This window comes from Eurosta solidaginis, chromosome 2 (assembly GCF_040869045.1).
Source record: "Eurosta solidaginis isolate ZX-2024a chromosome 2, ASM4086904v1, whole genome shotgun sequence".
Lineage (NCBI taxonomy): Eukaryota > Metazoa > Arthropoda > Insecta > Diptera > Tephritidae > Eurosta > Eurosta solidaginis.
The window spans coordinates 61880939-61953027 of record NC_090320.1 but is presented as its reverse complement, the minus strand read 5'-3'; the positions used below and the strand labels follow the sequence as shown (position 1 = coordinate 61953027).

Sequence of the window (72089 nt, the reverse complement as noted above, 5' to 3'; positions counted from 1 at the left end):
TGAAAAAAATGCCATAACTCTATACCAAATACGAAAAAAGGATGAAACATGGCAATTGGATTGGTTTATTGACGCGAAATATAACTTTAGAAAAAACTTTGTAAAATGGTTGTGACACCTACCATATTAAGTAGAACAAAATGAAAAAGGTCTGCAGTGGGAAATAAAAAACCCTTGAAATCTTGGCAGGTATTACATATATAAATAAATTAGCGGTATCCAACAGATGATGTTCTGGGTCACCCTGGTCCACATTTTGGTCGATATCTGGAAAACGCCTTCACATATACAACTACTACCAATCCCTTTTAAAACTCTCATTAATACCTTTAATTTGATACCAATAACGTACAAACACATTCTAGAGTCACCCCTGGTCCACCTTAATGGCGATATCTCGAAAAGGCGTCCACCTATAGAAATAAGCCCCACACCCTTTTAAAATACTCATTAACACCTTTCGTTTGATACCCATATTGTACAAACGCATTCTAGAGTCGCCCCTGGTCCACCTTTATGGCGATATCTCTGAAAAGGCGACCACCTATACAACTACCACCACTGCCTTTTAAAACCCTCATTAATACCTTTAATTTGATACCCATATCGTACAATAAATTCCAGGGTCACCCCTGGTCCACCTTTATGGCGATATCTCGAAACGGCGTCCACCTAAAGAACTATGGCCCACTCCCTCATAAAATACTCTTTAGTGCCTTTCATTTGATAGACATGTCATACAAACACATTCCAGGGTTTCCCTCGGTTCATTTTCCTACATGGTTATTTTCCCTTATGTTGTCACCATAGCTCTCAACTGAGTATGTAATGTTCGGTTACACCCGAACTTAACCTTCCTTACTTGTTAGCTTACTGTATCTTTTTTATAACTTTGTTTAAGTTTGATTTGAAATATGTGTGAAAACTTACATTGAAAAATATACATATACTTTTAGCGCTTTTTGTAACGGGTTTTGGATTTTCTTGAAGAAATTTAGCACTTTTTAGCCGTTTTTTCTAGATTCTAGCCCCAAAGAAATTTTTTTCTGGCAACACTGGCAATTGTGGTGCCACCGATCTACCATCGAGCCACCTCAATTGTTCAAAAACAAAATTTCAATAAAATATATAAAATTTGGTTCTTAAACTGCCTTTTAACACTCATGACATATTACTTTCCGTTGATTTCCTATACGAGTTATATATGAGTATTTTATGATTCTACTTTTTCACTTCTCAGGGCCCATATTTCTCATATATATATATATATATATATATATATATCATACATATATGTTTTTCGGATTCTTATCGGACTATTATATTAGAAGGGGGTTAAGATACTTGGCTTGGGCATTATACGTGGTTCAAGGCTCTGGATCAAGGACTGGTATCAGTCTTAGACCGGCCATAGTGACGAATTGTCACACGTGATTAGTTATCACGTCCTACACGAGATGCCCCTGCTTCTACTGATAATGGCGGATCTAGAGAGGACAACTCGATAAACCCCCTGTGCCAGCTCAGGGGAGGGAGGACCCTGTTAAGGGTCAAGATCGGTACACAACGGTGACGAACTGGATTGTTAGGGATTTTGATTTTGACTCTGTTTTGGACTAGATGACTTTGGGCTGGTAGGTGCGGTATTCTGCCACCTTAGTAGGTCGGGGTGAAACCTTACCGAAAGGGATGGTAGGCTAATGCTGCACCTGCCCACGTCCCGTTAAAACCGTGGCGGGCCTCAAGGTACGTTCCGGCTCCGTCGCCGTTAAGTTGGTGGTGAAAGTGCGGTTGAAAAATTTCAAGCTTTGCGTCCTGAACGCATTACCCATAACGTACTGCGTCAACCCTCGTGTGGCCTCCCTGCGTAGCATAGATAACCACGAGACCGTTGAAGGGCGACTACGCAATCGTCTCCGGATATCGGCCTTGAGGAGGAACTTTTTAGAATGGACAAGATTAGCACGAATCCGCCAAGTGTGGGGTGCGGAAGAAGAGCGGTTTTGATGGAACTCCGTCAAATCAATCTTCAGCACTCTAAGGCGGCTTCCGCGAATTTGGTGCTCTGCCTTGAAAAAGGCGAAGTGGATATAGTCCTTGTCCAGGAGCAGTAGATGAGTAGTAACGGCAGAAAGATTTCTGGATTAAGGACTGAAAAATTCAACACCATGGTGCATGGGGAGGCAGGTAGGCTTAGATCCTATGTGCTTGTTAAAAAAGAGATTAAAGCTTTTATTCTCTCTAATTTCAGCAATGCTGACGTAGCCACGGTCTGCCTCGAGCGAGACAGTAACGAAATGTGGGTGGTCTCAGCGTACATGCCCCATGTGGACGTAGCGGGACCACCACCTGCGATACTGGGCAAAATCACCGCTGAAGCAAGGCGGAGAGGTGTTGGCGTGATCATCGGTGCCGATGCTAATGCCCATCATAGCATCTGGGGAAGCTCGGCCACCAAGACTATAGGTGAGTCTTTATTTACTTTTATTGTAGATGAGGGGCTTTGTATATGTAATAGGGGGAAGGACCCGACTTTTATTACTGCGGTAAGGGAGGAGGTTCTGGACCTCACCCTGGTTAGTAGAGAGCTGGAAGGACGGATATCTGGCTGGAGGGTTCTCAACGAGCACTCCGTCTCTGATCACCGATATATTCAGTTCTCGCTGAACGAAGAACGTCCCTGTAAAATATGTTTTAAGAACCCTAAAAGTACTAACTGGGACTTTTATTGTAGGAAGCTGGAAGAGCTATTGCCTGCGGCGCCTACCGTTAGTTCGGACCTGTCCGAATCTGATATAGACGTTCTGGTGGAAAACTTTACCTCGGCAAGCAACCGTTGTTACTTTCTGATAGGGTTAAATATTTGGGGATTGTTTTAGACAAGAAACTGTCCTGGAGACCCAATGTGAAAGATCGGGCCAGGAAGGCCGCCGTTGCCTTATACTGCTGCAGGGGGGCTTTCGGAAAGAGATGGGGACTCTCGCCAGAAGTATTATATTGGATTTATGAGATGGTGGTCAAACCGATTCTGCTATATGGGGTGCTGGTCTGGTGGAAAGCACTGGACACGGCGAGCACCTCCAAAATGTTAGTGTCAGTGCAACGGACGGCTCTGATTGGTATCAGTGGCGCTCTGAGAACAACACCTTCCTTGGCACTGAACGTCATGCTGAACATATGTACATCCAGTAGATATTGCGGGAAAGGCAGCCGCGGCCCGGTCGTTGGCCACGCTTCGTGATATGGGTTATGGGCTTTCTGACTCTCTAGCTCTGGGCTTTCGGACACTCGGACTTTCGGACTAATTTCGACTTTATCCCGGACAGGACGGATTATTGTATGCCGATGGCCGCTCCCTATGTAACCTTCACCCCAGTCGTTCCCCCGAGGGAGGAGTGGGGAAGAGGAATTATCTGGGGCATGGGACCGGTTAACCTGTTCACGGATGGGTCGAAGTTGGAAGGAAAGGTTGGCGGGGGGTCTTTTGTCAAGAGCTAAATGTAAGCCGCAAGTTTAAGTTGGCTGATCAATGCAGAGTATTCCAAGCGGAAGTTGCTGCGATTAAGGATGCGGTGGATGGAATGCTATCCAGTGCAACAACGGTTAGGGAATTTGAAATCTACTCTGATAGCCAAGCGGCTACCAAGGCCTTGAGTTCAACTACAGTGCGATCGAGGGTGGCCTGGGAGTGCCTGACCTCGCTTGCGATTGCATCGAATTATTTTACAATAAAGATTATCTGGGTCCCGGGCCATATTGATATCCCGGGTAACTGTCAAGCGGATCTCTTAGCCCGCATCGGTACAACTGAACCGGATGAAGATGGCTGTAGGGATTTCGGGATTCCGCTGGCCACCTGTGGATTGTTCCTCCATAGCTGGGCCTCGAGTCAGCTCAGCAAACGTTGCGTGGACACCACGTCATGCAGGGTAGCAAGATCTTTCTGGCCGAAAGTGGATGTCAGGGGGTCTGCTGAAATAATTGCGTTCACTAAGGCTCACCTATCAATGGTCATTGGGGTTTTGAAGGGCACTGTCCGATGGTTATCCATGCGGTACGTCTCAATATACTGGAAACTCCATCCTGCTGCAGCTGTATGGAGGACGATGAGGTGGAATCACCAAATCACTTTATGCTTGATTGCCCAGCTTTTGCCAGAACTAGGCGAAAGCACTTCGGACGAGACTCACTTGGATCTCCCGAGGATTTATCCAAAGTTGAGATCGGTATCATTCGAAGCTTTATCGTTGCTACTCAACGATTCTCTAAGTAGCTAGATCTAAGTCACCGTTATTTTTGGTGTATGTGGTACCACAACGGACCTTCGTGTTGTCCAAGTGACCTAACCTAACTATATTAGAAGCGGCCCGCCATTGATTGCAGGTGTACTGCTTGATTCCTTTAAGAAAGAAATTAAAAAGTTAACTATATAAATTTTAGTGGGTTATATATGTATGTAAAATGTACATACGTTGTACACACATAGACATAGAAAAATTTTCGAGCTTTAGTTTAGTACGTTTGGGTTAAAATTGCTTAAACGTTAAATCGGTTTCGTGGTGCCCAATGTAAGGGTACATATGTACATACATACATATGTGCATATGTATGAGCTTTCGAAATTTTCTTTTATTCGACTTAATCACACAGATCTTTTAATTAATTTTCTTCTGTTTTATTTTCCAGGCGCAAACGCACACAGCCGCTCACAGAAAAAAAAACATACCTGACGCTGAATGATTCAGTAGCTGTTGAAATTGCTGCTTTCGTGTTGAATACGATTCATTGTGCATTGTATTGTGCATCATCACTTGATTGAAGAATTATCTATGGCAACGCAGATGTACTCGTATGTTTGTACGTATGTGGGAAAGAATTGGCGAAAGACATATCAAAGCTTATTGCAAGGAGTGAAGAAAACAAAGTGTAAACATAAAATAAATTGCAAGGCACATCAAGAGCAAAAAAACAAGTAAGGAAGGCTAAGTTGGGGTGTAACCGAACATTACATACTCATTTGAGAGCTGTGGAGACAAAGTAAGGGAAATCACCATGTTGTAAAAAGAACCTAGGGTAACCCTGGAATGTGTTTGTATGACATGTGTATCAAATGGGTTGACTCTAGAATGCTTTTGTACAATATGGGTATCAAACGAAAGGTGTTAATAAGTGTTTTAAAAGGGAGTGGGCCTTAGTTCTATGGGCGGACGCCTTTAGGGATATCGCCATAAACGTGGACCAGGGGTGACTTTAGAATGCGTTTGTACAATATGGGTATCAAACGAAAGGTGTTAATAAGTGTTTTAAAAGGGAGTGGGCCTTAGTTCTATGGGCGGACGCCTTTTCGAGATATCGCCATAAAGATGAACCAGGGGTGACTCTAGAATTTTTTTGTACGATATGGGTATCAAATGAAAGGTGTAAATGAGTATATTAAAAGAGCGTGGGCCTTAGTTCTATAGGTGGACGCCTTTTCGAGATATCGCCATAAAGGTGGACCAGGGATTACTCTAGAATTTGTTTGTACGATATGGTTATCAAATGAAAGGTGTTAATGAGTATTTTAAATTGGCGTGTGCCTTAGTTCTATAGGTGGACGCCTTTTCAAGATATCGCCATAAAGGTGGACCAGGGGTAACTCTAGAATGCGTTTGTACAATATGGGTATCAAATGAAAGGTGCTAATGAGTATTTTAAAAGGGCGTGGGCCTTAGTTCTATAGGTGGACGCCTTTTCAAGATATCGCCATAAAGGTGGACCAGGGGTGAATCTAGAATTTGTTTTTACGATATGGGTATCAAATGAAAGGTGCTAATGAGTATTTTAAAAGGCCGTGGGCCTTAGTTCTATAGGTGGACGCCTTTTCAAGATATCGCCATAAAGGTGGACCAGGGGTGACTCTAGAATTTGTTTGTACGATATGGGTATGCTTTTGTACAATATGGGTATCAAACGAAAGGTGTTAATAAGTGTTTTAAAAGGGAGTGGGTCTTAGTTCTATGCGCGGACGCCTTTTCGGGATATCGCCATAAACGTGGACCAGGGGTGACTCTAGAATGCGTTTGTACAATATGGATATCAAATGAAAGGTGTTAATGAGTATTTTAAAAGGGCGTGGGCCTTAGTTCTATAGGTGGACGCCTTTTCAAGATATCGCCATAAAGGTGGACCAGGGGTGACTCTAGAATTTGTTTTTACGATATGGGTATCAAATGAAAGGTGTTAATGAGTATTTTAAATTGGCGTGTGCCTTAGTTCTATAGGTGGACGCCTTTTCAAGATATCGCCATAAAGGTGGACCAGGGGTGACTCTAGAATGCGTTTGTACAATATGGGTATCAAATGAAAGGGGCTAATGAGTATTTTAAAAGGGCGTGGGCCTTAGTTCTATAGGTGGACGCCTTTTCAAGATATCGCCATAAAGGTGGACCAGGAGTGAATCTAGAATTTGTTTTTACGATATGGGTATCAAATGAAAGGTGCTAATGAGTATTTTAAATGGCCGTGGGCCTTAGTTCTATAGGTGGACGCCTTTTCAAGATATCGCCATAAAGGTGGACCAGGGGTGACTCTAGAATTTGTTTTTACGATATGGGTATCAAATGAAAGGTGCTAATGAGTATTTTAAAAGGCCGTGGGCCTTAGTTCTATAGGTGGACGCCTTTTCAAGATATCGCCATAAAGGTGGACCAGGGGTGACTCTAGAATTTGTTTTTACGTTATGGGTATCAAATGAAAGGTGCTAATGAGTATTTTAACGGGCCGTGGGCCTTAGTTCTATAGGTGGACGCCTTTTCAAGATATTGCCATAAAGGTGGACCAGGGGTTAATCTAGAATTTGTTTTTACGATATGGGTATCAAATGAAAGGTGCTAATGAGTATTTTAAAAGGCCGTGGGCCTTAGTTCTATAGGTGGACGCCTTTTCAAGATATCGCCATAAAGGTGGACCAGGGGTGAATCTAGAATTTGTTTTTACGATATGGGTATCAAATGAAAGGTGCTAATGAGTATTTTAAAAGGCCGTGGGCCTTAGTTCTATAGTTGGACGCCTTTTCAAGATATCGCCATAAAGGTGGACCAGAGGTGACTCTAGAATTTGTTTTTACGATATGGGTATCAAATGAAAGGTGCTAATGAGTATTTTAAAAGGCCGTGGGCCTTGGTTCTATAGGTGGACGCCTTTTCAAGATAACGCCATAAAGGTGGACCAGGGGTGAATCTAGAATTTGTTTTTACGATATGGGTATCAAATGAAAGGTGCTAATGAGTATTTTAAAAGGCCGTGGGCCTTAGTTCTATAGGTGGACGCCTTTTCAAGATATCGCCATAAAGGTGGACCAGGGGTGACTCTAGAATTTGTTTTTACGATATGGGTATCAAATGAAAGGTGCTAATGAGTATTTTAAAAGGGCGTGAGCCTTAGTTCTATAGGTGGACGCCTTTTCAAGATATCGCCATAAAGGTGGACCAGGGGTGAATCTAGAATTTGTTTTTACGATATGGGTATCAAATGAAAGGTGCTAATGAGTATTTTAAAAGGCCGTGGGCCTTAGTTCTATAGGTGGACGCCTTTTCAAGATATCGCCATAAAGGTGGACCAGGGGTGAATCTAGAATTTGTTTTTACGATATGGGTATCAAAGGAAAGGTGCTAATGAGTATTTTAAAAGGCCGTGGGCCTTAGTTCTATAGGTGGACGCCTTTTCAAGATATCGCCATAAAGGTGGACCAGGGGTGACTCTAGAATTTGTTTTTACGATATGGGTATCAAATGAAAGGTGCTAATGAGTATTTTAAAAGGCCGTGGGCCTTAGTTCTATAGGTGGACGCCTTTTCAAGATATCGCCATAAAGGTGGACCAGGGGTGACTCTAGAATTTGCTTTTACGATATGGGTATCAAATGAAAGGTGCTAATGAGTATTTTAAAAGGCCGTGGGCCTTAGTTCTATAGGTGGACGCCTTTTCAAGATATCGCCATAAAGGTGGACCAGGGGTGACTCTAGAATTTGTTTGTACGATATGGGTATGCTTTTGTACAATATGGGTATCAAACGAAAGGTGTTAATAAATGTTTTAAAAGGGAGTGGGCCTTAGTTCTATGGGCGGACGCCTTTTCGGGATATCGCCATAAACGTGGACCAGGGGTGAATCTAGAATTTGTTTATACGATATGGGTATCAAATGAAAGGTGTTAATGAGTATTTTAAAAGGGCGTGGGCCTTAGTTCTATAAGTGGACGCCTTTTCAAGATATCGCCATAAAGGTGGACCAGTAGTGAATCTAGAATTTGTTTTTACGATATGGGTATCAAATGAAAGGTGTTAATTAGTATTTTAAATTGGCGTGTGCCTTAGTTCTATAGGTGGACGCCTTTTCAAGATATCGCCATAAAGGTGGACCAGGGGTGACTCTAGAATGCGTTTGTACAATATGGGTATCAAATGAAAGGTGGTAATGAGTATTTTAAAAGGGCGTGGGCCTTAGTTCTATAGGTGGACGCCTTTTCAAGATATCGCCATAAAGGTGGACCAGGGGTGAATCTAGAATTTGTTTTTACGATATGGGTATCAAATGAAAGGTGCTAATGAGTATTTTAAAAGGCCGTGGGCCTTAGTTCTATAGGTGGACGCCTTTTCAAGATATCGCCATAAAGGTGGACCAGGGGTGACTCTAGAATTTGTTTGTACGATATGGGTATGCTTTTGTACAATATGGGTATCAAACGAAAGGTGTTAATAAATGTTTTAAAAGGGAGTGGGCCTTAGTTCTATGGGCGGACGCCTTTTCGGGATATCGCCATAAACGTGGACCAGGGGTGAATCTAGAATTTGTTTTTACGATATGGGTATCAAATGAAAGGTGTTAATGAGTATTTTAAAAGGGCGTGGGCCTTAGTTCTATAAGTGGACGCCTTTTCAAGATATCGCCATAAAGGTGGACCAGTAGTGAATCTAGAATTTGTTTTTACGATATGGGTATCAAATGAAAGGTGTTAATTAGTATTTTAAAAGGGCGTGGGCCTTAGTTCTATAGGTGGACGCCTTTTCAAGATATCGCCATAAAGGTGGACCAGGGGTGACTTTAGAATTTGTTTGTACGATATGGGTATGCTTTTGTACAATATGGGTATCAAACGAAAGGTGTTAATAAGTGTTTTAAAAGGGAGTGGGCCTTAGTTCTATGGGCGGACGCCTTTTCGGGATATCGCCATAAACGTGGACCAGGGGTGACTCTAGAATGCGTTCGTACAATATGGATATCAAGTAAAAGGTGTTAATGAGTATTTAAAAAGGGCGTGGGCCTTAGTTCTATAGGTGGACGCCTTTTCAAGATATCGCCATAAAGGTGGACCAGGGGTGACTCTAGAATTTGTTTTTACGATATGGGTATCAAATGAAAGGTGTTAATGAGTATTTTAAAAGGGCGTGGGCCTTAGTTCTATAGGTGGACGCCTTTTCAAGATATCGCCATAAAGGTGGACCAGGGGTGACTCTAGAATTTGTTTGTATCATATGGGTATCAAATGAAAGATGTTAATGAGTATTTTAAAAGGGAGTGGGCCTTAGTTCTATAGGTGGATGCCTTTTCGAGATATCGCCATAAAGGTGGGCCAGGGGTGACTCTAGAATTTTTTTGTACGATATGGGTATCAAATGAAAGGTGTTAATGAGTATTTTAAAAAGGAGTGGGCCATAGTTCTATATGTGGACGCCTTTTCGAGATATTGCCATAAACGTGGACCAAGGGTGACTCTGGAATGTGTTTGTACGATATGGGTATCAAATTAAAGGTATTAATGAGGGTTTTAAAAGGGAGTGACCCTTAGTTTTATATGTGAAGGCGTTTTCGAGATATCGACCAAAATGTGGACCAGGGTGATCCAGAACACCATCTGTCGGGTACCGCTAATTTATTTATATATGTAATACCACGAACAGTATTCCTTCCAAGATTCCAAGGGCTTTTGATTCCGCCCTGCAAAACTTTTTCATTTTCTTCTACTTAATATGGTAGGTGTCACACCCATTTTACCAAGTTTTTTTCTAAAGTTATATTTTGCGTCAATAGACCAATACAATTACCATGTTTCATCCCTTTTTTCCTATTTGGTATATAATTATAGCATTTTTTTCATTTTTCGTAATTTTCGATATCGAAAACGTGGGCGTGGTCATAGTCGGATTTCGGCTATTTTTTACACCAATACAAAGTGAGTAAGTACGTGAACTGAGTTTAGTAAAGATATATCGATTTTTGCTCAAGTTATCGTGTTAACGGCCGAGCGGAAGGACAGACGGTCGACTGTGTATAAAAATTGGGCGTGGCTTCAACCGATTTCGCCCTTTTTCACAGAAAACAGTTATCGTCCTAGAATCTAAGCCTCTACCAAATTTCACAAGGATTGGTAAATTTTTGTTCGACTTATGGCATTAAAAGCATCCTAGGGCGAAGCCACGCCCATTTTAAAATTTTCTTTTATTTTTGTATTTTGTTGCAACATATAATTACTGGGGTTTAATGTTGACATAATTTACTTATATTCTGTAAAGGTATTAACTTTTCTTTTAATATTTGAATTTAAAAAATTTTTTTTTCAAAAGTGGACGTGGTCGTTCTCCGATTTTGCTAATTTTTATTAAACAGACATATAGTAATAAGAGTAACGTTCCTGCCCAATTTCATCATGATATCTTCAACGACTGCCAAATTACAGCTTGCAAAACTTCTAAATTACCTTCTTTTAAAAGTGGGCGGTGCCACGCCCATTGTCCAAAATTTTACTAGTTTTCTATTCTGCGTCATAAGTTCAACTCATGTACCAAGTTTGATCGCTTAACCCGTATTTGGTATTGAATTATCGCACTTTTTCGATTTTTCGAAATTTTCGATATCGGAAAAGTGGGCGTGGTTATTGTCCGATATCGTTCATTTTAAATACCGATCTGAGATGAGTGTCCAGGAACCTACATACCAAATTCCATCAAGATACCTCAAAATTTACTCAAGTTATCGTGTTAACGGACAGACGGACGGACGGACGGACGGACATGGCTCAATAGAATTTTTTTTCGATACTGATGATTTTGATATATGAAAGTCAATATCTATCTCAATTCCTTTTACCTATACAACCAACCGTTATCCAATCAAAGTTAATATACTCTGTGAGCTCTGCTCAACTGAGTATAAAAATTCAGAGCATTCCTGATATTTACTTAAGCAAGCAATGTGACTTACGTGCTATGTAAGCTGCAATCGTAATAAAGCTTAAGCCTTCATTAAAATTTTTTTATAGTTACACGTGTGCGTACAAATTTATTAATTTATGTATGTTCGTACTTATGCTTATGTTGAGGTAGAAACGAAGGTAAAAGTTTAATAAGGCAAAATTATGATCGCAAGTAAATGCTCATTACGAAATTATAGCCGCTTGAGACAAAAGTTTAGCATATAAATTTTTTTTAATATTTTTTTCTGAGATTTGCATTTGTTTCGTTGAACACCTACATATTTATTTACTTAAATAAGCAAGTAAGGTATTATTACTATCCATCCTGCTGTCACTACCATTATGTCATTCGTGGTACTCAGCCGGTCATATAATGTGCCTACTTAAAAATGCTTAAACGCTGATTACTTGCGTTAGCGGAGATAATATTAAAAACTTGTTTTGCATTTTTACCGTTTCAAGTGCGTATAACAAAGTTGTTTGTGTAAATATTTGTAAAATAAAAAATAATCATGTTACGCATAGTAGGGATGCTCAAAAGTATCGAAGCTGGTTTCGTAAGATCGAAAGTTCTAACTGATTTAAACATCGTTTCGTTCCGAGGATTTTCATTATAACAAAGATCTAGCCTGCTAACAAAAATTAGCCTAGTTCACTATCCCAAGGGTTTGTCCCACGGTGGTAAAATGTCATGTCTTGTTTTTGTGGCGATAGGGACACTTCCCGAAGGTTTTGGGGAGTGGTATCGATTTTTATGGCCCTTTGCCGAGTATAGATCCATGAAGAACTTGAAGTCGCCAAAGCCTTGCTTGATAAATATACGTATGATACATGCATATTTGTAACAGGATTCGCCTCTTCTAAGTGGGGTTGACAATTGGGTTGTGGAAGCTTTGAATTGCGCCTATCAACACCTTGAGTCCCCAAAAATGTTTGCTCGTGATCTACTCTTTAAAGTCCAGCTGCTCCTAATACCCTCTTTGTGGGTGTTGAAGAGCGTATCAGAAAAGCACTTTTAATACTGGAAAAATATTTCATTCAAAAATTTCACATTTGTTTCAGTTCACTTCGTAGCTGGCACTTCTACCTGCGGAAAGGGGTAGTAGAATATGCCTGAGGTAGGTATACCGGTCGTAAAAGGCTATTATAAAACCACGGCTATCGAGTCCAGATGGGTGTATTACTCGAGAGGGAGCAATATGCATGCTGTGTATCACTTGCACGACCCTATCACAGTCGTTATTAAAAACTGTATCACGGGGACAGGAAAAGCCAGTTGTGATCTTTTTATACTGTATCAATGATACTTATATACAGGTGTTAGCTCCTGTTCTTCGTATCATTCCCCTAGTAGGAAATTCGCTGGGGCTGCGGTTTAACCTCCAATGCGAGGGGAGGTAATTTTTGGCGAAGTTGACAACAAAGCATACTCAATGGAGGCATGCAGTCTCTTCTCTACTGAAGTTGACAATGAAGAGTTCTCTTCGAAATAGTGCGGTCTCTTCAGCTTTCGCCGTTGTAAATAAAGTATTATCTTCAGAGTAATGCGGTCTCGCCGTTAGAAAGTTGACAATTCTTCGGAGTAAGGCGGTCCCGCCGTTAGAAAATTGTCAATCAAATTCGTTTTTGGATGCTCTGTCGCTAAGTTTTGGCCGGCTTCTTTACCTATTTTAAGCTATGAATTTTTTATTAATATTTTTTATTATTATTTTATTTATTTACGTTAAAAATGGGATCGGAATTCACGGTGGAGTTGCCGTGCAAGCGGATGTCATTATCCATAAAATGGAAGAGGGTTAAGATGGACCTTGGGTCTAACTAAGGTAACACCTTGTTAACTAAAGTAATTTGTTGATTTAGAAAATTTACAGCGTACGTTGGACAACCTAAAGGCACCAGCGTAAATACTACTTACTAAGGATTTTAAATCCTTTATTTTATTGGAAAGTAACGTACATAGATATAACACCAACAAGGTAACCTGCCAAATGTTGCCCAGTACCAGCCGTGGTACACAAGTTTTTTGTTGGCCTACCATACAGAAGATTCCAAGTTAATATAACAGGACTCGAATTTAGCACAAAAAAGCTTGTCAGCAAAAATTCACTGCTTTAACATAGTGATTTGCAGAATAAATCTTTACGAGCAGCCAGTTAATGTAAACTCACCTCCATTACACCCCTAATACGTAGTATGCACGAGCTCGCCATCCAATTCTATTGCATACATAATTTCATGTACTTCTCTACTGCCTTCACCTAAACATTGTTTGCCCCTGGCATGCCAAATTAAACCAATTCATTAGCGTTGTAAAAACATCAAAAACACCTGAACTTACTATGGTAGTCAATGAACTAAAATCGCAGCACCGCCGGCAAAGAAAATATTAAAAGATTTTTACAACACAAGCAGAGCAGCAGAGCAGCATAGCAAAGTTAGTGATGATGACAAATTAAAACAAGCAAAGACGGACTGTCTTCGGCTGTGGGGAAGACATCAATTATTTCATAATTGGTGGTGAGCAACAATCTTATCCCATTTGCTATATCAGAATAATCATATCTTAACAAAGGTTACATTATAGTAAATATCCAATGCCGGATCGACCCACAAAAAAGCATTCGAGCGAATTTTTTCCGGCCGGACCATACATCTATACTATGTTCCCAGTAATAAAGAAGAGAAGATAGTTGAAAAGTCGTTGGGTAAGCAAAAGAAAGTGCAGCACTCGACGAATTTACGGTAGACATTCCAATCACAAGTCAGATAATATCTCTAAATAAATTATGCTTATAAATAAGAACTAGTCGGCATCTTAACGGGCCTATTTACACTGGCTTGAGTGTGCCTCTGCGGTAGCCACTTGAACCAAGGCATCTGCAGTAACAGTAGAAAAAAGAACTGCGGGCTGCAGGAAGAAAAAGATGATAACATTTTCTTTTCGTGCCCTGCGCTAGCGAGATTAGGCTTCAGTTACTAAAGTCGACAGAGGTGTCAAATCTCACGGCAACTATGCAGAGTTCTAAAAAATTATTTCTATTTTATTATATAAAGCCTAGTATGGAGTTGGATTAAAAAAAAATCTGGTAACACTTTTCACACACTTAGTCCATGTGAGGTTTTTATCGACCGGCCACTTCAAGCTAACCTACTTGGAAAAAATATGCGCTGTTTCGGCACATTTACGATAGACGTTGATTAATTTCAGTGAAATTAAAAAGGGCGTGTCAATCAAGTACTTTTGAAGTTCATGTTGTTATCGCCGGCTTACCGATGATTGGTAGTACCAATTGAGAAATTCAACAATTTTCGCAAAATTTGTTTGAGAAAAAACGATACAATTTGATATTAAATCGATAACTTTTGAAATAAAAATCGATAACACGCTGATAACAAAATGATAACACGCCAATAAAAAATTTTTAACTTTTGGATAAAAATTCGATAACGCGGTGATAAAAAATTGGCAATATATCGATAATAAATCGGTAAATTTTCGATAAAAAATCGGTACATTTTTTATAACATTTCGACGGTTTTTCGATAGATGACTTGTAATTTTCGATAGTAAATTAAAAACAGTTTGTCACCATAACTTTTTGGTAACCTATCGATAATTTTTCAATTACGATTTAATAATTGATAGCCCACCTTTGTTATTTATAACAAAACTATAATCTCTCGATAACAATTCACTAGACTGTTTACACCTCGTTGATAAGATACATATAACAAACCTTTCGTTTCCTTTACATGGCTTGCTTGCATTGTTCTCACATTATGCTATATTTGCGCCCACACTACACACAACGTTTACACTACACTCTAGGTTTACATTCTTACACTAAGCTTAAGCTTACATTCTGGATTTCCGCATGCCGTGAGCAAAATTTTCAACCCATTAAAATGGATACATAAGCAAATAACTAAATGCAAGACGCGATAACTTCCGAAGAGGTTTTCGGCCGAGTTTCGCTTCCGATTTGCTCCTTTTAAATTTTCCTACAAATTGACGAAACGGAACCTACATGTTTTATGCTGACTCCCAAGAATTGAGAAGCTTTTCATGGCAGAAATACTTGGTGCTAATTGAAAAAAAAACTTGTTTATAAATTTTCGATGTACTTTGTCTGGGCTTGAGCCCGGGATCCTCGATGTGCTTGGTAGGTGGAGCACTCTTCCAATACACCATGGCTGTCACCATATATATAAAATTAAGTAGAAAAGATAAGAATTAAAGTTTAAGGCAGTAAAATCTCTAAGACCGTGTTCAAGCCTTACGATATTAGATGAAGAGAATTGCTGCCTTATATGAAGATATAAGACTTTATGCGCATGACGGGCGTATCCAATGGGAAATAGCTTCTGGCGTCATGTGGTACCTTTGGCTTACACTACTAGTAAATTCTCATTATATTTGACTCAACTACAACATAAAATACATACATACATATCTAATGCATACACCAGATCTCACTCTTTTCGTTTATATAATATTATTCAGATTTTGACTAGTATGAGATGAACATAATGAAATTAACATAAAAAGATACATATACGGTTCCATTATTAAGCCCATAATTTGAAATGGTGATAGAAAAATTTTTCAACGGCCATTGTGGGAGGAAAATATCAAAGAACAATTTCTAACGAAGAGCCGCTAAAACCTTGAGATGTACACATGTACGCACTTTTTGTTGCAGATATTTATTTAAATATACTATGTATGCTTTTGTATTTGTTGTGTTGTATTTACATATGGCTGATTTCGATTTAATAGTGGCAGTCCCCAAACGAGGATAAAGGGCGAGACTCGGTAAGCAGTTACAGTAAAAATCCTCAAGTGTTTTGCGCAAAAGATAGAATAATTTGAATAATCTGTAGGCAATTGTAAAACTCATCAAGTTGACAAATAAAAAAAAAAAGAATGACTGTATACACGATTTTCCCCAAACACCCCCAAAATCGTGAGCTAGGGTAAAAAGCGGCTCTTCTTACTTTTGAACTCTTTGGAGCCCATAACTTTGTTGGCTAGTTATAAGACGATTTTCAGTTTCTCTTCGGATCGAATAAGGCGAGATTTGTATGGGAAAAGGCGAAAGTACCTAGTGAAGTTCAATTTGTAAACATACAGTGTATATTAAGAAAAATAAAGTTTTAAGTTACCTAGAGTTCACCTAGGGGTTTACGTTAAACCACAACAGAGGTAACTTTACGAGAAACCAATAATTTTGAGTTTTCGTTGATAACATATCGCTAGCTTTGCCATAAATAGTCGAAATCTTCCTGTAATAAATCGGCAAATTTTCTATAACTTATCGCTAGATTTGCCATAAATAGTTGAAATCTTATTGATGATAAATCTTTAACTATTCGATAGTATATAGATAACTTTTCTATAAAAAATCAATAACACGCCGATAACATTTTTGTAACTTTTCGAAAAAAAATCAGCAACTCTTTGATTACATATAAATTTTCGAAAAACATCGATATTTTTTTGACAACATTTTGGACCGAGTTTTGGAAAATTCTTGATTATTTTGCAGCTTCTGTTAACGCTCGGATCCCTGTACTGTCGAATAAATTAATCCAAATATTCAGTATAACAGAACGTTCTTTATTTAGACTACTTTGGGAGTAGTAATTCACAATTACAATTATCGCTTACTTCACTAAAGCGTGTTAAAATCAAACTGGTTCATTATTCCTCAGCATGCGCTGCTTTTATAGTCTCTGTTGTCTCGTGTGCATATTACTCCAAGGATCTAGATTTTTCACGAACAACCTTCTTATTTATTTCTCCTGTATGTGTCTTAGATTCATGTTTTGTCTTCTCATTATATGCGTGTGTATGTGTGAGTAATAAATTCTGCTCTTACAAGCCAACCTAATATAAACGCACGCAAGTAATTTTCTGTCAAAAATGTCTCATGCACATACAACTTGTATGAGAGCAACCCAAATTGAATTTGCTGCGTGAAAACCTAACTCGATTTCCAATTTTTGTTCTGCGTGACATTTAGATTTGACGTTTGCACACATGCTTTATATTGTCGCAACGCATGCTTATTTGGGTTAGGGCAAAAAACGCCGGTTGTTTGCGTGCGCTAAAAAAACGCAGTGCGGTATTATTAGGTTGGCTTGTTAGCTGTTGCCTATATCTATGTATGTAAAGTATTCTCTTTGCATTTATTTAGTAGCACCATGGTGATAAATCGAAATGCTAATATTCGCCACAATATCGATACATTTTCGGTAACAAGTTGATAATTTTTGAAAAAAATATTGATAAGTGCTTGATAATAAATCGATAACAAGCCGATAACTTTTCGATAATAAACACTTCAGCAAAAAATCAATAACTTTTCAATAACACTTCGATAACACATCAATAACTTGTCTTTACCTACACGGAAATACACCTATAACGCACCGATAACTAGTTGATAAGAAATAAGGCGCTTTTGGGGAACAATATTTTTTTTTTGAGTGATAGAAAACTTGTTCTCTGAACGTCGAGTTGAGCCCATTAATAACGCGTTCATAACGCGTCGAAAACAAACCGATAATTCATCGATAACGTACGGTCAACACTTCGATAACAAATTGATTTTATGCCTTACGGTTTGATTCTGGGTTTGGTTTTGGGTTCTAATGCTTCCCTTCCTCTTCCCGCGAGAAAAGCCTCAAACTCGAATGCATAATGGGTCGTATATGGTGCAATTATTGTCGAATTTGTTTGCTCATAACTCAAAAAGTAATAAAGATATCTATCTGCGGTTTCGATCAACTCCAAAACAAAAATTTTTATTTGTAATAAATCGTAAAAAACAGAATTGATTTTTTCGAGCTAGTGGTCTTTTTTCGTTGAGCGTCACGTATATGTACAAAAATAAATCCTCGAACAAAATACGGTTAAATATGGTTTTTTTGTTGTTGTACCGTTAAAGATTTTCTTCTTATTGTCCTTTTGTGGGGAATAGGTCTGGTTCCGGTAACAAGCACGTTTAAGCCCTACTATCTCTGGAACGATTTAATATGACCACATTGAACCCTGATTCCATAAGAAACTTTGGGTCACCAGAGCCTGGTAACGGTATTCAAGGGGTTGTTAAGCACGATTTTTGGTCAAGAGGTCGTATAACAGAGCGTACTATGAACAGATGTGCCTAGGTCATATATACTGATAAGCGACAAATATTATAAAATTTTGGATGTTTTTAACGTTGTGTAATAAATAAACCTTCCCGAAAAAGCTCAATGTAGAATTTTTCGAATAAGGAGAATTCCTTACGAATTACAATGACGTAGCTATGTATGTGTGTATATATACATCTTCAATTCGAATCATTGTTATACCCGCTACTTTTAACTTATTGAAATATTGCCTAAAAAAAATTGTTTTTGCATATTTTGTGTTTAAAATTTTGTATGCATTGAAATTTTTATTTCTCGTCCAACATAATTCTTAACTACGCTTACAGGCACCGATTAATTGGAAAGCCGTGCTATACCAACATCCAACCAAATGCTATTTCCGGCGTCAAGAACAAATCGGATGTAATGGGTGAACATAGTCTTTCAATTGCCTACTTTCACCGCCAATTGTCTGTTCTTCTCATTTCGTTGTTGTTTTGGTTCATTTAGTTGTAAATTTCATTTAGTTGTAAATTAAGCTGTAGTGTAAAAATTGAAAAGCAAGTGAAAACAACAAACAGATACTATGAATTTGAGAAGGTATATGTGCAGGTACCATGCAGTAAAACATTGAACGAGTCAGACGAAATACTAGTTTACAATAGAGCTTACGAGTTCTTTTCGAACACAAGCGAGAACCTCAAGACTCGAGAAATTGAGAACTCGGCTCCTCGCGAGATTCTCGAATTACTTGTAAAGCTTGTGAGCTTCTCAACATTCAATTTAGTCGCTGCAGTTGCAGTATTTTATTAGAGTTTACGATTTCTTCTCGAAATTTCCGCTTGTGTTCGAGAAGAAACCATAAGCTATGTAGCCTTATGCGAGCCTTACGAAAATTTCGGGATTCGAGAGAGGCCGCGAGAAACTTCGCCTCGAACATAGTCGAGAAATCGTAAGCAAAGGGCACTCTAAAGCCAGTGATATTAGGTCTGTTGTGATACCGTGAAAAAACACCGTTACCTCTTCTCTTCCAATCATTTTGACACTTATGTTGTAAACGTTACAAGATCTAATTTATGCCACATTTCCTTCGATGTCTGACGCCCGATTTTTATAGTAATTTTTCGTCGGCTTTACGGTGGGTGTGCTTTTTTAGGCTGACGACAGAGTCGAAGCGAGAAGTGTTGTTATAATATAAAAATAGAAAGTTATGGAAATTATTTCTTGTGGAAAAATGTTAATGATGTCAGAGCGCCAGAAACGTTTCAAATTGCTTCTGGCTTAGTATAGCTTATAGCGGATACTCTTTCGTCAGCCTTAGCATAACCTTACATGTCACAAAGGGAATACCTGGTCATACCCTGCCTAGCGAACTGGTTTGCAATGCAGTTTACCTCAATGTTCGATTCTGTTCAGTGAAAGGGTAGTCCTAAGGAGAGAAAGAACTCTGCCGTTTAGTTTTAAACCGTCGTGTATATGGAACAACTGCCGTCAACAGTAGGGCACCTATCGGACTGCAACCAATCATTTCTAGTGGGAACCATAAAGTTGCTCTCCGCAACTGTTGTGGTCGCAAAGTGATTCATGCCAGGAGGAAGAAAACTGTATTTGTTTAGTATACAAGAGTGTCTTGTGGTTTGATTGTATCAATTTATTAAGTCCCTTAAGGGCAGGGCTGACATTTGATTTGCTCGATAACCAGATAGTTCTAATGGTAGGGTGTCAAAGCTTATCTGAAGAGCTCCGTTAGGCATTGTTCTTACACCACCACTTACAATTACCCAACAACTTTAGGTTTGATGCCTTGCTCAAGCCTGGCCACCATACGGCTATCCCATACAGCAGTATGTGTCGGATAATCGCGATATAAATTCATCTGCATATAATGAAGGTGAAACCCTGTTCTTTGGCAATGATTCCTTAACATCTATTTAATGCAAGCTACGCTTTCTTTTGTCGCTGAATGCGGTTATCCTCCCAGTTCAGCTTTTCGCTCAAAACTACTTCTAGGAACTTTGCCATATCTGCGCGGTTTAGGCGCACACCTTTTAGTTCTTCTTAGTTTAGCGGTGGTATTTTGCACAGTTTGGTATGTAAGACAAGCCCAACTTGATCCAAATTGATGCTAAGTCCACATCCAGATGCCCATAGGAAAGCCTCATCATATTTACGTTCAATTGATTGAGCAACACCTTCTTGCAGGGCATCTCCATGGGAATAATTAGTTAGCTTGAAATTCATACTAGTTGCGAGTTAGTTTACCACAAGAGGATTTGCCTACAGGGTATGTATAAAAGTTTTCGGGTACATATGTTAATGTGCAGAGTATTTCCAGCGAAATATTCCATACCTAAGTATGCCGAAGTTTTCCATACATAGAAGTGCGGTTTTTTTATAAATAAATAAAAAAAATAAATATAAGGCACGATAACATCTGAAGAGATTTTAGGCCGAGCTTCTGTTCCAATTTGCGTCGCGCTCCTCTTGATTTTTCCTACAAATTGGCCGGACGGGACCTACATGTTTTATGCCGACACCGAACGGCATCTGCTAGGCAGATGAGTTTTCACTGAGAGCTTTTCATGGCAGAAATACACTCGGAGCGCTTGCCAAACACTGCCAAGGGGCGACCCCGCTTACAAAAATTTTCTTCTAATTGAAAAACCTTACTGCTAAAATGTTGATGTTGCTTTGCCCGGGGTGTTAACCCAGAGCATTCGGTGTGGTAGGCGGAGCACGCTATCATCCACCACGGTGGCCGCGACTGGATATTGGAGGTTAAAAATTTATTTTAAATTTTTTGCACACTTATAGGGGTTGAAGCTTCAATGGTTTCTTCTGTGCAGAGTTTGGTTTCTGTAACAAATTTTCAACAGGTTTTGTACAATTCCATAATTTGGGGACCCTTTCGGCATCATTTCTGGATGGTTTTCGGGATCCGTCCGCGATCCCGTAAGGGTCATTTCGGAACTATTTCGGGATCATTTTGGGGTACTCACCGGCATCATTTCTGGATGGTTTTCGGTATTCGTCTGGGATCCCGTCGGGGTCATTTCTGGACTTTTTCGGGATCCGTCCATGATCCCGACGGGGTCATTTCGGGACTATTTCGGGATCATTTGGGTTACCTACCAGCATCATTTCTGGTTGGTTTTCGGGATCCATCGGGATCCCATCGTTGTCATTTCGGGACTTTTTCGGGATCATTTGGGGTCCCTTCCGGCATAATTTCTGCATGGTTTTCGGGATCCACCCGGGATCCCGTCGGGGTCATTTCAGGGCTTTTTCGGGATCACTTGGGGTACCTTCCGGCATCATTTCTAGATGGTTTTGGGTATCCGTCCAGGATCCCTTTGGGGTCATTTCGGGACTTTTTCGCGACTAATACGGGATCATTTGGGGACCCTTTCGGCATCATTTCTGGATAGTTTTAGGGATCCGTCCGGGTTCCCGACAGGGTAATTTCGGGATAATTTGGGGTACCTACCAGTATCATTTATGGTTGGTTTTCGGGATCTTTCCGGGATCCCGTCATTTCGGGACTATTTCGGGATCATTTGGGGTACCTGCCGGCATCATTACTGGTTGGTTTTCGGGATCCATCCGGGATCCCATTGTTGTCATTTCGGGACTTTTTCGGGATCATTTGGGGTCCCTTCCGGCCTAATTTCTGCATGGTTTTCGGGATCCACCCCGGATACGGTCGGGGTCATTTCAGGGCTTTTTCGGAATCACTTGGGGTACCTTCCGGCATCATTTCCAGATGGTTTTGGTTATCCGTCCGGGATCCCCTTGGGGTCATTTCGGGACTTTTTCGCGACTAATACGGGATCATTTGGGGACCATTTCGGCATCGTTTCTGGATAGTTTTAGGGATCCGTCCGGGATCCCGACGTGGTAATTTCGGGATCGTTTGGGGTTTCTACCAGCATCATTTCTGGTTGGCTTTCGGGATCTGTCCGGGAACCCGTCATGTTCATTTCGGGACTTTTTCGAGATCATTTAAGCATGGTTTTCAGGATCCGTCCGAGATCCCGTCAGGGTAATTTCTGGACTTTTCTGAGACTATTTCGGGATCATTTTGGGACTCTTCCAAGATCATTCCTGGATGGATTTCGGGATTTGTCCGTGATCCCGTTAGGGTCATTTAGGGATCCGTTCGAGACCGCGGCATTTCTGGACTTCTTCAGTGCTAATACCGGATCTTTTGGGGACCCTTCCGGCATCATTTCTGGATGGATTTCGGGATCTGTGCGGGATCCCGTCGGGGTCATTTCAGGACTTTCTCGGGATCCGTCCGTGATCCCGACGGGGTTATTTCGGGACTATTTCGGGATCATTTGGGGTACCTACCGGCATCATTTTTGGTTGGTTTTCGGGATCCGTCCGGGATCCCATCGGGGTCATTTCGGGACTTTTTCGGGCTAATACGGGATCATTTGGGGACCCTTCCAGGCATCACTTCTGGATGGATTTTGGTATCTGTACGGGATCCCGTCGGGGTCATTTCAGGACTTTTTCGGGATCATTTGGGGTACCTTCCGGCATCATTTCTGGATGGTTTTGGATATCCGTCCGGTATCCCGTCGGGGTAATTTCGGAACTTTTTCTCGACTAATACGGTATCATTTGGGGTAGCTTCCGGCATAATTGCTAGATGGTTTTCGGGATCCGTCCGGGATCCCGTCAGGGTCATTTCGGTACTATTTCGGGATCATTTGGGGTACCTACCGGCTTCATTTCTAGATGGTTTTCGGGATCCGTCCGGGATCCCGTCAGAGTCATTTCGGGACTATTTCGGTATCATTTGGAGTACCTTCCGGCTTCATTTTTAGATGGTTTTCTGGATCCGTCCGGGATCCCGTCGTGGTAATTTCGGGACTTTTTCTCGACTAATACAGGATCATTTAGAGTAGCTTCCGTCATCATTGCTAGATGGTTTTCGGGATCCGTCCGGGATCCCGTCTTGGTAATTTCGGGACTTTTTCTCGACTTATACGGGATCATTTGGGGACCCTTTCGGCATCATATCTGGATGCTTTTCGGGATCCGTCCGGGAACCCGTCGGGGTCATTTCGGGAGTTTTTCGGGATCCGTCCGGGATCCCGTCGGGGTCATCTCGGGACTATTTCGGGATCATTTGGGGTACCTTCCGGCATCATTTCTAGATGGTTTTCGGGATCCGTCCGGGATCCCGTCGGGGTCATTTCGGGACTTTTTTTCGACTTATACGGGATCATTTGGGGACCCTTTCGGCATCATATCTGGATGCTTTTCGGGATCCGTCCGGGAACCTGTGGGGGTCATTTCGGGACTTTTTCTCGACTAATACGGATCATTTGGGGACGCTTTCGGCATCATTTCTGGATGGTTTTCGGGATCCGTCCGGTATCCCGTCGGAGTCATTTCGGGACTATTTCGGGATCATTTGGGGTACCTTCCAGCATCATTTCTAGATGGTTTTCGGGATCCGTCCGGGATCCCGTCGTGGTAATTTCGGGACTTCTTCTCGACTAATACAGGATCATTTAGGGTAGCTTCCGTCATCATTGCTAGATGGTTTTCGGGATCCGTCGGGGATCCCGTCTTGGTCATTTCGCGACTTTTTCTCGACTTATACGGGATCATTTGGGGACCCTTTTGGCATCATATCTGGATGCTTTTCGGGATCCGTCCGGGAACCCGTCGGGGTCATTTCGGGACTTTTTCTCGACTAATACGGGATCATTTGGGGACGCTTTCGGCATCATTTCTGGATGGTTTTCGGTATCCATCCGGGATCCCGTCTTGGTCACTTCGGGACTTTTTCTCGACTTATACGGGATCATTTCGGGACCCTTTCGGCATCATATCTTGATGCTTTTCGGGATCCATCCGGGAACCCGTCGGGGTCATTTCGGGACTTTTTCTCGACTAATACGGGATCATTTGGGGACGCTTTCGGCATCATTTCTGGATGGTTTTCGGGATCCGTCCGGGAAACCGTCGGGGCCATTTCGGGACTATATCGGGATCATTTGGGGTACCTTCCGGCATCATTTCTAGATGGTTTTCGGGATCCGTCCGGGATCCCGTCAGGGTCATTTCGGTACTATTTCGGGATCATTTGAGATACCTTCCGGCACCATTTCTAGATGGTTTACGGGATCCGTTCGGGATCCCGTCAGGTTCATTACGGAACTATTTCGGGATCCTTTGGGGTACCTTCCGGCATCATTTCTATATGGTTTTGAGGATCCGTCCGGGATCCCGGCGGGGTCATTTCGGGTTTTTCTAGACTAACACGGGACCATTTGGGGACGCTTTCGGCATCATTTCTGGATGGTTTTCGGGATCCGTCCAGTATCCCGTCGGAGTCATTTCGGGACTATTTCGGGATCATTTGGGGTACCTTCCGGCATCATTTCTAGATGTTTCGGGATCCGTCCGGGATCCCGTCGGGGTCATTTCGGTACTATTTCGGGATCATTTAAGGTACCTTCCGGCATCATTTCTATATGAATTTGAGGATCCGTCCGGGATCCCGTCGGGGTTATTTCGGACTTTTTATCGACTAACACGGGATCATTTGGAGACCCTTTCGGCATAATTTCTGGATGGGTTTCGGGAATTTCGGGACTATTAGGGGATCATTTGAGGACATTCCGGCATCAATTCTGGATAGTTTTCGGAATCCGTCTGGGATCCCGTCGGGGTCATTTCAGGACTTTTTCGGGACTAATACGGGATCATTTTGGGACCCTTCCGGAATCATTTCTGTATGGTTTTCGCGATCCGTCGTGGATCACCTAAGGACCCTTCCTGGATATTTTCTGGAGGGTTTTTGAGAACCGTCCGGGAGCCCGTCAGGGTCATTTCGGAACTTTTTCGGGACTATTTCGGGATCATTTTGGTACCCTTCAGGCATCATTTCTTTGTGGTTCTCTGGATAAGTCTAGAATCGTGTCGTTGTCATTTCGGGTTTTTTGGGACTATTCCGGGAACTTTTGGAGACCCTTCCGTGGCATTTCTAGATGGTTTTCGGGATATGTCCGCGATAGCGTCGGGGTCTTTTCGTGGATTTTTATGGATAATTTCGGGATCATTTGTGGATCCTATCAGGTTATCAGCTCATTTAGTTCTTTTTTACTCAATTACAAAAATAAAATGTATTAGACAGAAACATCTTTTTAAACAGATAACTTGATAAGCAGGCTAACGTGAATATCCCATATATTTAATTTTCTCCTTGCGGACGGGGCCGCGGGTAAAGGCTAGTATATTATAAATGGGAAAGTTTGGATGTTTTTGTTTGTATGTTTGTATGTTTGTCCAGACGTTTGTCTTTGTGACTCAATCACGCAAGAACGGCTGGACGGATTTGGATGAAATTTGGCACACGTATAGCCAATAGTCTAGAAGGATCTACTAGCTATACTTTTATGAAAAGGGGGAGGTCCCCGCCCCCTAGGAACAGTTATAATTTAATTATTGTATTTTTTCGTATATGTGACTGAATCACGCCAGAACGGCTTCACGGATTTTGTTGAAATTTGGAACACAGACAATACTCTACTGGTGAAATTTTTTTCGAACATGGAAAGGGGGCGGGGTTCCACGACCCCTTCGAATAATTACTTTTTAATAATTTTTACACAGTATAACTTAACGTATACTGACCTTCACCAATATTACAAACTCAATGGGTCAAATAAGTCGAGGGCTTACAAAATGAGCAGTGATACACCCCCCCTCCCTCCTTTCCCCCTCTCGTGCAAAATCTATAAATTGTTATATCTCAATGTAAATTTTCTCCTAAATCAATAATTTTTCGTATCTGGCTCATACAGATCGAGATCTAAACAATTTTGGAAAAACGATCAGTGGTACTCTCCTCCTCCCGCCATCCGCCCTCCTTCAATTCTTTTTATTAGCCCGCTTTTATTAGCTTTACCTGTATGTTTCTTTGTAACTCTTCATTCGCTCCAACGCGCCTGCTGTCTTATTAACATGGTTTTATAATTATCTTCACCCTATTTGTAATCCCGTTTGGGTCATATCGAGACCCTTCCGGGATCATTTCTGGATGGTTTTCGGGATCCCGCCGGGGTCATTTCGGGACTTTTTCGGGACTAATACAGGATCATTTTGGGACCCTTCCGGAATCATTTCTGTATGGTTTTCGCGATCCGTCGTGGATCCCCAAAGGACCCTTCCTCGATATTTTCTGCATGGTTTTTGAGAACCGTGCGGGAGCCCGTCAGGGTCATTTCGGAACTTTTTCGGGACTATTTCGGGATCATTTTGGTACCCTTCAGGCATCATTTCTTTGTTGTTCTCTGGATAAATCTAGAATCGTGTCGTTGTCATTTCGGGTTTTTTGGGACTATTCCGGGAAATTTTGGAGACCCTTCCGTGGCATTTCTAGATGATTTTCGGGATCTGTCCGCTATAGCGTCGGGGTCATTTCGTGGATTTTTCTGGATAATTTCGGGATCATTTGGGGATCCTATCAGGTTATCAGCTCATTTAGTTCCTTTTTTACTCTATTACAAAAATAAAATGTATTAGACAGAAACATCTTTTTAAACAGATAACTTGATAAGCGGGCTAACGTGAATATCCCATATATTTAATTTTCTCCTTGCGGACGGGGCCGCGGCTAAAGGCTAGTATAACATAAGTTAGGGCTAGGAGTTGCTTATTTCCTCTGCGTATCTAAACGAAATCGGTCGATGTAACACATTAAGGATATGTGTGGTCTTTATTTTATTTATTGGCCAGATACTGCAACCTAATTAACCAAACCAATCGGGAATCGGGTTGAACTAAACCAATCTCTTTCAGCAGGTCTACATAAGTGTGACCAACTCTTAGTCAACATCTAACATTGGTCACCTTTCTCTCCGGCCATCCTTCCGTAAATTCATCACCACACGGTTGTTTGCAATAATTTTCATTTAAATAACGGTATTTTTATGAAACCTTACATAATTCCTCTACAGACCACTGGAAATGTTCTTACAGTCACAAAAGGTATGTAAGCAACCCTGGGTCAATGAAAATATTTAACGGTGGTAGGTGATGGTATAAAGGAATCGAAATTGATATAGGTATACTCCCTTATATCAAAATTATAAGCACCGAAAAATATTTTGTTTAAGCAATGTCCTAGGTCCGTCTGACCGTTCAGCCACTAACACTATAACTAGAGTTCAAATTGAGATATCTTTACGAAATTTGGCATATTAGCTTATCTAGGCTCTGAATAGGTTTGTACTGAAAACGGGCGGAATGACGTTTTACCAAAGATAGATTAAATAGTAAAACTCGATATGTTGGTAGACTATGAAAATAAATATACATTTTGGGAACATTTTGGAAAACAGTAGATCTATTGTGCATAATTTTTCAGCTTAGTTTTTATGTGGAGGCTTTTGATATATCTAAGTACCTCTTCAGGCTTTTTACTCCATGCCACATAGGGATTAAAAGTCATACCACCTAGATGGGAGAGTCTCTGCCTTGCCAGAGCGATGCATTCGTAGAGAATGTGAACCGGCGTTTCATCCTGCAGCTCACCGAAACGACAAATACTACAAAGTTTTATTAAACTATCAAATGCAACTCAGCTTAAAGTGGGCCTACTAAAAATTCAACTCTGGGCGAGCTAGTAGGCTGTTTGTAATTTTGACGTTTACCGCTTAGTTGACACACTTAGTATGGCACACAATGAACCGGACCGAAATTCTGCATATTGCAACTTATACGATTTCTCTAATTACGTCAAGTGGGAAAGTCGATGGGAAAGGGTTTAGAGCAAGAGTGCACAACGAACGAAGCCATGGCATTTCGTGTTTTTTAAATAAAAAAATAAACAATTGATCTTGTTTTATCGGCCTATTGATAAATGATTCAAGGTTCGATTCGAGCTCAAGGCCAGAACAATAATTTGTTTCTAATGATAATTACTCTTATTTTTTAATTTTTCTAAATTTGAAAAATTGTATTTTGTTTTTGGAATAGTAAGTAGAAAATTTTTCAGATAACCTGCCATAGCTGCGCAGCGTGCCTAAAGCGTTCTGATGATGAAGGCTTAGCACCCTTCGAAATGGATCTATCTGCGCAGCTATGGCAGGTTGTCTGAAAAATTTTCTACTTACTATTCCAAAAACAAAATACAATTTTTCTAATTTAGAAAAATTAAAAAATAACAATAATTATTTAATAATTTGGGAAAAATTTAAACAACGTGACATCAGGACGGACAAGGCGACAGCTGTTTCGATTATACCTTGTAAATCTCTTCAAAGCCTTTTCTCCCGGGAGTGGGAGTCGAACTCGCACCCCAACGATAGTTGAAATGGTTGTAAACGCATTCAGCTACGTCATGCCTGTTGTGAAGTCTTTCCCAATTGCCTTCTTTTTGCATATTTTAATCTTTTATGCATATTTTAATCTTTTATTGGGAAAGACTTCACAACAGGCATGACGTAGCTGAATGCGTTTACAACCATTTCAACTATCGTAGGGGTGCGAGTTCGACTCCCACTCCCGGGAGAAAAGGCTTTGAAGAGATTTACAAGATATAATCGAAACAGCTGTCGCCTTGTCCGTCCTGATGTCACGTTGTTTAAATTTTTCCCAAATTATTAAATAAATTATAAAAATTAAAAAATTGCTTCAAATAAATGTTTTCATACATTTAAAAAAAGCAATATGGGCAATCCCCGATTATTAAAAATCAAACAATAATTATCATTAGAAAAAAATTATTGTTCTGGCTTTGAGCTCGAATTGAACCTTGAATCACTTAAAAAAATAAACTTAACGAAATGTTTTCGTTTCGTTTCATCGCTTACCGAAGCCAGTTCGTTAACGTCATAAACGTTATGAAATGCTCGCCCTGAACGTTAATCTCACGCACACCCAACCAAGCATGTGCTATGCCTTTGAAAGCACACTTTGTGCCAAAGGCCGCGGCACAATCAAATTTTTCATATAGATGCATTTAACACAAGCTTACGCATTCCAGTAACATCGCCATATGAAGAAACTCCAGACTTGACAATTGAAGTTTATTTTGCCTTGCCCATTCACATACAAAATTTCGCGAAGCACTGCTTCAAACATTCTCCCTATACAACAAAAATACTTGCTAACATATTTTGTGTCGTATTCATTTGTTATATTGCAATTTTAATTGCGAAAAATGTAGAAAAGTTACCAACGAGTGGGAAAAATAAATTCACTTGCAGTGTGCCAACACCCTTAGTCAAAGCAAATGTCAAATTCTTCTTCTCGCACTGGTCTTCTTTATACCCCTACGAGTATTGTCGGATAGATCCTTTTTGTACTGTTCGATACTTCCTCTTTTTTCTACTCTCCGTTATACCCTTACGGGTACTGTCATACAGATTTTCTTTGCTCACCTATGGGTATTGTCGGACAAGTATTCTTTTACTCGTACGGGAATTCTTACGGATTTTATAATTTTTTAAAATTTAATACAATATTCTACATTTTTTATACTCAGCTGAGCTGAGCTCACAGAGTATATTAATTTTGTTCGCATAACGGTAATCTTTAACGGCAGAAACTAATCGAGATAGATATAGACTTCTATATATCAAAATGATCTGGGCGAAAAAAGAAACTCATTTAGCCATGTCCGTCCGTCCGTCCGTCTGCCCGTAAACACGATAACTTGAGTAAATTTTGAGGTATCTTAATGAAATTTGGTATGTAAGTCCCTGGGCACTCACCTCAGATCACTACTTAAAATGAACGAAATCGGACGATAACTACGTCCACTTTTTCGACATCGAATATTTCGAAAAACATAAAAAGTGCGATAATTCATTACTCAGGACGGATAAAGCTATGAAACTTAGTAGATGGGTTGACCTTATGACGCAGAATAGAAAATTAGTAAAATTTTGGACAATGCGCATGGCACTTCCCACTTTTAAAATAAGGTAATTTAAACGTTTTGCAAGCTGTAATTTGGCAGTCGTTGAAGATATCGTGATGAAATTTAATATAAGTTTTTCTTTTTATTTTTGATTTGTATTTACCAATAATGAAATAAATTAAAAAAATAAAATAAAACGCGTTCATTATTTCTACTCACACCCTTCTGAAAATGGGTTTAAAATAGGTCGTCGTCATAATGACGAAGGATGACGTTAATGTACAAAAAATAAGGATGACCGTCCAGGGTTATGTCAACATTCAACACCAGTAATGATATGGTGCAACAAAATGCAAAAATAAAAGAAAATTTCAAAATGGGCGTGGCTCCGCCCTTTTTCATTTAATTTGTCTAGGATACTTTTAATGCCATAAGTCGAACAAAAATTTACCAATCCTTGTTAAATTTGGTAGGGGCTTAGAATCTGGCACAATAACTTATTTCTGTGAAAAAGGGCGAAATCGGTTGGAGCCGCGCCCAGTTTTTATACACAGTGGACCGTCTGTCCTTCCGCTCGGCCGTTAACACGATAACTTGAGCAAAATCGATATAAGTTTACTAAACTCAGTTCACGTACTTATCTTAACTCACTTTGTATTGGTATAAAAAATGGCCGAAATCCGACTATGACCACGCCCACTTTTTCAATATCGAAAATTACCAAAAACGAAAAAAATGCCATAATTCTATACCAAATACGAAAAAAGGGATGAAACATGGTATTTGGATTGTTTTATTGACGCAAAATATAACTTTAGAAAAAAACTTTGTAAAATGGGTGTGACACCGTCCATATTAAGTAGAATGAAATGAAAAAGTTCTGCAGGGCGAAATAAAAAAACCTTGAAATCTTGGCAGAAATACTGTTCGTGGTATTATATATATAAATAAATTAGCGGTATCCAGCAGATGATGTTCTGGGTCACCCTGGTTCACAATTTGGTCGATATCTGGAAAACGCCTTCACATATACAACTACCACCACTCCCTATTAAAAGCCTCATTAATACCTTTAATTTGATGCCCATATCGTACAAACACATTCTAGAGTCACCCCTGGTCCACCTTTATGGCGATATATCGAACAAAGCCCCACGCCCTTTTAAAATACTCATTAACATATTTCATTTGATACCCATACCGTACAAACATATTCTAGAGTCACCCCTGGTCCACCTTTATAGCGATATCTCGAAAAAGCGACCACTTATAGAACTAAGGCTCACTCCCTTTTAAAAAGACTCATTAACACCTTTCATTTGATACCCATATCCACCTTTATGGCGATATCTGGAAGAGGCGACCACCTATAGAACTAAGGCCCACTCCCTTTAAAATGCTCATTAACACCTTTCGTATTGTTACGAATATTAGCAAAACTGAGGAGTGCTGCCATCTCCAGTCCGATGCTAAGCAGTGACGTGAATTCACATTAATAATTCAATCATTATGTATCGACATAAACGAATCAATAATTGCGTCTACACATATGTACACATTCCGACGAGCAACATTTACATACAAGGCAGCGAGAGATGAGATGTCACACACCGATGAATTTACTTATACGCTTATGTGTGTGCGGGAGACTGTAAACTACAAACACATGCATATATCTTATCTGAGTGGTCACAAGAGAGGGCAATAATCTGTGCACGTAGTTGTGGCTGGCGATTTTGTAGCCGAAACAACTAGTAACTTCTGGAAATCGAAGAGCCTAGAAGTATGCAGCGTAAACTATAAAAGCGGTGCAGGCGAGTAAGAAGTAATTCAGTTTGATTTGAGTTGTCAAGCAGTTTGATTAACACGATATCTAGCGAGCAATAGCAGTATTATTTTGAATAGTGGAGTTTCATTTGAGCTATCAGTTTGGTTATTAAGCTATTCGTTGCACAGTTTGAGTGTTATTGTGAAGCATTTTAATAAAGGCCATTTTTGCATTATTCAATATTGGAGTTATTTATTCAACAGTTTAGCGATACGAACCTAGCAAAAGGGGCAAATAAGAGGATTTGCAGCAAATTCGTTACAGTATGATACCCATATTGAACAAACGCATTCTAGAGTCACCCCTGGTTCACCCTTATGGCGATATCTCGAAAAGGCATCCACCTATAGAACTAAGGGCCACTCCCTTTTGAAATACTCATTAATACCTTTAATTTGATACCGATATCGTACAAACACATTCCAGAGTCACCCCTGCTCCGCCCTTATGGCGATATCTCGAAAAGGCGTCCACCTATAGAACTAAGCCCCACGCCCTTTTGAAATACTGATTAACACCTTTCGTTTGATACCCATATTGTACAAACGTATTCTAGAGTCACCCCTGGTACACCTTTATGGCGATATCTCGAAAAGGCGTCCACCTATAGAACTAAGGCCCACTCCCTTTTAAAACCCTCACTAGTACCTTTAATTTGATACCGATATCGTACAAACACATTCTAGAGTCACCCCTGGTCCACCCTTATGGCGATATCTCGAAAAGGCGTCCACCTATAGAACTAAGCCCCACGCCCTTTTGAAATACTCTTTAACACTTTTCGTTTGATACCCATATTGTACAAACGTATTCTAGAGTCACCCCTGGTACAGCTTTATGGCGATATCTCGAAAAGGCGTCCACCTATAGAACTAAGGCCCACTCCCTTTTGAAATGCTCATTAACCCCTTTCATTTGATACCCATATCGTACAAACAAATTAAAAGGTCACACCTGGTCCACCTTTATGGCGATATCTCGAGAAGGCGTCCACCTATAGAACTAAGGCCCACTCCCTTTAAAATGCTCATTAACACCTTTCGTTTGATACCCATATTGTACAAACGCATTCTAGAGTCACGCCTGGTCCACCTTTAAGCCGATATCTCGAAAAGGCGATCACCTATACAACTACCACCACTCCTTTTAAAACCCTCATTAATACCTTTAATTTGGTACCCATATCGTACAAACACATTCTAGAGTCACCCCTGGTCCACCTTTATGGCGATATCTCGAAAAAGCGTCCACCTATAGAACTAAGGCCCTCTCCCTTTTAAAATGTCATTAATCCCTTTCATTTGATACCCATATCGTACAAACAAAATCTAGAATCAACCCTGATCCCCCTTTATGGCGATATCCCTAAATGGCGTCCACCTATAGAACTATGGCCCACTTCCTCTTAAAATACTCTTTGATACCTTCCATTTGATACACATGTCAAACAAACACATTCCAGGATTACCCTCGGTTCATTTTCCTACATGGTTATTTTCCCTTAAGTTGTCACCATAGCTCTCAACTGAGTATGTAATGTTCGGCTACACCCGAACTTAACCTTCTTTACTTGTTTAAAATACATGTTTTACTAGAACCCTTAAGAAAATAATACAATACTTATGGAAAGAAATAAAAAATTGTTCATACGAATACTGAGACAGCCTAATAATACGCTTAGAAATAGGTATGTCATAGCATTTATATATTCACGCAAAAAGTATGACAAATATTTACTTTTACTTCGGATTATCTCACATACATATGTTTGTACTTGCAAATTGTCAGTTTGTATGTTTATTTTTGTTTTGCCAAGAAAAGGAAAGTTAATTTGTGTACTCGAAATTCCATTTAGTTATAATTAATGGATTTTCCCTAAGGCAAGGATGCCAACATGACATTTACATACATACATACATATGCACAAACAATATCAATAAGTGATAATTACCGGATAGTACGGAGTTTTTTGTGGTAAAAACAACAAATGGCACTTCAAAATGGTAAATGGATTACCTGAATTCATGTTATGAATGAGTATAAGTAAATATAACCCAGAAGAAAAATATTTAAGTTCTTTTTAATAAAACTTACATATAGCATTTGAGCAATAGCAAGACTCATATCAAACATCTCAAGCATTAGAGCACATAATGTTTTAAGCCACTTAATTTAAAAAAGTATAGACTTGAAATCAAAACCTGAAAGTAGTCGGTTAAGTGATTCAAACTACACACTGAAAGAGTGAATCGTACCGGGTCTTCAGTTCGGTTTGAACATTTTATAATAACGTTGTAGTTTCTGGTTCGCACCAAAGCACGATATCTTCTTGTGCTGGGTTTTCATTAGGTCAGAATAAAATTTCAATATCAAATTTACCATGTCGTTGGGCAATTGTGGTTTTCACTTATTGGTCATTTTAATTGACATTTGCAGTCAAAACGGACGGCAAATGCATTTGACGTTGTATAACAAGCCGATTTCATGATATTGCCAAGTCTATGTTCAAATTTGACGAGTCATTATACTAATACCAATTACATGAAAAAACGTATAATGTATTCAAACGATAGCGCAAACTAGAGATTGTAAGGTCTGAAGTATTGCCTTAGGTGTCTTGTTAAAAAATAGTAGTCATCTCAAAGAAGGTCTTGGTTGTTGCGTTCTGTTCCTTACTACTGGGAAAGACAAAAACATACATACATTCAAGCTCATATGCTTACGCACAAAATATGCCCTGGAGGTCAAAACATCTGGCACTCATAAGAATCCCAAATAAAAGACAATCGCTGTTTGCAAAATAATCTTTTAAGTATGTAGATATATGAGAGTGTCCCTTATACAAGTTAAGCAAGTCATATTGCTTATTCCAAATAAAACACAAACTTTATTTTATATTAGTTAATCACTTTCATTTAATAAATTAAATTGGTTGCTTTGCAACCTTACTTTACTTCCAAAGAAGAACTGCCTTTGAAGGGCGATGATACCGCCTTAAATACCCTTGTGATCAGCGGTATTCACCTGTTGATGTTGTTGTGCAGAAAAAGGTCGTTATGATGCTATTGCTAGCAACCTAGCATCAGTCATATCAAGGCATAACCTGTTGTACCGCTGGCCTACCTACCAAGCTCGTCAACCAAACGTTGCTTGCTATGCAGTGGGTGGTAAGGCGGGCAATGCTTGTGTGCTGTATGCCCATCATGTTGTTATGCAGAATAGGTCGCTTTGATGTTATTGCTAGCGACCTAGCAACAGAGTTGTGCTGATCAGACGCACATCACTTCATATCGCGGCGTAGGCTGCTGGCCTACCTGACAAGCTTGTCAACCAAGCTTTGCTTGCTATGCAGTGGGTGGTAAAGCAGGCGATGCTTATGTGCTGCATGCCCAGCCTGCTGTTGCTAAGATAAGTGCAAGCGGCGATCACCCTTTGTTGTGATAATAAACGAGCTCACGCATATGATGTTGCTCACGCATATTGGGCTGCGTACCCAACTCGTGCAATTGTTATTGCTATGCTGGGATGTCAGGCATTTAGGCAAGTTATGTTTCTAATGTAGTTGGATTGTTGGTAAGCTGCATCAACTGACTATTTACGCTTTAGTTTTCTGTTGCCCTGGTATTGCCTATTTCTGCAGCAGGTTATATGCAAGGAAATGCCTTTGTTATTTAGGTGGTGGTATCATACCTTAACTCCTCCCCTTCTTAAGTTCGGAGCGTCCCTGATACGACGAAATTATAAATACATACAGCTTAATCTAAAACTTATAACTATATCTTAATTGATTTTTTTGCAAGTGAATAAGTTTACTAATGACTTGTGGAAAAGAAAATTTTGGTATCAGGTATTTTAAATCTTTTGGTTTGACATTTTGAGCAATATTAAGCTAAATATTTTAGCTTTTGTTACTAAATTAAATAATAAACATATCTTTACAACAACTTTAATTAGTATTTTTAAGGAAAATTTCAGATTTTAGGTTTTTTTAATTATAATATTCGGAGTTTTTTTTTTTTTAATTTTGTTACTAAATCAAAAATAAAAGCATACGAATATTCCGGTAAAAAAGTACAATTAAAAATGAGTGTTTTATTTATATTCTTCATAGTAAACATTTAAGTAAAAAAAAAATTCAAATTTTATAATTAGCGTTTTTTAAGGACAATTCCTAACTTGTTTTTTAATTACATTATTTATAATTTTTTTTTTTACTAAATTACATATAGGTACATATAAACGTATCTGTGCGAAAATTTTATTGAGAAAAAGAAGTGTAGTTGTTTGGTTTTTATATTAGCGTTTTTAATGACAATTCAAAAGTTGTGTTTTAATAATATCGAATTATCAAAAAAAGAATTGTTTTTATAACTATATATTTATAGTTTTTTTTTCACTAAATTAAATATATAGAGAAAAAAAAATAATTAGTTGTTTAGTTTTTATAATTATAATTCAAAATTTGCTTTGTAATTACTTTATTAATTCTTTAATTAAATATATTTGTAAAAAATTTTAATTAGCGTTTTCGAGAACAATTCAAAATTTGTTTTTTTTTTTTCATTATTTATAGTTTTGTTACTACGTTAAATATATGAACGTACGAAAATTTCAATAAAAAAAATGTATTTTTTATAATTAGCTTTTTAAGAACTACTCAGAATTTGGTTTTTAATTATATTATTAGAGCTTACACGTTCGCGTTGTTCTTGTACTTATTAAATATGACAACGGCAAAAGCCACGCTTGAACAAAAATGTAATAAGTGAAAATGTTTAACTTTTCATATATTTTTTTTTTACAAAGCTATTTATATTCGGCCAACAATATTCTGCCGTAATTTGCTTTAATTAGCATATTTAACACATTTTTGGGTCACTTAGGATATGTTAACAAAATTATACGTGTCGTATGCATATGTACGATTTTTTTGGCTATTAAATACTTTTAATTAACAATTTAATAATAATGATTTGTAAAAATCCGGTGTCTTAGTAAAAATCTCTTTTTTCATTTTTTAATAATGAATAAATTTTGGGCAATAAAAAAGATTTTTAAATATGATTTATTAAATTAATTGCATGGTTTCTAACTTTTATTAATCAATGTTAGGGAAATTAAAGCTGCCGTATGCACATGTACGTTTGTTTATATAATAATTTCCTCCCCTATTAAAAAAATGTGATTTTTCGAACTTTTCAAATTATTCTAGCATAAATCTCAATTACTAGTAAAAAAATGTTATGGCAAAATTATAATGAAATATGTTTAAATCGAAATTGATTAACACTAGCTTTAGTGCGAACAGTAGAAGTCGTTAGAAAAAATTTTGTTTTCAACAATTGGCATTTTGTGATAAAATTTTACCTTAAATTATCTTTATGGACTTTTTTGCCATTTATTAGGACAGTTGTACCCAAATCTTTTTGAACTGTATTTTCAACGTACACCTTATTTAACTTATTCCCTAAACGTTTATTGCGGCGAACATATACTTTTTCACCTTCTTGAAATATTTTCTGATTGTTACTTCCTTTTTTAACGATATTATCTTGGGCAGTAGTAAGTGCTGCTTTAACTAAGTCAAGGTGATCTTTGGTGAAATCATTAATAATATCAAGTGGTTTTGAATTTACAGTCGAATGTATGGAATTGTTATATTTATATGTTGCAAGTAAGATTACTTCTTTAATATCTGTTATATTTTGTTCGGCTTTTATGCATCGAGCAATTTCTGTTAGCGTTGAATGCACTATTTCGATTTGCCCATTACTTTTACTGTGTAAGGGTGGTATGAAAAATTGTTCAATATTGAAATGATATTTTAACATATTAGATATTGTATTCGAATGAAGAGATTTTTCATTATCGGACACGATTGTTTTGGTTTTTTTGAACTTATTCAATATTATTAATAAAGCCGTTTTAATATCAGTCGTTGATCTGGTTTCAATGGGAATCGTAATTGCAAATTTGGAAAATTTATCTATGCAGGTAAAGAAGTGAAATTTCTCAACAGAGAAAATATCTACGTGGAGGATTTCACCGGGATATTCTGGAATTGGTGTTTGGCCTATATCAGTTTTTATTGGGTGTCTATTATATTTATTTTCCAGGCATGTTTTACAGCTTTTAGCTATTGTTAATAAAGTTTTCTTTATATCTGGGAAAAAATATTCAGAAATCAATTGTTTGCAGTTTTCTTGGATTGAGCGATGGGCTCTGTTGTGCTCCATAGTAGCAGCTTCGATTTGGTCTTCCTTTTTTGTTAGGTCTATTACCAATTTCTCTGTGTGGATGAATCTTACACCTGGGAAGTTTGACAGGAGTAACGACTGGACTCTTGCTAAGATTTCGAGATCGCAACAGATTCCGTTTACTACATTTGGGTTAACTTTTTACCGGATTGTTTGTAGAAGATATTCCGCAGTTTTAAGGTGTATGGTGTGTCTAAGGAGTTTTTTGAAAAAAATTTTGGTGGACTTGCTGTTAACCTTGGATGGTAACAGCACCAATTGGGCTCTAAATTGATTGATTTAATTGTATGAGAAAGAGAAATTTCACTATGAACTGTATCATCTGTGTTGTCAAGGTTATGAATATATTGACGCGAAAGTGCATCAGCTACTTTGTTGTCTTTTCCGGGCTTATAAAAATATTTTAGGCGCGAATGAGTTTATGAATGCAGTCCATCTTTTGATTTTGGAATTTGGATTTTTACCCTACATGGCAAATGTGAGGGGCTGATGATCAGTGAAGATATGTATATTTTTAATACCATCTAGGTAATGCCTTAATTTTTGGAATGCCCAAACTATAGCTAAAAGTTCGCGTTCGTTTGTAGCATAATTCTCTTCAGCCTTAGACAGTGTACGAGATATCATCGTAATAGGTTTGCCGTTTTGTGAAAGTACAGCTCCTAGGGCTACGGATGAGGCATCGGTTGTTATCTCAAACGGCTTAGAGTAGTCTGGGTGCTGAAGAAGGACGTCTTCCGAGGCCAGAATAGTTTTTAATTTCTTGAAGGCCTTGACTGCTTCGTCATCAAAGGAGATGTTAACTTTTTTAGACTGTCGACTGCTAACGTGGACATTATCGCCTCTTAAATATTTTGTGAGGGGTTTTGATATATGCGCATAGTCTTTTATAAACCTACGGTAATAGCCGAGAGACCCAAAAAGGACCGCAGCGATCTCAACGACTTTGGCTGTTGGTAATTAAGGATGGCATCTACTTTGCTAGGATATGTTTGGATTCCTCTGTGTGAGACTGTGAAACCCAAAAACTCGACTTCATTTTTAAAAAATTTTGATTTTTCTAACGATAGCCGCATTCCCGCTTGTTCAATTTTTTTTCAATATGGTATCGACATGCTTGTAATGAGAGCTTTCATCGGGTGAAAAAATGATGATATCATCAAAGTAAACGTGACATATTTTCCCGATGTCATCGCGCAAAATGTCGTCAATTGTTCTTTGAAATATGCTCGGTGCATTTTTCAAACCAAAGGGCAAACGACAAAACTCATATTTGCCGTTGTTTACGCTGAATGCAGTTTTGCACCTGTCTTTATCTGAAAGAAAAATTTGGTGAAATCCAGACTTAAGGTCCAGTGTTGTAAATAGTTTTGACTTGCCCAGATTTGAAAGTATTACTGTAGTATCGGGAATAGGATATTTGTCAGATGTAGTGTATTCATTTAGTTTCCGGAAATCGATAACCATTCTTAAATTTAGATTTCCGTCGTCGTCTAAACCTTCCTTTGAAACTACATGGACAGGGGAATTATAGGGTGAATAGGATTTTCTTATTATGCCGTCTTTAAGCAGAGATTCAATTTCATTGTTAACAAAATTTCCTACCGAGATTGGGTAAGGGTAGCTTCTTGAATAAATTGGCTTATCAGTTAAAGTGTTTATTGTTGCGATAACATTTGTGTTATATGGGAGAGCTCTATTGGGATTCGCAAACGCATTCGAATTACGCTGCTTCAATATTTTGATACTACAGGGTTCGTCAAGAGTTTTAGCTTGGGCCATGTTTACTTCTTGGCATTGAAAAAAGTTAAGTTTCTCTTTTCCGTTTTTGTGGAAAATGAGACCAACTTTAGTGTTAATATTTGCCTCGATATATTTTAACAAATCATACCCAATGATTCCATCAAAAGTATCTAATTGTGGAAGTATAAAAAATGTAACAGTCGATCCCAGGATATTTACTTTACATTTCTCAGAAATTTTATTTACGCCATTAATAGATCTATATTGAAAGGGATAATTTATTGGGGTTATACCTTTCAAGAAGTTATATCTTTTTATGTAATTTTTCGCTGTTCCCGTATCTACTAAAATTTTAAGAACTTGCCCATTTGGTAACGTTCGGGTAATGAAGGGCAAGATGGACCTTAGCCTAAAAAATTGATCTCATCTGGTGACTGGGTGCTCCTATTTCGGAGCAGTAGGGTTCATCCAGAAATGGGTCTTCAGATTCGTCCAATTCGGGAGAATATGGCTCGTTTCCCATAGCGTTGATACGCTGAAGTTTTTGGGCAGGAGCCTCAGTGGAGGTCCTATTAGTATAAGGTCTCTTACACTGTTGTTGTTTTTTTTTTTTTTTTTTTTTTTTTTTTTTTTTTTTTTTTTTTTGGCGGCCACCGTGGTGTGATCGTAGCGTGCTCCGCCTATTGTTGTGGTTGGGCGAAATTGTTGGCTTGTTGCCGTTGCAAGGATGCCTGATTGGATATGTTATTAGCATAAGGTCTCCTATGCTGTTGTTGTGATGGGGCGAAAGTGTTGACTTGTTGACGCGACCGCTGTTGATAAGAATTTTGATAATTTAAACTATTTCCCTGGTGGAATGCTCGTTGATGGGTGAATGGCTCCGAGTTATTAGTTCTTGTTTGAGGATTTTGCCTGAAACAAGAGGATCCCTGATCTATTTCCATCGGGACAGGATATTGTACTGAATTGTTTATCGATTCGGTTGAGGCCAAGTGTTAGACAATGGAGCACTTTGATACAATTGTGGTAATCTTCCCGAGGCATATGTATGTGCAAACTCATATCGTTCACGATTATGTTGCAACTCTTGCGCTGCGGTAACTGCACTGGGAAGGTCAGGTGGGTTTGCAGAAAAAAGGGTATCGCAAAGTGGGCGCTTGAGACCAGAAATAAAAACCCTTAAAGCATTTTCCCTTGCCTTTACATTAAATGCATGAGTGAGTTGCTCATTGCTGCTATAGGTCATTATATTTTTATTCAAAATCAATGTCAGTTGTCTATCAACTGCATCATAATATTCACTAATAGACATTTTACCCTGCCTCAAGGTGTTGAGTTGGTTCTCTAATATGTGGAGTGGTCTTTTATCCGCATATAACTGGTCCAACTTTGTTATGATAGCTTTAAAATTTATTGGGGTGTTAAAGGCGCTAAGGTTTTCATTAGCAGCTGAAGTTATTTTGTTGCGCAAAATACCTATGGCAATATAATAAGGCTCCGAGCCCTCAGTATAATAACTTATCGCGAATCTAGCTGCTTCTCTCCATGCTGGGTATTCAGAAATGTTTCCCCTAAATTCCGGTAGAGACTTAACTAAATTAAGGTCCGTGTGGGTACTTTGCACACCTTGGACAATAGTTACGGGCCTGAGCACTTCTATTTGTTGGTTCAAAATACTCTGAAATTCCTGTTTTAATTCTGCCAACTGTTCCCTAAAATTCTGTTCAACTACTTCTACTGTCGATTCTAATAAACTAGTCACTGCACTTCTATCCATTTTTAGTTATTACAGTTTTTATTTTTAGAATCCAAAATATAAATCTTTTAGTTAATTTTTAATCGCCTAGTTACTCTAAATATTTTTCTGCAATACACTTAAAAAATGATTTTTATACTCAGTTGAGCAGAGCTCACAGAGTATATTAACTTTGATTGCATAACGGTTGGTTGTACAGGTATAAAGGAATCGAGATAGATATAGACTCCCATATATCAAAATCATCAGTATCGAAAAAAAATTCGATTGAGCCATGTCCGTCCGTCCGTCCGTCCGTCTGTCCGTTAACACGATAACTTGAGTAAATTTTGAGGTATCTTGATGAAATTTGGTACGTAGGTTCCTGGGCACTCATCCCAGATCGCTATTTAAAATGAACGATATCGGACAATAACCACGCCCACTTTTTCGATATCGAAAATTTCGAAAAATCGAAAAAGTGCGATAATTCATTACCAAATATGCATTAAGCGATGAAACTTGGTAGGTGAGTTGAACTTATGACGCAGAATAGAAAACTAGTAAAATTTTGGACAATGGGCGTGGCACCGCCCACTTTTAAATGAAGCTAATTTAGAAGTTTTGCAAGCTGTAATTTGGCAGTCGTTGAAGATATCATGATGAAATTTGGCAGGAACGTTACTCTTGTTACTTTATGTCTGCTTAATAAAAATTAGCAAAATCGGAGAACGACCACGCCCACTTTTAAAAAAAATTTTTTTTTTAATTCAAATTTTAAAAGAAAAGTTAATATCTTTACAGCATATAAGTAAATTATGCCAACATTCAACTCCAGTAATAATATGGTGCAAAAAAATACAAAAATAAAAGAAAATTTCAAAATGGGCGTGGCTTTGTCCTATTTCATTTAATTTGTCTAGGATGCTTGTAATGCCATAAGTCGAACAAAAATTAACCAATCCTTGTGAATTTGGTAGAGGCTTAGCTTCTAGGACGATAACTGTTTTCTGTGAAAAAGGGCGAAATCGGTTGAAGCCACGCCCAGTTTTTATACACAGTCGACCGTCTGTCCTTCCGCTCGGCCGTTAACACGATAACTTGAGCAAAAGTCGATATATCTTTACTAAACTCAGTTCACGTACTTATCTGAACTCACTTTGTATTGGTATAAAAAATGGCCGAAATCCGACTATGACCACGCCCACTTTTTCGATATCGAAAATTACGAAAAATGAAAAAAATGCCATAACTATATACCAAATACGAAAAAATGGATGAAACATGGTAATTGTGTTGGTCTATTGACGCAAAATATAACTTTAGAAAAAAACTTGGTAAAATGGGTGTGACACCTACCATATTAAGTAGAAGAAAATGAAAAAGTTTTGCAGGGCGAAATAAAAAGCCCTTGGAATCATGGAAGGAATACTGTACGTGGTATTACATATATAAATAAACTAGCGGTACCCGACAGATGATGTTCTGGATCACCCTGGTCCACATTTTGTTAGATATCTCGAAAACGCCTTCACATATACAACTAAGGGCCACTCCCTTTTAAAACCCTCATTAATACCTTTAATTTGATACCCAGATCGTACAAACACATTCTAGAGTCACCCCTGGTCCACGTTTATGACGATATCTCGAAAAGGCGTTCACATATAGAACTAAGGCCCACTCCCTTTTCAAATACTCATTAACACCTTTTATTTGATACCCATATAGTACAAACAAATTCTACAGTCACCCCTGGTCCACCTTTATGGCGATATCTCGAAAAGACGTTCACCTATAGAACTTAGGCCCAATCCCTTTTAAAATTATCATTAACACATTTCATTTGATACCCATATCGTACAAACAAATTCTCGAGTCAGGCCTGGTCCACCTTTATGGCGATATCCCTAAATGGCGTCCATCTATATTTCTGTGGCCCACTTCCTCTTAAAATACTCTTTAATACCTTCCATTTGATACACATGCCATACAAACACATTCCAGGGTTACCCTAGGTTCCTTTTACAACATGGTGATTTCCCTTACTTTGTCTCCACAGCTCTCAACTGAGTATGTAATATTCGGTTACACCCGAACTTAGCCTTCCTTACTTGTTAAACATACATTTTTTCTTACATATGTACATATGCTGCTAGAATTTCTGGTTCTTTCCTCTCTCGTTCGATAAAGTTGGGTTTGGCCGCTTCCACATCCCATTGGTAGTTGAATATAGTTAATATTGCTTAGTTTTCCATCACTTATATTTAATTTTCAAAATTTTGCTTTGTTTTTAGTTGTTTTTAACGCAAAGGTTTCTATTGGGTACACATTTATTTATGTGTCGAACACTTAAGGATATTCGCAATTCGTTTTTCTTACGATCCTCTTAAAAGGATTTAAAATTTTCTTAACGAATTTTTTGCAGTCACAATTTAATTCCTTATTCTTTTACGACTTGTATCTTTAATTAAATTCTATTCAATTTATCGAATTCGAAAATAAAAATTTTAACTTCCATAAGGATATTTTTCAAATATGCTTCCGCACACATTCACTATTTAATCCTTTTATTCGAAAGGATATTTTTTAGCTAGTTATTGTTTATTTATTATTTTTGTTACACTTTTCCACTTTTCAAAATTTAATAGTTTTTCCTCTTTATAAGGATAATTTATGAATAGTTAAATTTTTAATTTTTTACACTTCCTTTTTAAGGATATCAAATTTTATTTTCTGTTAAGTCACTATCCTTTTTTAAGGACATTTATTTTTTCACAGGACACTTGGTTCTTTTCCTAGTTGGCCCCAGTTAAGCAAGTCATATTGCTTATTCCAAATAAAACACAAACTTTATTTTATATTAGTTAATCACTTTTATTTAATAAATTAAAATGGTTGCTTTGCAACCTTACTTTACTTCCAAAGAAGAACTGCCTTTGAAGGGCGATGATACCGCCTTAAATACCCTTGTGATCAGCGGTATTCACCTGTTGATGTTGTTGTGCAGAAAAAGGTCGTTATGATGCTATTGCTAGCAACTTAGCAACAGAATTGTATTGCTTCGGACGTGCATCAGTCATATCAAGGCATAACCTGTTGTACCGCTGGCCTACCTACCAAGCTCGTCAACCAAACGTTGCTTGCTATGCAGTGGGTGGTAAGGCGGGCAATGCTTGTGTGCTGTATGCCCATCATGTTGTTATGCAGAATAGGTCGCTTTGATGTTATTGCTAGCGACCTAGTTGTGCTGATCAGACGCACATCACTTCATATCGCGGCGTAGGCTGCTGGCCTACCTGACAAGCTTGTCAACCAAGCTTTGCTTGCTATGCAGTGGGTGGTAAAGCAGGCAATGCTTATGTGCTGCATGCCCAGCCTGCTGTTGCTAAGATAAGTGCAAGCGGCGATCACCCTTTGTTGTGATAATAAACGAGCTCACGCATATGCTGTTGCTATGCTGATTATAATATCATATCTGGTTTGTTAGGCAAAGGCAGGTAGCGGGTTGTGGGTTGCTGTTGGGCTGCGTACCCAACTCGTGCAATTGTTATTGCTATGCTGTGATGAGGCGGCCACCGTGGTGTGATGGTAGCGTGCTCCGCCTATCACACCGTATGCCCTGGGTTCAACTCCCGGGCAAAGCAACATCAAAAAATTTTAGAAATAAGATTTTTCAATTAGAAGAAAATTTTTCTAAGCGGGGTCGCCCCTCGGCAGTGTTTGGCAAGCGCTCCGGGTGTATTTCTGCCATGAAAAGCTCTCAGTGAAAACTCATCTGCCTTGCAGATGCCGTTCGGAGTCGGCATAAAACATGTAGGTCCCGTCCGGCCAATTTGTAGGGAAAATAGAGGAGCACGACGCAAATTGGAAGAGAAGCTCGGCCTTAGATCTCTTCGGAGGTTATCGCGCCTTACATTAATTTTTATTTATTTATGCTGTGATGTCAGGCATTTAGGCAAGTTATGTTTCTAATGTAGTTGGGTTGTTGGTAAGCTGCATCAACTGACTATTGACGCTTTAGTTTTCTGTTGCCCTGGTATTGCCTATTTCTGCAGCAGGTTATATGCAAGGAAATGCCTTTGTTATGTAGGTGGTGGTATCATATCTTAACTTACATATAATGATGTTTAGGTGACTGACATAGTGAGAGGAGTCAATCCCACCGATAATGAGTATGACTGACAGAGTGTGAATGACAGTTTCGTGACGCCGTAGTTTTGTTCACAATTGATGTGAAATATGCATATTAAAACACAGTTTCGGATCAAAGAGCACTCCTAGATCACTAACAACAGATATACGCTCCCAGAGCTTGCTTTTTAGCGTATAAGATATCAAAATTAGCTTCACACGATGAAACGTCATCAGCTTGCATTTAGAACAGTTCAAGTCTAGAAAATTTGTTGTTCACCAGCATTGAAAAGAGCTCAAGTCAGCTAGCAGAAAATGGAGACAAGATAACTCAGCGGGCGGGCAGGTATGCGTAGCAGAATTTAACATAAACCGCATACACAGGAGTTCGGTAATGTAAGATAATTTTGGGTAAGTCGGTTATGAAAAGAGGAAAAAGTAATGGACAAAAACTACTACCCTGAGCAGCCCCGAACTTTACAATAAACCTCTTAGATACAAAATTTTTGAACAAAACTTGTTGAGTCCTGTTGGCGGGATGCCTTCCGGGCTAGAAAATAATATGCTTCAGAAATCAAGTTAAGGAATAAAACACATTATTGACAGAATCAAAGGCTTTGCTGAAGTCGGCGTAAATGACGTCAATTTGCCTATTTTTTAAAATACGTTCATTACCAATATTACCCAATCATTTCCTGTTCTATGAAAATCTTTTTAAATTATTTCTTAGTTAACCTAAATCAATAATAGCGAATATTTTGTTGAACAAAGCACATAAATCTAAAACAGCTGACATTTGTTTACACTTAGCTCGCAGTCGGTGCTTCAGTTAGCATGGATTAAACAAGGATTTCATAAGCTTATATGTAAGATACAAAATGAATACTACTAAGTCAGAGAGATTGTTATTTAGGGAGCTGTTGATACAAAATAAAAAGAGAAACGTCCATAGTAGAAAGGCAGTAAAGTGTAAAAAGTGAAATCAGAGAAAATTTTTACTTTTGTTTTGATCGATCGTTTCCTCCTTCAACCGTCATCTAAAATGTCATACAATGTAAGCCAAAGAACTGTTAAAAGATTAGGTTAGGTGGTAGCTGCCCTGATAGGGGAACCTCACTTGGACAACACGAAGGTCCGTTGTGATACCACATACAATAAAATAACGGTGACGTAGCTATAGCAATTTAGAAAATCTTTGCACAGCAACGACATATTTCCGAATGATACCGAGCTCAATCTTGGATAAATCCTCCGGAGATCCAAGTGAGTCGCGACCGAAGTACTTTCGCCTAGTTCAGGATGATTCCACCTCATCATCCTTCATACAGCTACAGCAGGATGGGGATTTCAGTATATTGAAATGCGCCGCATGGATTCCCATGGGGCAGTGCCCTGTCAAACCCCCAGTGAACATTGATAGGTGAGCTTTAGTGAACCCAATTATTTCGGCAGACCTCCTGCCATTCACTAGCGGCCAGAACTATCTTGCTACCCTGCAAGAGGTGGTGTCCACCAAACGTTTGCTTAGCTGATTTGAGGCCCATCTGTGCAGAAGCAAACCACAGGTGACAAGTGGAATACCGAAATCCCTGCAGCCTTCATCTGGTTCAGTTTACCGATGCGGGCTAAGAGGTTCGTTTGATAGTTGCTCGGGATATCACTACGGCCCGGGACCCAGATAATATTAATTATAAAATAGTTCGATGCAATCGCAAGCGAGGTGAGGCACTCCCAGACCACCCTCGATCACACTGCATATCTGTTAAAAGAAAAAAAAACCAAAAAAAATTTTTTCTAAAAACTTTGATGTTGCTTTTTCCAGGGTCAGATCCCGGGATTTTTGGTATGGTTGGCGTAGGACATTACCATCACACCATGCTAGCCGCCTAGCTCTGGTATGTTAACCAACTGTTGATATTACAGAGATTTCTCTTTTAACAAAAGATTCAGTTAGATTTATTGAGTATTTGTTATTTTTACAGAATATTCTTAATTTGAGAACAGCAGTTTTTCTTCTGTTGAAAATACTATATAAGTTTGTGCTCTTGACAAAAAAGTCCGCTGAATTAACCATAATGCTAACAATTTAACTCAATAACTGTTAATTAAAAAACAAAAACCTGATTTGTTGATTTGCCTAGCTTCATTTCTTTCGGTATACTAGAGATATATAAAATATTGAGAATTGGATGGCACTCTCATTAGACGTTGTAGATTAATTATGAGTAGGAATAAGACTGGTTTTCGTACTTCCAATTTTGGACTTTTGTCAACCTAAAATATTAATTCGTCCCACTGTTCGCCATACAACAAATATAAAATAATAATCAAGATGTTTTTTTTTGTAGTATTTCAGTAATATTATTTATTTTCTTTTCGCGGATGCAATTTCCTACTTGCATACGTTTTTTTTTTATAGTATAAATATATACACATTTTAATTTACTACAGAAACAATTATATCTTTTTAAATATTTAATGGCTATTTTACGCTTACACTTAATTTATATATATATATATATTTACATATTAAACTTTAAAACTTATTTTACAAGTATTAACTACGAATTTTGCTAAATTAGAGCTTATGAACAGAAAAATCACAACGTTGGGTTTTTGACTTTCCCCGCAAATAGAATATTTCCCGCTCTTTCCTCTTCAATGAAGAACAAGAATGGACGATTCACAATAAACTCTTCTATATATTCACTACCACCAAAACGATTCACAATTTCCACCTCAGTCGCAGCATATGCCTCTGTACCATGCTCATTCACATCGATACCACTCTTTTGTAGTATATTTGTAACCATCAAACGACTATCCCTATTCTCAACCATGACAGTCAATTCAGCTTTTTCAGTAAATATATCCACAACACCTAAACGACACAGTGCAGCTTTAAGATCGGTTTTATGATCAAATTTGAATTTTGGCAATGCGACGCGTAACTTTGTACGTTCCATCATAAATTGCATATGTTTCAATTGTTCATTTTGCATACGTCTCATTAATGCATCAACGCTTTGACCCTCATTTGGCAACACAACAAACATTGAAAACTTCTGACCACGATACGGCAAACGTATAATTCTGGCTCGCAAATCATTACATTGGTAATAATAAAATGTATCCGTTAATTCCATATATGATGCGCTCAATTGAATACGTGACGTGCGAAAGAATATGCCTGGATAAGTTTCACGAAATTGACGACGCCACGAGCCATTGAAATAGATTGCATTCACCAACAACATAACGCTATGCGCCAAACCCTCATCGGTGACCAATTGTTGTAAACGGCCCTCAGTAGCACGTGTAATCCACGAATTGATTTCCGTTGCCGCATCAACACTATTCGCAAAATTCAATTGTTCAATGGGTGTCTCATAAACGGACTGTAGTAGTGCGCTGTACGTTGACAGGGGTTTCACTGTTGTATCTGTGTAGAGGCGTGACTCCAAACGTAATGTATAATGTGAATGTACCTGTTTCAAAGAGGTGAGCGTTTTGCGATAGAAACCACGCAAATTCTCTATAGATTTGATATCACCTAATGTGTTGAGCAATTGACTCTGTGCGCATGTACCATTGCCAGTTGCCTCAGTGAGTAGCGCAAGTACAAGTTTAACGGAAAATGGTGAGAATATAACGTTCTCTCTATCAGCGCCAAAGAAACTATCAACAGCATCCGATTTGAGGTTATTGTGACGATGTGTTGTTGGTATTGGTATTGACATCAAAATTTGCTTCATAAGCGCCCATGAGAAACGATCATATACATCACTAGCATAGGGTACGTAATCATCCGCATCGCTCACGTCATCTTTGAAATCGGCTGGTAGGTGAGTGTATGTTGTTGTAAATATGCCAGCCGGTATATCGTATATTTGATTTGCCAGATTGTTGTTTTTATTGTGTGCATTCTCGATTTTATCTGTTTGCAACGTATACTTGGTATGATTACTCATTTCTGTGGGATGCGTGTGCGTAATATGCAGTGCGTTTACGATAGCAAATAGTAGAATCAATGATGATCTTTGCGTCATATTAAGTGGCGTTGATCCTGATTTGTTTTTGATTTTATTACGATTTGAATTTTGCGCGAAAAGTTTGCGCTGTTGATTAAGTCAGACGCTCTTTACAAACGTTTATTACTTTCGGTTGCGCTGCTTTGTAGATTTATGTATCGTATGTCTCGTACCGCTCCCAACAAGTTTCAAGTACACAATGACCAGTCTTGCTTGCGATCCTTTACTTTTAAGTCCAATTGGGGTAAAACCAGCTTTGTTGATTACATGTATTGTGATGTGACAAGCGTCATAAGCACATTTACAGCTCTTCAAACGTTGACTGATTATAAATTTGCTGTTTGTTTCTATTCTTTTTGCAAAGATGTTGGCTAAAGCTTTACGGCTCACGTTTGTAATTGTAATTTGTTTAAGATTTGTAGCGCCAATCTTGCTTATCTCGCTGTATGGCGATTCTCTATAATTTTGTTGAGTATCTTTCTCTCTTATTTCGCTCTTGACGTCATAAGCTATTATCACTTATAGTGTGAAACTAATTGAAGTTGTAAGTGGATTGTTGTATTTCTATTTAATATGCAATTAAATAATCATGCTGCCAATATTGTTTCGAATATTTATGTATCTAAATAATTTTGTGTGCACTGCAAGTCCTTTCACTTTTGCTGCCAGTATGATGGTCTATCTTCTAACAAACTTCTTAACATACTGTTTAATATTCAAGAAGTACGCTATTATTTTATACTCTTTTCATACGCAGCACTCGCTTTCTCGTCCAAAAGCCAACATATTTGAAACATTCATAATGCTATCTGTAGAATAACCCAAATTATTGTAAACTCTCCCACCCGCTGTCAGTTTAAAAATCCTTTCATTTGGGATTTTTTATTGACGGAATTTCCAAACGCCATTGAGTCCCACAGCAGCATACCAAGCAAATAACACAGAAAGAAAATTCGAAAATGAATATAGAGGAAACTTACGCATACTGCATTATTACGTACCTGCGGTTCCACATATGCATGCTGCACAAAGATACTTATAGCTCCGACACATAAGCAGTTTTTCATACAGATGAGTTTAACACAAGCTTATGCATTATGAGTAGATTGCACGTATTTTTATGGAGAACGGTAGAAAGAGCGACACTGGCGCCATCTGATATTGAAAAGTAGCCATCTCCCAAATTTTGTTCCAAGCAAATCATAAGAAGAAGAATTTGATATTTGCTTTGGCTAAGGGTGTTGGCACACTGTGCAAGTGAATTTATTTTTCCCAATGGTTGGTAAATTTTCTAACATTTTTCGCAATTAAAAACTGGAATATAACAATCGATTACGACCCAAAATATGTTAGCAAGTATTTTTGTTGTATAAGGAGAATGTTTATAACAGTGCTTCGAGAAATTTGTATGTGAATGGGCAAGGCGTAATAAACTACAATTGCCAAGTCTGCAGTTCCTTCATATTTACAAACGCAACATCTTGGTTGATTGTGGCGATGTTATTGGAATGCATAAGCTTGTGTTAAACGCATCTATATGAAAAATGTCATTGTGTCACGGCCTTTAAGGCCGCGGTACATACAGATATATTTATATCCACATATGGATTTATTCATTCATAAATTTAGTTTCGTACACAAGCATGTATATATGTATGTATGTACATATGTATTATACTCAGGTCAGTACGAAGGCTGCATACTGAGTTTTGCGCTCTCACTAGAGCGCTCAGGGTTGCTTTTTGAAAGGCTAAACTAAAAATCGACTGAAACCGTTGAAATAGAATTGTCTTATGTAAAAACATCTCAAATGGGCTTAGTAAAATTTCTTGAAATTTTGAACGTAGTTGTTGCTATAGCAGTGCTCTGCGCCATACAATAGGTGCGACCACGCACTAATTGTCATCAATGTCGTCTAACGAGAGTGCAAGAAAAATTGTAGCTTCAACCAGGTTGAACCAGAAAGATAAGGGTGTTAGAGGCGTTGGTTCCACATTGCAATTAAAAAAATTGTTGGTGTCTTGGGGAGACTCATTACAAGCGGGCATACATTGGGTATGTCGTGGTTTGTTCCGGATAATTAAGAGTTTAATTACAGTATCCAGATCGAAGTTGAGCTCGAGTGACGCGTGTCTCCCTTAGGAGATTGCTTTCCTCAACTGCGAGTCTAGGGTATTTGTCATTTAGAACGGGGTTCACCGGACAATCCCTAGCATAGAGCTCCGACGTCTTTTTATGGGTGCTTCTGAAAGATTTGTCATGCTCCCCATTTTTAAACGGCTAAATTCGTTAGTGACGGATTTCTTTATAGTGCTTACGGAGATGACTTCTTAAGTTTCCAGGGATTCTATGTATTGAGCAGAAACTTTTTGTTCAGCATTTCATTTATTTCCTTTATGGTGAGTATTATCGCCTCACTGTGTAGGTGATGTTCTGTAGACATAAGAATGCATCCAATTCTGAGCGTGGTTTTTTTACAGGCCTTTAGATTCCTTTCGCTTGTTTCTGTTAAGCTTGGCAACCATATCGGGGATGCGTAGCATACAAGCGGCCGGCTTTATAGGTGATTGAGAGCTTTGTTACGGCTCTAGATTTTAAGTGCCACTGCGGCTGCATGCTCGCCAAAATGTAGATCCCGATCGAACTTTACACTCAGTATTTTTGGATATAAGACAATCGGTAGCATAATGCCAACTCATTTGATTAAAGCAATAAACCTTCAGATGTCCTCCATGCCCCTAGCTCTGGCAGCACAAACCTGCTTAGATTTCGGAAACTCATGTTCGCCAGAGCTTGGAGAGGAAATGTGTGACTACAGCTCCAACATCTGTCGTGAGAGGGGATTCCCATTCTCACCGCATGTGTGCAAAAGGCCATTGTCCAGTAATGAATGGATGTGATCCTGAATATTTTTCTAGGTACATTCAGCAGGGACGCTTTTATTTTCTGGCTGTATTCAGGACATGTTTGTTTGGTGATTTTGCAGGTATACGTAGAGATTGATAAGAATGCCCCTCTTTATAGATGAAACTGGCCGGGGCATGGCGCAAGCTGATGTTTCGCGAAACCCCCTCTTACAGTTTTTGACGGCCTTAGAGAAAGTAAAATATACACCATATTATGGTGAGCGCTGCTTACTGTCGGTGTATATATGTGTCTGAACTTCGCAAACCCGATTATCTAATAGGAAAAAATATTCCCCCTCTATACCTAGAATGTCTGCTCTAGAGATACTAGTTGAGTTTGGAAGACGGATGTATATTGCGGCTTTTGGCTGTTTGGAGAAAACCCCCGGACCAACACCGCAATCCATTTTGGACCCATCGGTGTAGAGTGAGGTTATACCATCTCTGTTGTTTTTGTTGTTGTATTGACGATAAAGACATGGCGTTATCGATGATGATTGTCCTTTGCGGAATATAGATCCGGCACGTTCTGGTAACAAGCACCATTGAGGTACTAGTACGACCATCTGAAAGACATTCCGCCCACCACCGCTAGTTCCATGAATTTGAGGTCGCTAGAGCCTCTCCTTCTAAATATGTGTATGATACATTCATATTTGTAACAAGATTACCCTCGTATATGTGACGTTGTTGACCTAATACAGATGTCCATCAGCTTCTCAAGTGCCTCAAGCATTACAGATGTGAGTCTTATAGCACCGTGGTCTTTGGCGTTTTCGCGCGTACGTCTACCAGCCTTTGTTTTTTTCCAGATTTTTGGAATATATGTAAGTTAGGGTATCCTAGCCCTGTAGACCGTTTCCAGGCAGAGTAATATTGGGTCGGCTAGCTTTTGAAGCATCATCGGGATGACGATATCGGAGCCAGGCGATTTGAATGGGGAAAACTGTTGATTGTGAATCTTCTCTTTTCCTTGTCAGTTATCAAATCCAATTAGTCCTCGAAAGGCAGAGAGCTCACGCAAAAAAGTTATTTTAATTGTGTGAGGGTATTCAGGGAGTCCTCTGGCGAGTTTGTCCGTTCGTACTTATAAGCTTTGCACGAAACTAAAATACAGACAGGGCAGCATACAGGCAATAATGAAATAAAACGTAAAGGGTAGCCCACGTAACTTATCTCCAGTGCAGCGATATAACATATGCCGAGATAGCATGTATTCATAAGTGGCCGGACTATTCTTTAATATTTGGGAAAAGGCACGCGTAAATACTTGAGTTGCAACAAAGGATTGTTAGCGCCAGCGTGTGAAGAAAACCCATTAATTTATAGCCCTTAGAATTTCGAGTGGCTTCATTACAAAACGTGGAAAGTTGTTTGGGAAAATATAAATCCCATAGTCATACGTAATTACGTATCCCTCTTGCAGATGATTATTTGATAGGTCGGGGGTATTTCCTAAACGAAATGATAAAATGCTTCAAATCTGTTTAGCTGCTTTTAGAATTGGAATAGTTCCCATAATTCTATAAATATTTATATATACTTAATTTTTATTTTTATTTATTTTTCGAATCTGCAAATAATTGGCTTAGAGAATATGCAAATGATAAATATGTTAGATTGGTTCTTTGGAAACTTTTAAACGTTATCCCCCGAATATTGTTCCTGGCAGCAAATGAGTTTTTTGTATAGCTTTCATGAAAATTAATTGGTATATTAAGTTTGTGACGAATCTAAAAATTTTAACTGCTTAGAAAGAAGAAATAAACCCATCAATAAGTAAACCGAATTTATCAGGTTGACAATCTGGTTTGATTAACCTTGTCCGTCTGTTTATTTGAACGCAAGCTAGTCCCTCAATTTTTGATATATCTTGATGAAATTTTGACATTTGATGTCCGATTAGACATTTGTCGGAACCGCCTATAGCATATATCCCACAAACATATGATTTTTCAGATATTTTTCGTCATAAAAAATAAATAAATGTAAGGCGCGATAACCCCGAGGAGATTTTAGGCCAAGCTTCTCTCCCAATTTACGTCGTGCTCCTTTTAATTTTTCCTGCAATTTGGCGGGACGGGACCTACTTGTTTTATGCGGACTCCGAACGGCATTTGCAAGGCAGATGAGTTTTCATTGAGTGCTTTTCATGGCAGGAATACACTCGGAGTGCTTGCCAAACACCGCCGAGGGGCGACCCCGCTTAGAAAAATTTTCTTCTGATTGAAGCAACGATAACATTACTGATGAGACCGATCTTAGATTAATCCTCCGAAAATGAATGTGAGTCGTGACCGAAATACTTTTGCCTAGTTCTTGCAAAAGCCGGGCAGTCAAGCATAAAGTGACTCGATGACTGCAACTCATTACACTACATACAGCTGCAGCAGGATACGGTTTCCAGTATACTAAAATGTACCCAATAGATTCCCATTGGACAATGCCATGTCAAAACCCAATGCCCATTGATAGATGAGCCTTACTGAACCCAATCATTTCGGCAGACCCCTGCCATCCACTTCCGGCCAGAAAGATCTTGCTATTCTGTAAGAAGTGGTGTCCAACGCTTGCGGAGCTAAGTCGAGGCCCATTTATGCAGGAGTACACCACAGATTGTCAGCGGAATATCGAAATACCTACAGCCAATTCAATTGTACTGATGCGGGCTAAGAGATCCGCTTGACAGTTGCCGGAATATCACTATGGACCAGGACCCGGAAAATTTTAATCATAAAATAGTTCGATGCAATCGCAAGCGAGGATAGGCACGCCTAGACCACCCTAGATCGCACTATAGTTGAACTCAAGGCCTTGATAGTCGTTTGGCTATCAGCGTGGATGTTAAATTCCCTAACCGTAGTAGTATCGGATAGCATTTCATTCACCGCATTCTTAATCGCAGAAACTTCCGCCTGGAATATAGGAGTATATATGTAGGTTTAAAATTTCACCAGATGCTTTGGTATGCGGCATTTATTGTGTCTTTCAAAATCGTAGAGGACGGTTGTATATACAGCATATATACCTTACAACTGATTGTTCAGATAAACAACTTTTCGTAGTTCCCAAACCATTTTACAGGCTATAAGCTTCAAATCTCACCAAATTATTTTGTATAAGGTACATATTGTGGAAAGAAAAAATCGTACAGTTCGGTCGTATAAACAGTATATATCCCCTACAGCCGATTGGTCAGGTAAGCAGCTTTTCGTAATTATTTTTTTGACAACCAGAGGCTTGAAATGTCACCGAATAATTACATATATGGTATATATTGCTGTCACATCCCATACAACCTATTTAGAAAAGCGATTCGTGAAAATTTGTGTGAGGATTACCGAGGACCGATCCTTACTTGTTTTTTAATAATTTTTCATTCTTTAGAATTTTTTCAACTAATTTTGAGCTTTTCTATGTTTTCTCTAATGTGCTAATATATACATTTTTTTTTTCAGAAAAAAAATGTAAAAAAGTTTTGCGAACTCTGCAAACATTAACTTACTTTGTCCACAACTTTTACAACCATGTTGCACTGTACAGTGCCACGAAATTTTAAGAATTATTTTTACTCTTGAATACCATTTATACTTAAATGATTCATAAAATATTGTTGTCTACTGTTTCTAAACGAAAAGATTAACTGATAACTTTAGCATAATTCTAATCGGCTTTACCGATTCGCCATCGTCAATTCAAAGGCCTCCACCAATCCACCGATCCATCATCTGCGATTCGCCGGGTATCGATTGCACTAACCACCGGTTGCTTGGGAATCGATCCACCTATTCGTAATCACCGCCACCAACCGCCTGTTCAACCATCAACTCTACACCAAACGGCACACCGTTCACCAAAACCCAGTAATCGTTCACCGATTATACCGGCGGTCGGACGCTTTCGATCGATCTAACGCCTGTCAATCCCTCTATCAATCAGCGGTTGGTTACAGTTCCCCTTCCAATAATATAACTAGATACAATCCTTCGCCGCGGTGTGTGTGTGTGCTTGAAACTAATACCACCAACAAAATAACGTGTATTCATTTAGAAAATAAATAGCTGCCTTCTCTCAATACTCTGTCTGCCTAAGCCTTCGACCAAACCCACCTTACAACATGATGCAACTTTTTCACAGGTTCTTAATAACATGTATAATATCGTTGCCTTTAAAGTCAAGTTGCCTTTTCTCGTTTTTTTTTTTTTTTTTTAATTTGCTGCACCAATATATATCAGTTTGTCCAAATCAAACTAAAATCATAAAATATCATTCGTTCAATACCAGCTAAGTAGATCATTAACCATAACTATCATATAATAGTACCTAAGAAGAACTTGGTACATACAATAAATACAATATTTAATACGCAAATCTTGTTAGCAACTTAAATGTCAGACTATAGTAGTATATGATTTCCTATACAACCGCAATAATACAGAGTACCAGATTGTGCATTGCTTTCATATCGGCTTGGCTACTTATGCACTCAAAGAGACTTGGAAGGATATAACTTATGCCCAAAAACGCCTGCAACTCAACTAAAAATATAGATGAAGATATTGTGTGTATGTATTATATGCATAGATATATACCCTGTAGTAATTTTAGTAAGCATCTGAGCAGTATAATCATTAAAGAATGGCGTGCACCATCAGAATTTTAAATACTTAATTTTTTAGCAAAGTTGTCGTATAGAGTCCAGATCTAGACCTGCTTAGCGAGGATAGGTGACAAGTCTTAGCAAACAGCAGGTTAGTTAGGCAAATATCAATTTTTGGACGCAGGCCTTAAGCGACAAAAGCACTGATAAGAAGAGCCTGAGAATAGTGCTTCGCCCTACGTGATATTACTATGGCTCAGGACCCAAATAATCTTAATCATAAACAAGTAAGGAAGGCTAAGTCCGGCAGTAACCGAACATTACATACTCAGCTGAGAGCTTTGGAGACAAAATAAGGGAAAATCACCGTTTAGCAAAATGAACATAGGGTAACCCTGGAATGTGTTTGTATGACATGGGTTTAAAATGGAAGGTATTAAAGAGTATTTTAAAAGGGAGTTGGCCATAGTTCTATAGGTGGACGCCATTTCGGGATATCGCCATAAAGCGGACCAGGGGTGACTCTATAATGTGTGTTGTACGATATCGGTATCAAATGAAAGGTGTTAATGATTATTTTAAAAGGGAGTGGGCCTTAGTTCTATAGGTGGACGCCTTTTCGAGATATCGCCCTAAAGGTGAACCAGGGGTGACTCTAGAATGCGTTTGTACGATATGGGTATCAAATTAAAGTTATTAATAAGGGGTTTAAAAGGGAGTGGCCCTTAGTTGTATATGTGAAGGCGTTTTCGAGATATCGACCAAAATGTGGACCAGGGTGACCCAGAACATCATGTGTCGGGTACCGCTAATTTATTTTTATATGTAATACCACGAACAGTATTCCTGCCAAGATTCCAAGGGTTTTTGATTTCGCCCCGCAGAACTTTTTCATTTTCTTCTACTTAATATGGTAGGTGTCATATCCATTTTACAAAGTTTTTTCTAAAGTTATATTTTGCGTCAACAAACCAATCCAATTACCATGTTTCATCTCTTTTTTCATTCTTGGTATAGAAATATGGCATTTTTTTCATTTTTCGTAATTTTCGATATCGAAAAAGTGGGATTTCGCCCATTTTTTATACTTTTGAAATTTTCTTTTATTTTTGTATTTTGTTGCACCATATCATTACTGGAGTTGAATGTTGACATAATTTACTTATATACTGTAAAGTTATTAAATTTTTTGTTAAAATTTGACTTAAAAAAAATTTTGTTTAAGTGGGCGTGTTCATCATCTGATTTTTATACTCAGTTAAGCAGAGCTCACAGAGTATACTAAGTTTGATTGGATAACGGTTGGTTGTACATATATAAAGGAATCGAGATAGATATAGACTTCCATTTATCAAAATAATCAGGATCGAAAAAAAATTTCCGTCCGTCCGTTAACACTATAACTTGAGTAAATTTTGAGGTATCTTGATGAAATTTGGTATGTAGGTTCCTGAGCACTCATCTCAGATCGCTATTTAAAATGAACGATATCGGACTATAACCACGCCCACTTTTTCGATATCGAAAATTTCGAAAAACCGAAAAAGTGCGATAATTCATTACAAAAGACCGATAAAGCGACGAAACTTGGTAGATGAGTTGAACTTATGACGAAAAATTGAAAATTAGTAAAGTTTTGGACAATGGGCATGGCACCGCCCACTTTTAAAAGAAGGTAATTTAAAACTTTTGCAAGCTGTAATTTGGCAGTCGTTGAAGATATCATGATGAAATTTGGCAGGAACGTTACACTTATTACTATATGTACGCTTAATAAAAATTAGCAAAATCGGAGAAGGACCACGCCCACTTTTAAAAAAAAATTTAAAAGTAAAATTTTAACAAAAAATTTAATATCTTTACAGTATATAAGTAAGTTATGTCAAGATTCAACTCCAGTAATGATATGGTGCAACAAAATACAAAAATAAAAGAAAATTTAAAAATGGGCGTGGCTTCGCCCTTTTTCATTTAATTTGTCTAGGATACTTTTAACGCCATAAGTCGAACAAAAATTAACCAATCCTTTTGAAATTTGGTAGGGGCGTAGATTTTATGACGTTAACTGTTTTCTGTGAAAATGGGCGAAATCGGTTGATGCCACGCCCAGTTTTTATACACAGTCGTCCGTCTGTCTTTCCGCATGGCCGTTAACACGATAACTTGAGCAAAAATCGATATATCTTTACTAAACTCAGTTCACGTACTTATCTGAACTCACTTTATCTTGGTATGAAAAATGAACGAAATCCGTCTATGACCACGCCCACTTTTTCCATATCGAAAATTACGAAAAATGAAAAAATGCCATAATTCTATACCAAATACGAAAAAAAGGATGAAACATGGTAAGGTAATTGGATTGTTTTATTGACGCGAAATATAACTTTAGAAAAAACTTTATAAAATTATTTTGACACCTACCATATTAAGTAGAAGAAAATGAAAAAGTTCTGCAGGGCGAAATAAAAAACCCTTAAAATCTTGGCAGGTATTACATATATAAATAAATTAGCGGTATCCAACAGATGATGTTCTGGGTCACCCTGGTCCACATTTTGGTCGATATCTGGAAAACGCCTTCACATATACAACTACCACCACTCCCTTTTAAAACTCTCATTAATACCTTTAATTTGATACCCATATCGTACAAACTCATTCTAGAGTCACCCCTGGTCCACCTTTATGGCGATATTTCGAAAAGGCGAACACCTATAGAACGAAGGCCCACTCCCTTTTAAAAATACTCATTAACACCTTTCATTTGATACCCATATCGTACAAACAAAGTCTAGAGTCACCCCTGGTCCAGAAAGGCCACTCCCTCTTAAAATATTCATTAACTCCTTTCGTTTGATACCCATATTGCACAAACGAATTCTAGGGTCACCCCTGGTCCACCTTTATGGCGATATCTCGAAACGGCGTCCACCTATGGAACTAAGGATTACTCCCTTTTAAAATACTCATTAACACCTTTCATTTGATACCCATATCGTACAAACGAATTCTAGAGTCACACCTGGTCCATCTTTATGGCGATATCTCGAAAAGGCGTCCACCTATAGAACTAAGGCCCACTCCCTCTTAAAATACTCATTAACTCCTTTCATTTGATACCCATATTGCACAAACGAATTCTAGAGTCACCCCTGGTCCACCTTTATGGCGATATCTCGAAAAGGGGTCCACCTATAGAACTAAGCCCCACGCCCTTTTAAAATAATCATTAACACCTTTCATTTGATACCCATATCGTACAAACAAAGTCTAGAGTCACCCCTGGCCCACCTTTATGGCGATATCTCGAAACGGCGTCCACCTATAGAACTAAGGCCCACTCCCTTTTAAAATACTCATTAACACCTTTCGTTTGATGTCCATATTGCACAAACGAATTCTAGGGTCACCCCTGGTCCACCTTTATGGCGATATCTCGAAACGGCGTCCACCTATGGAACTAAAGATTACTCCCTTTTAAAATGCTCATTAACACCTTTCATTTGATACTCATATCGTACAAACGCATTCTAGAGTCAATCCTGATCCACCTTTATGGCTATATCCCTAAATGGCGTCCACCTATAGAACTATGGCCCACTCCCTCATAAAATACTCTTTAATGCCTTTCATTTGATACACATGTCATACAAACACATTCCAGGGTTTCCCTCGGTTCATTTTCCTACATGGTTCTTTTCCCTTATGTTGTCACCATAGCTCTCAACTGAGTATGTAATGTTCGGTTACACCCGAACTTAACCTTCCTTACTTGTTCAAATTTTTATTTAGGAAACATACAGTAATAGGAGTAACGTGCCTGCCAAATTTCATCATGATATCTTCAACGACTGCCAAATAACAGCTTGCAAATCTTTTAAATTACCTTCTTTTAAAAGTGGGCGGTGCGCGCCCATTGTCCAAACTTTTAAAAATTTTCTATTTTGCGTCATAAGGTCAACGCACCTACCAAGTTTCTTCACTTTATCCGTCTTTGGTAATGAATTATCGCACTTTTTCCGTTTTTCGAAATTTTCGATATCGAAAAAGTGGGCGTGGTTGTAGTCCGATTTCGTTCATTTTAAATACCGATCTGAGATGAGAGCCCAGGAACCTACGTACCAAATTTTATCAAGATACTTCAAAATTTACTCAAGTTATCGTGCTTACGGACGGACGGACAGACGGACAGACATGGTTAAATAAATTTCTTTTTCCCCCAAATCATTTTGATATATAGAAGTCTATATCTATCTCGATTAGTTTATGCCGTTACGGATTATGCAAACAAATTTAATATACTCTGTGAGCTCTGCTCAGCTGAGTATAAAAAGGTACGGTGCAATCGCAAGCAAGCTCCAGCACTCCCAAACTACACTCGATCGCATTTTAGATGAACTCGAGGTCTTGATAGCTGCTTGGATATCGGAGTAGATTTTATATTCCCTAACCGTAAAAGCACTGGATAGCATTTCATCCACCGTAATCTTAATCGCAGTAAGCTTCAAAGACGCTGCAGTGATCAGCCAACTAAAACTTGCGGCTTACATTTAGCTCTTGACAAAAGCCCTTCTCACAAATCTTTCCGTACAACTTCGACCCATCCATGAATAAAGTTAGAAAAGTCCCCTTTCTTATTCTTCTCTCGGGGGAATGACTGCAAAAAAGTTTTCACAGGGAACAGTTACCGGCACACAATAGCCCTTCCTCTCAGCGATAAAGTCGCATCTGGTAAGAGGGCTAGAGTGCCCATATCATGCAGCCTGACCAACGAGCAGGCCACGGCCAACTTTCCCGCAATATCTGTTGTATGTTTGTTCAGCATGACTTTCAATGCAAAGGTAATTTTTGTTCCAAAAGCGCCGCTGATACCAACCAGCGCCGTCCGTTGTACTGACACTCATATTTTGGTGATGGATTGAAAGTACTTACGGTGCACGATTCTTGGGAGCAAAAAGAAAGTGTGCGTTAGTACAGAAGTAAAACTTCATACTTATTTTTTTTTTTTGTAGTGCCTTATTATTTTAAAACAATTTAACTGAGCATAAAGTTAAAAGCGTAGACCTGCAGTAAATTAGCTTCCGTTTCATAAAAAGGAGAGAAGTTGCTAAGGTCTAAATAAATCTGTTCATGCCGGAAAGTATTGCAAAAATGTTAAAGTCAATCCTCCGTTGGGTATATCTTTACTTTTACTATGTCTATGTGGCAAACGAAAGCCATAAGAAGGTGGTATGCTAGAGCCAAGCGGGCGTATGGGAGGTGGCGGCAGAGGTTAGCACTGGGAGCATTAAAAGTCGAGCTAAATCGCTTTATGGATTATCAAACTTGATTTCTACTGTTCACATTTCATATTTCCTACTTTTCAGCAAACGGATTTACGTTCTACTGGAGCTAGTAGATTTAAATTGATTTATTGTAGAGAAGTCAAATGCCACTGAGGTGAGGCAACTTGGCCTTCCTAATACAGACACGTGCAATAACCCACACTCACACACGCACATACATTCCATTCATATATGTATGTATACGGATATTTGCATGTTAAGATGCATATACTCGTACAATAGCAACTATTATCCTGATGCATTCAGGTGAAAAGAAATTTTTGCTTTCAGCGACCTAAATCCATTTCCCTAACATCGTCGCATGTCCTTTTTGAACCCATCTAAAGACTAGAAATTCAACAAGACCAGATTAGTTTCTGCAATTTCACTAAAAAATATGATGCCCGACGGATGCTAAAATTTTACTATTCGTACAGAAAGAAGAATGCAGCAACTTCCCAGAAGATGTTGACAATCACAAACATGGAAAATGGTCTGGCATACCATTCATGTCTGGCAGTAACAAAAAAAAAAAAACAAAACCCAACCCATGAATTCAGATCGCTTCGTTGGAGCAGCATTTAATGTGATATTTCATTTTTCGTTAAACTTTTTTTTATTTTTTTTTTTTGTATTTCATATATCAACGGACTCAGCTTGGTTTAAGCACTTTAGTATTTAAGTTTGTAAAAAAAATTGGGAAGAAAAGCTTGACAAGTGAAGGAAAGAAAACTTTTCTATTACAGCGACAACTGTTAGTGCGAAGTAAATATTTCTAAGTTTTAAGTTAACAAAGTAAATGCTGACATTCCAAGTATTAACGCAAATAATGCCTTGGTAAAGAGTTTGACGTATCTAGAGATTGCAAGCTGCTGCAGTTGGCTTAATCAAATTATGAAGATGAGTATGATTTTTTTTTTTAATTTGGGAAAACACTGAGGCTGGAAGTTGGAGCTGCACACTGCTCTCAAGTGGTCCCAGGCTGGTCCGTTGAACATAATTGATGTCTGCGTTAAGCTCGTACAGCTCAATATAAAATCTTTCTTGGTACAGGCCGTTAACAAGGCGTAGAGGTCCGTAAACCTTTTGAAGAACTTTTTTCTGGAACACTCCTAAAGCTAGCTCATGTGATGTTGTCATGGTTCATACTTCTGCACTATATAGCGGGACGGTTACGATAAGTGACTTTTAGAAAATGGTTTTCTTTTGCCGAGAGAGGACTTTACTTTTTAATTGCCTACTTATTACAAAGAAGCATTTAGACGCAAGAGTGACTCTTCGCTGGATTTCAAAGCTGATGTTGTTATTTGTTTAAATGTCGGTTTCCAAATAAACGAAGTTATTCACTATTTCGTAATAATGGCTGGCATCAGTGGCGTGATTGCCCAGGCGTAACTATTTGCTTGATGACAGCAGATACTTCGTTTTGTCCTCAATCACCCTCAAACCCATCTTATTCGCTTATTTTTCTAGTTTGGAGTAAGAAGAACGTAGGACGCGGAAGTTCAGTGCGCTTATTAACTCTCGTTTAGCTTCGAACTACTCGGAGAGGTTCTTTACAATTCTAGCTTAGCTGATGGTGTTGCTTAACGTAATTTTTCACAGCCATATTGGTTTTACGGGAAACCAAATTCAGACATGGCCGCTATAAACAGCTCTTTTTAGTGCTGTCGAGGTTGGCTTTAAAATCCACCAAGAGATGATGTTTGCCAATTTTTTTTCTCCAGGTCTGAAGCCGCTCTCAATCATGCGAATAAAAGTGGGCTTCAATCTTTCGCACAATGCGATTAACAGGATCTCTTCTCCGATCTTAGAAAGGCTAATTCGTCCGTAGTTGGCACAGTTTCTAAGACCTCCCTTCTGGACTGGGAAAATAATACTAAAATTCAAATCTTCAGTTAAGCACTCGTCCCACCATATTTTGCAAAGAAACTAATTCATGCACCGTACCATCTCCTCGCTGCCGTATCTGATAAGCTCCGCAGGCAATAAATTAGCTCCGGCGGCCATGTTGTTTTTTAATCTGGTTATTGCAATTCTGTCTTTTTTTATTATTCCATCATCTTTTATTGTGGGATCGGGTTCATTATCACTGGGCGATACATCGCTGTCTCCACGGAAGTTATGCCTTCAAAATTTAGACTTTCATTCTTTTAGGAGCTCGCCCCGGATTTGAAACCTTCACTATATCGCCGAATTTTGTTTTTATTCCTCTACTTTTTTCTTCATGAATAGGAATCTCGCTCCCCTCTTCATCTCGCGGCAGCGTTCACACACTCTTCTTGTTACGCTGGCTTTTAATGCAGTCCTGTGGGCAGCATCTTTCCTTTCGGCTGAAACGCGGAATTTAAATCGTACCAGTTGTTTTTCCGAGGTTGCCGGTAACAAGCTTTCCCCGCCGGTGGTACGAAGAGCGTAAGAGATATGCTCCCACTAATGCTACATTTAATGGGGTTTACTTGTGCTCTCAGAGAGCAAGGCTGAGAGTCGATTTGAGAGATCGTTGTCAGTCTGCTGCAGTGACGGATCCAGGGGGATCCGCTCTGATCAGGAACTTTTAAAAATTATAAAAGTTTGTTTTAATTACATATAAAATTTAAAAATTTTTTAGGTTTTATTTATGTATAATCTATAAGATCGTCCTAATCGCCCTCCCCCTCCCAAATCGTGCTGGATCCGCCCCTGGTCTGCTGTGATTGCAGCCTTTCGACGTCTAGATTTCCTTGTGTTTTCCGTTTCTTGTGTTTAGCCACGCAAAACTTAACCGCACTGGAACAATATACTATAAAAGCGTGCAATTACTGGCATATGCTGATGGCATTGATATCATCGGCCTAAACATCTGCGCTGTTAGTTCTGCTTACTCCAAACTGGAAATAGAAGCGGTAAAGATGGGCTTGATGGTGAATGAGGACAAAACGAAGTTCCTGCTGTCATCGAGCAAAGAGTCAGCGCATACGCGCCTTGGCAACCACGCCACTGTTGGCAGCCATAATTTCGAAATAGTAAAAGACTTCGTTTATTTGGGAACCAGCATCAACACTAGCAACAACATCAGCACTGAAATTCAGCGAGGAATCAATCTTGCCAATAAATGCTACTTTGGACTAGGTAGGCAATTGAAAAGTAAAGTCCTCTCTCTGCGAACGAAAATCATACTCTACAAGTCACTTATCGTACCCATCCTGCTGTATGGGCCAGAAGCATGGACCATGACAACAGCAGATGAGGCGGCTTCGGGAGTGTTCGAGAGAAAAGTTCTTCGAAAGATTTATGGACCTCTACGCGTTGGCGATGGCGAGTACCGAAGAAGATTTAATGATGAGCTGTACGAGCTATACGCAGACATCAACATAGTCCAGCGAATTAAAACGCAGCGGCTGCGCTGGCTAGGCCATGTTATGAGAATGAATGATGATGCTCCGGCCAAGAAAGTGTTTCTATCGGAACCCGCCTATGAAAGCAGAGGTAGAGGGCGCCCCCACTCCGTTGGAAAAACCAGGTGGAAAACGATTTAAACTCCCTTGGTGTGACCAATTGGCGCAGGTTGGTGGAGCGAAGGAGCGACTGGCGCGCCTTGTTGGACGGCCATAACCGTTTAGACGGGTAAGCGCCAATTAAGTAAGAAGTAAGTTGAGCCACGCAAAGGCAGCCGCTACGATATGGAAACCATCTTTGTCTTCTATCGAATCCGCCGCCGAAACGGCCCATAATTACATGGTTACTATAGTAAATGTTACAATTTTTAGTTTTTTCCTTCCTTACTGCGTCCATCGTAGTTCTTGTCCATCTCGATGTTGGCTTTAATCACTACCAAATAAATTATATTTCTATTAAAACGAATACATGCCCAATAATAAATAACCTTGTGCTTGAATATAGTGACATAGAAATTGCTGCTTCTTTATAAATCTTGTAGTAATTTTAAATTTGATGTTCTCTTCAAAATAACGAAGGTTTAATTAAAATTCGTACTTAACGCCAGTAGCAAACTTTTAATGTTGCCATAAAGATGTTGCCGCTCATCACTCTTATGCTAATATGTATGGGTAAATTATAATAAAAAGAATCAAGAATTGTGATTAAAAACTTTTTTATACACAGCTTAATTCTTTGTAGAAGTACATTAGATTGAGTTATTTTTATATTGTCTGCTTTGCGATAAAAACTCCGCCTGAATAATGAAGTATTCCATGGGGGAAAATTTCAAACCCATGTGTAATAAAAAAGCTTATGCTGATAGCTAAGCGAATACCTCATCCGCTAAAACTCTTCTTTTTAATGACTTCCCAAAGTGATAAGGGTGCGGGTGGCCGAAAATTTGTGGGGATATGCAAAAGTTCGATACACTGATAAAAGTAGAGAAATATTTGGTCTATTCATGTCGCCATGATTATTTGTTTAACTGGCCGGACCCGTGCGCATCTTGCGCAAAAAATATAAAAGTCTCATATCAAATGTCTACAGAAATCAGCTGTTCTATCAATAAATCATCTATAAACTTACATGCGCTTGCGCTGCCATCTGGCGAATGTTAGCAACTGCCGGTAATGCAGTGTTAGTTCTAATTCAATATTCCCAGTAATGCCATAGTACAAACAGATTTCTTTGTGTGCTCATATAATTAAACAAAAGCACTACGACCAATGATGTCCAAAGCTCGCTAATAGCACGGATCTTCATCTTTACAACCAAAACTTTATTTATAGATTTAGATTCCAAATAAGAGCGGACCTGCACATAAAAACAGTTATTAGAAATAATATATAAGATAATATAAATAAAGTTAAAAAATACTAAAAAACACGCAAATATGGTGCCGTTTTAGTATCTGCAATCTACTTAGATAGTTGATGTTGGTAACACCGTAGCACAGAGGTTCGTGTCTCTGGTATTAAGCATGTAGCGAGTTATTTAACCACTGCCACGAGTCTTCAATAATTGCCGCTAGATGGCTCTAACTCCCATTTGCGCGTCTACCCTAGAAAGTTGCAAACAAGCATACATACAAGTGAAGCTAATTAGCATGTTAAAAAATGACTTCTGACTGTTGTATTTGGTATTTGTAGTGGAGTGAGAAATATACGCACATAAACAGATAATCTGATAATATTAACGCCCATGTTAACTGACTCACTAACCCCCTAGGCGGTTTTGGCCGTGTGGTAACGTTTCACGATAACTGAAATCAATTGAGAGCACAAAGAGAGGCCTAGGCTTCCACCACCTGCCTCTCCCAACTAAGTAGAAGTGCCTCCTTCCGCTGCATCCAAACTGCGGTGTCGACTGAAACACTTTCTTGGCCGGAGCGTTTTTATTAATTTTTTCCAATTTTTACAATTCTTTCGATATCATTGTTGGCATCCTGAAACATGTTAACAAGACCTCCAGAGAACTGCTCTCGAACACTGAAAGGGCTATCTCATCTTCTCTCGGCACCGTACATGGTTCCGAGCCAAACATATAGGGCAGGTATGATGAGCCACTAGTAGAGCGTGATTAGTAGTCGTCGAGAGCACTTGTTGGCAAGAGTTACTCTCCGTTCAATTTCTAAGCAGACATTTTTTTGCGGTTGATGCTGCTTTACAGATAGACGACGCTTGCTACGGTCTCCTAATAAAGTCTGACAACAGTGACGTGACTGTCAAGGTTAAAAAGTGCCGATTCTTTCTCGGATAACAGCAGGTACTTAAATGCAGTAGCAGACTTTTGTTTGCCTTCTTATCTTATACGGAAGTAACAGAAATCACAGCGCCTTTATTGAGACCAGTAATATCAGTGTAATGTCAATCATTTCGGAGCTGGTGGTGTTGCTCAACGTCATTAAGCAGAGCCTTATAAATTTTTTAGGGAACGTAAATTCAGACAAAACAGCATACAAGCAATTTACGAGTATTTTCACGTTGCCAAAGGCTTACTGGAACCCGAAAAAATATTGTTGTTGTTGTAGCAGTGCTTCGCCCCATCCAATAAGTGAGACCGATCACAAATTGTCATCAATATCCTCTAACGGGAGTCCAAGGAAACTTGCTGTTTCATACCTTCCCGGAGCAGGAGAGTATGGCACAATCCCGCTGAAAGGATCTGCTGGGAGGATGACAATTTGTGGAAGGAACGCAACAAATTAAATGGGGTTACACTGAAATGACAGCCCTTGGTCGGGAAAAATCCCGAATCGCTCTGGTACATAGAACCGTCTGCCTTGGGAAGCGCCCGAAAAAGGCAATGAGTATCTGTCCTTTTATCGTAAGTATTTTCGAGGAACTGGCGTATTATGAAGATGTGGTCGATGCTAGATTTACTAATTTACAGTCTGAAGCCGCACACAAAATTAAACAGCCAAATTTCGCGATAATTGGAGCTGGTTGTACAGCACGGTGTAGAGTCGGTCACTACTCGGCGCCTCAATTTTAAGTCATTACCATCCAATCAATTTTGCTCGCTCCCAATTTGGAGTATCGCTTTTGTTCCCATCTTTCCATGTGAAGTGTGTGCTGCGAAGCTGCTTGAGTGACTGTTTATTGCTACGTGTGTTTGTCACAGTAACGTAATAGAGACTCATACATTTTCATACCACGCCACTTGTAGCCCAAATAATGAGCTGATGAATATTCAAAAAGTTTTTGATAAACAAAATAACAAATTCTTATTCATCTACGCACAACCTACAGAACTTTTGTTAGCTCTCTCTTTGGATTCCTATGTATTGAGTCTGGTAAATGATATGAAGATACACGCACCTGCCGCCAGCAGCACTCCATATACATATGCAAATATCTCGCGCACAAGCTATTTAAGATAGAGTAATGCTGAAGGATATTTAATTTAAGAATACAAAAGTTTCAACTGCAATTCCCTTTTAATCACAAACAGCTTTTGCAACCAACATGGGTGTAGCGATACTTCGAACAAGGGGTGAGATCAAATTTGTTTAGATGTTAAATATTTTAGCTCAATCTGAGCTAAGACAAAGCTTGTTCGCTATGTAAAGGTATTACCAAATATTGAGCTCTCTTGTTTTTTCGGAGATAAGCAAGATCCTGAAACATGAGGTTAATAATATCCATTTGGATGATAACACACTTCTCAGCTTTTTGAAAAGAAGCCGAAGTTTTTAAAAAGTCTGAAAGCAGCGGGCGCAAATTTTCGTGGTTCCTTGGTACTTCGCTCGCTTCAACTCACTTTTCTTAGATATCTGTTACCGAAAGGCGAAAGTCGAGTCAAAACTAGCTTCATTAACGGCACCCCAAGCTGCATGTCTGCTTGAAGATCGCCTTAAATTTTCAACAATATGTACTATAAAAACGCGACTGCAATCACGTACACTAATAATCTTTTCATTGCAGTTGCCGCTTTATTTGTATGGCTCGTAATCATGGATGGTGTCGTAAAAGCTTGGGATGCCTCTTCAAGCATCCGAGAGAAAAGTTCTCCGGAAGATTTATGGTCCTACCCGTGATGCTGACTGTGAGTATCGAAGGAAGTGTAATAAAGAGCTTGTTGTTAATGTTGTATTAATGATAAAGACAATCCCCGAAGATTTGGGGAACGATTAACATAACCACATTAAACCTTCAAGCCCATTCCCTCCCGCCACCTCCTAGTTTCATGAGGAAAATGGGGATTGTCAGAGCCTCGCCTGATTAATTCACATGTGCATGGTACATTCATATTTGTAATGACAATTGGGTTGTGGAATCTCTGAAGCTATAAAGTTTTGTATTGCAGTTATCAGAAGATAGTGCAGCAAGTAAAAGCCCAAAAGCTTCGCTGGCTATATCATTTCATGCGAATGTACGCATACTTTCTTAGGCTGAGAAAGTATTTCAACCAATACCGCAATTTAGAAGCAGTGTGAGCGAAAGAACTTAATGAGTTATAGGTTTTGTCATGAAACAAGGATAGTTGGCATGACTTTTACCAAAGGGCCAAAATCGTTTAGGCCGTTAAGCGCAAATTAATGATAATGACACTATCTTAATTTGCATATATTTCTTGTGTACGACTAGATCAATTTTGATGAAAATTTGTGTGTGTTCAAGGGGATTTTATAATGCTTTAGATTTATAATTTGAAGACTAGGGAATGAACTATTCAAAAAAGTCTTATTTAAAGTGCGATTAGCTTGAAATTCGGTACAGGGCTACCTCTTTGAGCACCTATAATTTTAGAAGCCTTTATTTCTGGGAAGTGGACCAGGGACCAGGGATAAAACTGGAGAAAGTGAGAGGGAAGATATTAATGAGAGAAATTGGGAAAGCCAAATGGGGCAAGCTACAGAGAAGAGACAGCGATAAAATATTGGGAGGAGGAGGGAGAGGCAAGAAGAAAAAAAATGTTTCTTGCAGAACCTCATCATGACAAATATCTCTGTTTACTGAGAGAGTAGATACATCGCAGGGAGGAATACTGTCATGCAGGAGAACGTCTCAACTGTCTAGCTATATTGGATAAACTATATAGTTTGTTCCCCAAGGCTCAGTTCTTGGTCCAATATTGTTCTTGGTCTATATTAATTCAATATTTAAACTTCCATTGAGAGGCAAGGCCACTGCCTTTGCAGACGATCTTGCAATTGCGTACAGTACACCGAATTATTTTGAATTAATATGTGACATTAACCATGATATACATTTGTTACGAACCTGGTTCGCTTCACACAAACTGATTGTAAGTAGTAAAACTAGACTTATGTATTTCAGTCATGAACTCAAAAAACAACCAAGTTATTATGTCATATTTCACTCCGCATCGTGCTCTCGTTGTAACATGCACCATATAGCGTGCACTGAAAGTGATGCGATGAGATCTTTTGATTGTAATAAAAACTGTAGTGAGAGCTGCTTCAGGGTTGAAGTTGTTGAGAATTTCAAATACCTAGGAATTATAATAGACAACCGCCTGAGTTGGTCTGAGCACATTAATGCTCTAAAAAAATACTTTCTATATACCACTCGTCACTTTTATCGTCTGAAAAAGTTATGTTCTATATCCACTCTAAAAACAGTTTACTAAGGAATATTTCAATCTAAACTGCAATATGGTATCACATGCTGGGGCGGCGCTTAAGCTAATAAGCTGTCAGTAGTGGTAACAATTCAAAAGGGGGTTATAAGGCGAATCTGTAGTGCAAACTATAGGTCTCATTCTATGCTATATTTAAGAAACTAGATATATTTCCGTGTCGACATCTCTATCTTTACAAAGTTTTAAAAACATTCTTTATACGGTGTGGCTACCTGGAAAGCTTTCCTTCGGAAGTC

General features: G+C 38.8%; 1 protein-coding gene across 1 annotated transcript; it reads right to left on the bottom strand.

Moving 5' to 3' along the window:
• Positions 1-48297: 48297 nt before the first annotated feature.
• Positions 48298-50668, bottom strand: LOC137239843 (serine protease inhibitor 27A-like). The gene has a single exon (XM_067765567.1). It carries the CDS (start codon positions 50009-50011, stop codon positions 48563-48565), a length of 1449 nt encoding a protein of 482 aa, XP_067621668.1. The 5' UTR covers positions 50012-50668; the 3' UTR covers positions 48298-48562.
• Positions 50669-72089: the final 21421 nt, after the last annotated feature.

Bases quoted from the DNA above. Each gene is read 5' to 3' on its own strand.
- LOC137239843 (XM_067765567.1), bottom strand. From the start codon at position 50,011: ATGACGCAAAGATCATCATTGATTCTACTATTTGCTATCGTAAACGCA.